Source organism: Hoplias malabaricus, chromosome 2, assembly GCF_029633855.1.
Source record: "Hoplias malabaricus isolate fHopMal1 chromosome 2, fHopMal1.hap1, whole genome shotgun sequence".
Classification (NCBI taxonomy): domain Eukaryota; kingdom Metazoa; phylum Chordata; class Actinopteri; order Characiformes; family Erythrinidae; genus Hoplias; species Hoplias malabaricus.
The window spans coordinates 11,082,317-11,154,405 of NC_089801.1; the positions used below are offsets into that span (position 1 = coordinate 11,082,317).

A 72,089-nucleotide genomic window follows, 5' to 3' on the forward strand; every position below is an offset into this window, starting at 1 on the left:
GAATCCAAGTAACTTGCAAAGATAATATCTTATTCATTCCTTCATTTTCTGTACGCCTACCTGGAATCTATGGGCTTAAGGCAACAATTACACCTCAGACAGGATGCCAGTCCATTGCAGGGCGTCACATACTCATTCAGTCACTCACACACTCAAACAACCAATGCGTCAACATGTTTTGGTTTTTTTTTGACTGTAGGAGGAAACCAGAGCACCCAGGTGAAACCAACACAGACACAGGGAGAACACACATCACAGATAGTGACCTGAAACAGGGATCAAATCTAGGACCCTGGGTCAGCAGTGACATTATCTGTAGAGTAATGTTACCACTCAAATGATATCTTAGAAATGTCTTGAAAAGTTTGTGATTATAATTTTTTACGTAGCAACCACCAGGGAGTTTTTCAAGCTGAGGGTCACTGTGCATCTTCTTTAGAATCTTCTTTTCTAGTTGTCATTTTGAACTTTTCTCTTTTTGAAGTGGGACTTGTTACTCAGAGGGAAGGATTTGTTCTAAATTACAAATGCTAGTGTGTTCCTTTAATATTACTGCAGTGCAGCATTGACAGATATTTCTACAGCTCGCTGCACATTACTGGGAACACCTACTTTGTATATCCCCTCATTGGCCCCTTTTGCGTTTTCTCTGCCTGGCCCTAACTGGCCAATTTAATGCTGTTTTAACCTCTTATGAGAAGCAGGGGTCCCCTATCTTAATTAGGGGTCATCAGACCCCCTTCATCCCCCTGCAGTTTGTACCACAGCAAACACAAAAAGCACACTAGCATAATGTCAAACTGTAAGAAAGTTGCCAATGAGTGAAATTAAATCTAAGTAAAATATATTGTAGTTTATAAGCTTATTATCAATAAATAAATAAATAAATAAATAAATAATAAACATAAACAAAACTGTTTTAAAAGATTAAAAGAAAAGTGTCTGGAACAAAGAGACAGCCCATTAGATTCACAGCCAAGGCCAAATAAATTGCAATGAAATTCAGAGAATGAGGCCATTAGAGAAAGCCCTTCTCCGCTACATTAATAAACATGGCATTGGAGGTAATAAAGCACTGGGAGTGATACAAGGGAATCAGCTAATGGTGAAAATGTAATGAAGAGTGACGCTGATGGTGGAATTCCCATGGCTTTCTGAGTAACACACCCACATAAAGAGATGTAAAAATGTTCTAATTGGTAACTGAAGTTGGGAGTGAAGCAATAACTCATAAAAGTTAGGAATCATTGTTTTTTTAATTATTTTTTGTAAAGTTAACCTAACATGAGACTGCTTTGTAGTCCCTGAATGAAAAGAGCAGGTCCCCCTAAAAGGGAGCCATTTTAAAGATGTCAGTATAATGACTACTTCAATGACTGGTTGCTCTGAAGGGAATGTGTAGAATGGATTGGCGACTGCTGCATGTATGAGTAATAAACAAAAAACAAATCCACTGTTAAAAAAAAAAAACACATTGATTGGCCCCTTTGAGAAAACACAAGACCCCACAATTACACCCAGAAACTTGGAGGTATCGATGTTGTATGTTGGGGGGGGCTGACTGACTCATGTGGTTGGCCTCAGAGGGATGTCTTCTGTTGCGCAGGTCTTCTGTTGTTCTTCCAGCTCTAAACTGTGTGAGCATCTTGGCCCTCTTTGTGAAAACGAGGTGGTAATTGGATAGATGCTGCAGTTTCTCCCAGAAGCACGGACCCCTAGTTCTCTCCAGGATGTCAGGAGCTCATTCTCCCAGGGCAATGGACTGGATGGAGGATGGGATTATGAAATCAGAACAGGAAGTCAGCCACAACAACAAATCAGCCAGCTGTGGAGTCCAAGCCAGCTGTGGTTGGGTGGACAATCTAATGCAGTTTCTAAAAAACACGTGCACTAGAAGGGTGCAAGAACGTCTTTTGGTTGCTTGGAGAAACTAGAGTCATTTTCCTAAATGGGTTGACTTATTCATGTGATTAGGCCTTCAGAAGCTGAACAGATTAATCATCAACATCATTAGGAAGTACATTATTTGTACTGTTTTCACTGTGAGACTGAAGTAGTTGAACTAGACCACATTAGTAGGTGCATCATATATGGTACAGTCAAATAAAATTTATGTCATTTTTATTCATTCATCCATCCATTGTCTGTAAGTGCGTCAGGGTCACGGTGGGTCTCGAGCCTACCCGGAATCACTGGGCGCAAGGCAGGAACATGCCCTGGAGTGGACAACACACACACACACACACACACACACACACACACACACACACACACCTATGGACACTTTTGAATCGCCAAACCACCCACCAACATGTGTTTTTGGACCATGGGAGGAAACCCACACTGACACAGGGAGAACATGCCACTCTCTTCACAGACAGTCACCTGGAGCGGGACTTGGACCCACAACCTCCAGGTACATGGAGCTGTGTGACTGCGACACTACCTGTTCCAGTCAGATACTCAGGCGGATATTGCAGAGACACTTGTGCCTTAGTGACTTGTTTAGGTTGAATGATCTAATATGAATTTTGTGTGTGTGTGTGTGTGTGTGTGTGTGTGTGTGTGTATGTGTGTTTGGGTGTGATATCTAGATATTGTTATCAGAGTAAAACAACCACTAACATATTTACAAACTTCAGTTCTATTTTGATTTCCAAATAATGAGAACCATTTTGTGACACAACTGCGACCCTGAAATGGAGAAGCGGAGAAGAAAATGATGATGATGATGATGATTTTGTGACACAATACTTATGAGCTGGGTTATGTGTAATGTTACATAAAAAGCAGAATATAACAATGTGCTATATATGTTCAGCCCATTTGTATGCCAGTTGCTTATAAAAATGTACTGCCTATTTTCTGATGTGATGCGTTTCTCTAAACAAGCTCAAACTTCCTTTGTGTTTCATTACATTTCCCCAACCCAAAGCCATTACTTTCTCCACAATTGGATGAACGACTGCAATAGGAATAATGACAGGGCCATTTCTCTGGCTGTGAAGATAACTAATGACAGTGAAAGCTGCAAGCACGCCTTTCTGATCAAGATCATGAGAGAACCACAAGAGAACAGCAGCTCTGATAAGGCTTCTGAAAATTAACTGGTGCTGACCTGCTGGACAGCAGCAGTAAATTGGGCTCACTGTCTAAAGAACTGGAGTTCCTATGAGTTTGGAATAAAGGTATGATATCTCATGCAGAGATTTTTTAGCCATGAATTCTATCAACATTGGTCAATGCCGTACAGTACTTAATTTATTTCATTTCCTCACAAGTAATTAAGTACCACCAATAAATAAGTAACTCGTTGCTTAAGAGTTTACATTTTGATCTTTTTGATTTTTGATTTTGATTGTAAATGCAAAAAGTAAGCAATATATCAAAAATAAATAAATAAAAACAAGGAGCCTGTAGAATAAATAATATGAAATATGTGGAAAGTGGAACCCCCAACATCCATGCAATCACCATTACTAAGAGTACTTGCTTTTTGAAATGTAAAAGTTTAAAACTCCTAACTTGACAATTTGAGGCCAAAAAAATTTGTAAATAATTGTACATTGTGATTGTACACAATTTAAAGAAAACAAGACAACAGCTCGTGACATGCATGAATACTGAGCTGTGGCTCATTGTCATTTGAAGGGACAGAAGTTGAAACCTTTCATACTGAACAGGACTGTTTAGACAGGGGGAGAATGCTGTTGTGATGCTTGTGGTAATTTGAGCAAAGTAGGTCACAAATGGTAAATTAAGACCCTGGAATTGTGTTAACTTGTGGAAAATGGTCCCCAATTATAAATATACTGCCAACTGTTCTATAAATGCCTATTTCTTGCACTGTAAGTGATGAGGTTAATAGTGAGAGGCAGATAAATCTCACAGAAAAGGAAGTAGCCTCAGGTCTTTCTCCTAATCTGAGTGAATTCCCAACTTGGAAGCAAATTGTGTGGCCCAAGGCCAGGACACTCAGCATGAAACAAGCTGGCGATCATAACCTGCCCAAACTACACTTCTTTCACTCTGAGAAGCACTTCAGGACCTATCACAACAACAAGGCCAATTAATTAAAGAGACTCCTGCAGGGAATTAGGGTATCCACGCCCAACAGAGGCACACTAGCCAATTTAGGAATAGTATATTGTGACATCTCAAGATCAGAAATGAATAATACACAGTGAAGAAGAGGTAAGGGAAGCTCTGTTATTAATGGCCAATCATTGGGTTCATAATGGACAGTGTAGAGGCCACCTAGCCCTAGATTACCACACCAACATGGGATAGATTACCAAAACTGCTAAGCTGCATAGTGGAGACCCTTCATAACACAACCACTGTCCACATGCACAAACCACACTACGCAAACACACTACAACCAAGTAAACACAATTCTAAAGTAAATGTACACACTACAAAATGTCAACAACAACACAAAGTAACCTCTGCCCCCTACCATCCTTGTCCCTGTCCAAAGAAAACAATGTATTTACGTACTGTGGGTTCATGGTAAATGGATAAAGATTTTTTTTTTTCATTTTGCTACTCAAAAGAAATCAAATTAAAATTAAAGCAACATTATGTCATATGTGTATGAACCCTGGCCATGTTTTTAAAGCACATACTGGTCAGTCATGGATAAATTGTCCTTACATTCCCATGTGGGAACATCCAGGAATGGTCATCAGGGAGCTGCAGAGTTGGTGCACAGCTGATGCACAGCAACAATACAGTCCTGAGGGTTTGGGGATTAGTCTCGATTGACTTACATTGGATTTAATATGAGATCCTGAATAAGGGTCAAATGCAGGACCCTTCTGAAAAAAAATGTTCTGTGAAAATAACATCATGGGTTGTGTATAATAACACTGTAATACACCATAACCCCACAAATTATTTCTCTAGTTTTAGGTCAATAGAACGTTCGTAGGCTTGTTCGCAAGTGAAATAATTAATATTCTACATTTTAAATATATTTAACATCTTCATTTTTTACAGTGCCTAATAAATAGTTGTAAACATAGAGATAATGTTTCATTTTATTAACTTCTCTGTCTCATAATTATGACACAAGAATGAGAACCTTTGTCATAGAAGATTTTAATCCTTGATTTTGAGTCATAATTTTGGAAACATATTCATAATTGAGACATAGTTAATAACTAAATATCTCTGTTGAAACATGTGTCAGTAAAAAGTTAGTTGATGTAATATTACTTGTTCAATTTTTTCAATTTGATTAAATCTAAAATTCTTATGATTAGAAAGAAACACCAGACAATAGCATTTCCAACTGATGCTCTTATGCAGAATGATTCCAAATTTCTTAGTGCTAAGACAGAAGGTGTATCCTAGCTTGTACCTATAGATTTGAGTCAAAACTCCCAAATTCCATCCAGAATAAATGGTTGCTCTAGTTGATCATTTGTTCTGGAATAACTGGAACTAGTGGCTGATACCCTCTGAAGTAATAATGACAAAAGTATGTATATATATATAATGATTCAATATTTAAAGATTATCATATGTTATGTATATACAAATATATTTAAAGATGATTATATAATGATTAATGATTAAAATATCAAAAATAACACATTTTTAAAAATGCTTAAAAATAATTCTATAATGGGGAATAAAGCAAGTGGCTCTACTTACTAAAACAATCTGGACTAAATGGAACAAGTTGCTAATTAATTTTAAACATATCTACAAATGAAAAATGCAAAAAATTCAAACCAACATTTAAATACCTTTTATTTGAATGGCACAATATTTTGCGACAACTACACAAATAAAAATACCCAGCTCTTCAGAAAACACATTCTCATTCACAACAAAGGATTGTACATAAAGCTTCATCATTCCTGTCTTTAAAATACTGTACAAAATAATTCACTGTAGGCTAAAGCAAAACGTCATGAGTTACATACATTCCAAACATATCTGACAATTCACTGTTTTCATATTAAAATTGTTTAACATCTAATAACTACTGTATCCCAGCTGTGTTTTTATATTGAACTATAACAAGACATTATAACAAGCTTGCCTTTACAAATAGCAAAAACACTGCCAAAGAGAATAGCTTTATTACTGTGTAAGCACCAGAAAAAGAGTTGGCTTGCTTTTTGTTAATTTTTATAAATGTTTTAAAATTCATAATTTACACATAATTAACAACACAGGCAACATTTAACCAGTATATGATGACATAGGCACTATTAGAACCTGGGGGCCACTTAAGCTAGTAATAGCCTGCTCCACCAGCACAAAAGAATATAAAAAAAATATAATAATAATAATAATAATAATAATAACTTGGACAAATAATTAATTGTATTTTTTAAACTTTGATCTTAAATTTTAACTTTAACTTTAGTATTATTTTTAAAATTGTATTTATTTAGATATTTATTAATAAATAAATCTGTAAAAACAAACTAATCTCAGTAAATCTCCCATTTACTTTGGAAAAAGCACCAGCGCAAGTAGGCATGACATATCCTCGGTGATCAGGAGGTGGTCTGTCCATGGACTGGAAAACTGGAGTGGACTAAAACTTAGCAAAGCAGCCCTAGGCTAAGACAGATACAGAAATATCAGCATGACCCACAGAAGGCCACCGTGTCAACAGGTATTCCGTTCAACTCTGCTGACTACCGCTTCGTTCCGCTAATGAGTTGACCTTCTCGACCTTAGACAAAACTCAACAGAGCTGATGTCACGCCACGTACTTGGCTGAACGTTTCTAACTGAATGTGCAAACGGCAGCATTACAGGTTGTGTTTTTATTTTTTTTCTTAGAGAAAAGTACACATCCTCTACAGACAGCACCCCTCTGCACATTTCATTGTTGTTTATTTGCCAAAGTTAAGGTGCAACCATTCATTTTTGCCACCAAACCTGGCAAACAACATATGACAGTGATTGTTTATAATTTTTACTTTTGTTTTAAAGTGCAACTCACATTAGATGAAAAAGCAAATTGCTTTGTAGTCTCTGAATGAACCAGTTGATGCTCCATAGAGAGGGTCCCACATATAGGGACGGCTATGTTTTAAATAGGTTTTTTACAGCATTTTCTGGTGCAAGCAGGCCACAAAATTTTAAACCAGAGGGTTTTAAATATGTGCATACCATATTAATATGTATAAATATATTGTCTATATATATGTCCTGTGTTGTTCACTTTTACTGCTTTATTCTTCCTTATTCATAGCATAAATATAAGCATTTTCTCATGTGTGGATATTTTGCAACGTATTTGTTCTGATGTGTTATTGTACTCTAAAGCCTTCTTTGCATCATGTCTTTTGAATACCCTGTTCAGACACTTAGAAAAATACATATATTATTATTTGTATTAAAGCAGCTGCATACATTTTTCAGAGCTCCTCACAGATTGACAACAAATGTCTGAATGCAAAGCTGCGTAACATCAATTAGGCCAGGCTTTCATCTCCAGCACAATCAAAGACACAAATACATGAATATATTACTGATTTAAACAATTTCAGAACAAACAGTGCCCTTAACACACGCTTGATCGTCCGCAGGTTTCCTTCACCTTCACACTTTAGTTTTAATTTACAGTGACAGTGCAAACACATAACACATTAAAGGAAAACTTAATATATCTGTAAACGAAGGGTTCTACATGGTTCATTACCACAGAAAATTCATTGTTTTTCCAATCTCAGAAAACATCAGAGAAAATCATTTGCTGAAACTCAGCATAATGTTTTATTTGTACATAGCAAATTCACCAGTGTTAAAGCAACGCTATTAGTGTGAAATAAACATTTTAACACTCACAGTGCTAATTTAACACTAATAGTTTTGATTTCACACTGGTCATTCTTTATGAAGTTATGTATTAAACACCATACACAGAAAAGAGAAAAGGTTTCCAACTCATTATAATCACCCCTTCATCAGCATGAATGGGCCTAGGTGGCATATATATATATATATATATATATATATATATATATACAGCAAAGGGGGTCTATTTTGAAGATTCTAAAGTATAAAACATATTCTGGTTTGTTTAACACTTTCTTGTTTACTGCATAACTCCATATGTGTTCCTTCATAGTTTTAATGTCTTTCATATTCATTTACAATGTAGAAAATAACAAAAATAACAAAAAAAAACCCAAAGAAAAAACACTGAATGAGAAGATGTCCACACTTTTGACTCGTACTGTACATTCACTATATATATATCTGTTTTAAAGGCACTGTTGCAAAACCAGTTTTGAGGATGTCTATAGGATTTTTTTTTCTGTGCTTTTCTAAGCTCACTGGAATTATTTTCCATGGTAAGGAACCACACAATACTAATCCAGCAGAGACACAGAAGTATTCCTTTAAGAATATAATTACACTTACCCCATTACCCCTTGCAAATGTAATCTTACATAGCATTCTATATATTAAAACAGAACCCACAAATTCATGAAAATAATGACAGACAACTAAACAGTAGCCATCACACACATGCCTTGAACATCAACTATACAATCATTGAAGATACTTTCAAAATGTCTTTACATTCAGTGTGTATGCTTGAGGGTCTTTTTTACAGCAGGGGAAACACAAGAGCACATCCTACACCAAAGGCAACAAAGCAAAAGTGCCTTATCTTCAAATAAACATACGAATGTAGTCCATTAAATCAGTGGTGGAAAAATATATACATTCAAATGCTTTTAGAGAAATGAAGAGCAGTATGGCATAGGAATTTACAAGCAGCTTGCATTGAGGGTGAATGTAAACCAAGCACAACAGGGACAATACACAAACTATAGTAATGACATTCAGTGATTCAAACTATTTTTTTGTCTTTTTTTTTGCAGAAGAATACAAATGAATATTTGAGGTCTTTTGGACACATGGTGAGCAAAATGTAAAGGCTTTGATGGCTTTCAACACCAAATGCACCCAAGTGAATGTTTCATCTTTTTTAACGTTAATCAAAGCAATGGCCCTGAAAACAAGCTCATGGTAGAAATAAAGAAAAGCTCTATTTACAGTGGATCTATAGACTGCATACATGGATATTTACTGTACATGTAATAGATTTTCAATGCAAAAAAAAAAAAAAAAATAGATTCACTCATAAGATATGCTTTCAGCTGTGTGCACGTACAACACAGTATTGAGATTACCCTTCATTTATTTCATTTCCAGTCAAAACATTAATTAAACATGTGAACATAAAGGAGAGAATATACATTAAATAAGAAATTCCACATGATCACCATCAGATAATCGGCATTTAAGGCTTTCACCTCAAAAACATTGCTTCCGACCTTCTACTGTGAGATGACACACTCTACATCTACAACTCTGTGATTTATAAATGATCTGGAGCTGTTGAGTTACGGTTACTGAGAAAAAAACACAACAAAGGAGATTATTGTGTTTCTTAGAACAATGAACTGACTCCAGAGTCTAGACCTCACTAAATGTGTGGGATTATTTGGATTGTGGAAGGCAGAAATGCAATCAAATTCTCAAACTGAACTTTGGAGAGTGGAAATATATCACTTTTGTGGAACAAAGGCATGTGACACACGAAATATTGAATAATCTGATACTATATTTGTTGAGGTTTGGACTGGAAATAAAATAAATGAAAGGTGGTCCCACTTTTGCACAGCACTGTGTGTGTGTGTGTGTGCTTTTGTTTGTGGTGGCCACAGCTGGACGTCTCTCAGCTGGAAAAAACCTATCACACTTGAGTTTGCCCTGGAGTTGGATGAAAGCGCTCGAAGGCTTTGGGCCATGTTTTCTTTAGACTGGAATCCAGATCCAAGGCCTTGTCCATCTCCTTTGGCTTAACTAATCAATATCAGAGGCTGGGAGCCTGGACGGCCTTTTGGCTTGCATTTATGACCACTGGCTGTTTTCCTTTCAATGCATAATTGCATCCGCATGGGCCTGATAAAGAGGTGAAGAAATGTCCACCTGCTTTTTTAGTATGCAGCAGTTGGGCATAGCAATGAGCAATAGATTTTAATATGCGTGTGTGCATGTGTGCATATGTAGGCATTACTGTGTGTGTTTTTGTGCCAACAGGGACCATATGTGCAGCATGCATTCCAGCAAAACAAATAGGAATTATATTATATTCCATGTTGTAATTTCTGTGTTATTACATGTAATACAACAAATGTGACTACTGGTGATCTATTTGCAGTTACAGTGAAATAACAACAATTGATGAGACAGTATTTATGAGTACAACTGAAGTTGACAGTAAGCTGTGCTAATATAATCCATCTGTAAAAGTGCTATAATCACAGTAGTTACATTGTTGTTACCTGTGTTGGTACTGTGTAACTACAGTAATTACAAACATTTTAATGTAGAGCCTAATCAGTTCATGCAGAGTCATCACCCAAGACGACCATATTCTTAACAATTTAGAGAAGTTCAATCAAATGTATTGTGATGTCTTTGTAATTACATTGTAACACCTTGTGAGTGTTAAGCCACTGATCATGAGAGTAGAAACTCTTAAGAACTGTGGCCACTTAAAAGAAAGAGCCTTGAGGAAAGAGAGAAAAATGTTAGCACTCGCCACACTGTCGAGGCTCATCACTTCATTTTTTTCCCTACTGCAATGTGAACATAACTTGACAGTTCAAATAGTCAGGGTGCCTGCTGAGAGCTATGGCTAAATAGAGTGATCTCGCAAAAGTGTTGCAGAAAGTAAAAGATTCCCCTGGAGCAACCTTTCTTACAGTTCAAGATCACTTCTGAAAGTACATAGCCAGAGCTAAATGTTATACAGCAACAGTGGCAAAAGGCAAATCAGCTTCTACCGACCTCTCACAAACGCATACTTTCCACATTTACACAAGCCTATAGTGTCTACAGGGGGCTAGATAATATGATTATGTCCAATGCGTTCTGAAGTCCGTGTGAAGCAATTACTCTGTGGTTATCTCCAGAGAAGCTACCAACAACCCTAGACGTCCTTTTGTCTGGGACCCTTGAAAATCAATTATGCAGGTGTCAGGGTTAGTGGGAATATGTTTATGTGGGTCTATTTGCTAAAGAAAATTATAGCCCTCCTGCAAAACTGTCCAGCAGAAGGCTTCTTAGATACAGTGTGAGATGTTAGCTGCTAAGAAATGCAAGCTTGTTTGTGTACAAGTGGCTTCTACATGAGGAAAGTTTAAGGAATCTAACCTATAACTCAAGAAAGTTGTGAAAATTAAAAATATCACTTGAAAATGTTGATGCCAAACTTAAGCTTACTTTCGTTGAGTGTTTCAGTGTAGTGTCTTCTTCTCATCTTCTTTGTAATTGTAGATTAGTTATTAGAATAACTGAGATTTTCCAAAGTTCATACTCATGATATGGTATAACTTTGTTTTGGAAAGTATGTCAGTGCACCCTATAGTGCAGCTGTCGGTTTTGGGCCCTCACTGACCAATTGCCCTTGCAACAGATAAGCCAGATGCACAACAAATTGGAAATCAAGGCAACAATGTCATGCCCCTTTGCTTGTCCACTCTATGCACTGCAGCATTGCCAGGCAACCTTCCGTACAAATGCCCTTCAGGGTCCAAAAACAAAGAACAATCAGCAGAATTCCTCCTGAGGGTCGCTGGATGTGTAAGTGGCCGCCCGGCTCTTGGTGGAATGAGAGCAGCCGTTGTGGTGGTGGTTGAGCAGGCTTTTCCGGGCCGGGTAGGTTGAAGGTTCGTTGGGGTCACATGCAGCCACTACAGTGGTCTCCATTCGAGACAGTGTGTACATACTGCTCTGCCGGGCCACCTGCAGACGAGTTGCCCTCAGCTCCAGCTCATCGTAACTGGACAAGCGAATGAAGGGACACCAGCGGAATGCCCGTTTGAAGCCAGCCCGAAACCTTTGGTGAAGAAGCACCAAGACAGAAAAGTGAAGGTTTAAGTAGTCATTTTTTACAATTGTGAGATTTTGACATCCCTTATTTGCACATAAACCACTTTTGATAGTTCAGTGTATGTGCCAAGACAAAAGTTGGGATCTGTTCAAAAGGAACTAATCAAAGACTGAACCCTATGAAGCAGCAAAGATAGTTCCTGGAAATATCCTGGAGCTACAATAGGTTCATTGTTGCTAAGCGACTGACACCAAAATTTGCATGAAAGGCAAGGTTTTGCCAATATTTTGCTTGTCATTCTAGAGTGGCTTCACTTTTCATTACCTTTAATGCTTTCATTGCCTTTTGTTTTATCATGTTTACTGACTTCTCATATGGGAAGCATCACTGATGACCTTTTTAATAAAAACAAAACTTAGACCTGGGAATAGGATCCTAATGTGTGGTTATGACTCAGCAGTGTGATACCTACCTACAGTTGCCATACATACAAACAGCAACAATTTGTATTTGTGTGTTTGTTATTTTTAATTAATGATTTAATTATTTTTTTAAATGAGTCACAATTATTTTACTTGGTGAGCTTTCCAGTTCACTGTTTCACAAAATCAACAAAAAGGGTCTGTTTTGTACCTGAAAAAGAACAACAGAAACAGTGCTGTAAACTGCTGTGAGATAATGTTTTAGTTTATGGGCCGGTTTAATGGTGATTTGTCATGCTGGGTAGGCCTCAGAAATGTAGAGGTACATCTGCTCGTGGTGAACAATCCCTGGAAAGAGTCTTTTTTTATTAAAATATGTAACTTCACCTTGAGACGAGACTGCTAGTCATTAGTATCCCATTTAAAGGCCTTAGTGAGTTTTGGCCACACTTTATTATATTCAGATTATGTTTCAGATAAATATTTCTACTCTCAGAAAAACGAAAAACTGTCACTGTGGTGGTATCCTCACTGGTACATAGTTAAGGAACATTATTGTACAATATTGTAAATATATATATATATATATATTTTAAAGGTTGAGTTGATTTCATGTTGCCCATTACTTTTTCAGGACTATATTATTATTTTATTATAATAAAGACAGTTTTCACTGTCTGTGACCTACAAATCATTTTGCCATTATGTCCTTTAACACTATATTACATTGTGCAAGTGTTTCATGATGTCTGGATAAATAGAAATGCTTCTAAAATGCTTGAAACCAAAATATGTTTCCAATATAATTTCTTATAAATTTTGGAGGTACATTATCAGAGGGTAATTATATATTATTAAGTGTACAAATAAGTTTAAAGCATTTTTTGTGTAATATGTAATGGTAATTAAAAATCAAAACATTGTCCTGCTCTTTTGTCAGTTTAAAACTGTTTAAACTACTTAAAAACTACTTATCCTAAAATTTATTTATTTATTTTTATCCTAAAAATTAAGTATAAATTCACTAAAATAATCGCAACCAAATCTCATACATATTTTCGAGTACAATATTATCCCCAAAAAAGAACAAATCAATGCACAGGCTTTTGCAGTGTTTCTTCTTTGATGGAAATCATAACGAGTGCAGTGACAAATAAATATTTCTCAACTGCCATTTTCAAACCACTTCATTTTTAGGTGGCTTTTCATTTAACACAATGACAACTCATTGTCATTTTTAATACTATACAACAGTTTCTATAACATAATAAAAGAGGGGGAGAATATGTGAACTCTGAATTACTAATATAAATTCTACAAAAATGGTTTAAAACATATTCATACACCAAAATTAATGGCTGTAGGCTGTAGATGTAATTTCATCCTTGTTTAGTAACATCAAACTTATTCCAAGTAGCTCCCAAACATTCACGTAGCTATTTGTATGAAATATCTCAGGGTCATTCATTACTGTGTATAAAAAATCTATTTCACATCTCCTTGAGCAAGCCCTTGAAGTACCAATGGGTCCCTTGGGAGTAGGTACTGAGAGATCAAAGAGATTTCACTCTGAAAACCTTTTTAGCCATTGAGAAGGCGCTGAGTACTTCGGCATGCCATAACAAAAACCCTTAGGGTTATAGATCTTCTGAGTTTCAGGCTTGAGGAGTTAAGGGTTCTCGGGCTTTGTGTTTCAACAAGGTTTGAAATAGGCCGGATTGTGTTTTAGCTAGGGTAAGGATTGTGCTCATGGTGGTTTACCTGCTGTTGAGGCAGCAGTAGATGATGGGGTTGTACATGGTGGAGCTCATGGCCAGCCACATGATGGAGAGGTAAACCTGCTGGATAGACTTCCTCTTCACCAGCTGCTTGTTGAGGCCTGTGATCAAGAAGTACACATGGTACGGCAGCCAACAGACGGCAAAGGTCACCACCACAATGATCATCATCTTCACCACCTGGAGGGGACAGGGAGGATGCAAGCATTATCATTTAGTGGGAAGACACTGTGGCATTTTTCTCCATCGTCTAAGCAGGGCAGGACAAAATGAGGCAGGTCTGAAAGATTGTGAATCAAAAGGCAAACATATATCTGAAAAATGTGACCTCATGTCTAGGATTCAGTTCTCAGATTGGGCAGGAAAACTACAGTACATCAATAAGAGTTCTTAGGCAAGACTGCATAATACTATAAGGATGTAAGTGAGTATACAGTTACCATGGTCCATAGCAAGCTTTGGTCAGACTGGTTTAATTGCCCCAACATAATGGTTTCTGGAACTATGTCCTCTGGAATGATGAACCTATATCTACTACCGTTCAGATGAATTGAAGTGGTGTTTGTCATTTTCACTAATATTTTAATGGCTGAAAGCCACCAAATCCTCAGAGCTAGTGGACAAACTATCTATTTATTCAGAAGCAATGGTCCACAAATGTGGGAAATGATTGATTAATAGAACAACAAACCCTCCTTTGTGGGACCAGCTTAGGTTGAATATGGGCTAGCTGGGTTCAAGATGGTCTCAGGGTGTATTGGTCAATGGGCTATTAATTGGACCAGGGAGGGCTACATACATCGAATAAATGTGGGCAGCCAAACAATTCTCATGGGCCCATAAAGGGTTGTTTAATTTAGTTTGTGTTTTCAGTTGGGATGCTTAAATTGGTATAGCTCTTCTGGTGCATTCACTGACTCTGGAGATTTTCTTTATGTGGGGCCAATATTTAACCTGTGGGGAAACCATTTGCTGTATCCATGGGTTGATGTCACAGCTCCTCTCCATGCACTGGAGAGAGTCACACAACATTGAGAAGCACAGAAACCCACTTCTTCGTCATGTCAGGGGGTAAAAGACCCTGCAGTGTTGCATAATGAGGAGAAAAAACTGTAATCCACTGTAATTTTTGTAATGAACGTATTCTTTTGACTCATTATTTCCCCCCTAATCTAATTCAGGGTCGCGGTGGCTCCGTACCCTACCGAGAATCACTGGGCGCAAGGCAGGACACAACCTTTTAAATTCCTCCAGAGGAATCCCATACAAACACAGGGAGAACACACCAAACTCTTCACAGGCAGTCACCCACAGCTTGAACCCACAACCCCATTACCCTGGAGTGACACTACTTGTTGTGCCACCATGCTGCCCTTGGGTGCAGTATGTTTAGTTTTATTATCTGTGATGTGCACTGTATGGGGATTATGGCACTATTTGGGACACAGCCTGAGCTCCTCTACTGTGACATAACCTGCAACCCATGGATAGGCTTGAAATGTTATTTTTGGCTTAGTTACCTCTTCTTGAACCATACTGTAGGTCCTACATGACAGTAATTTCCTCTCTACAGTTTTAAATTCATGAGCCATACTCAATTGACGACTCCAAATCTTTCCACCAGGGAGCTTCTTTTATTACCAAATTTTATTACCACTTCCATGACTATGACTTCCAGGCTCAGTCTGGCATGGCTGTCCAATATCTCTCCAATCATTGCATGCCATTTCACAGCACAAAAACTGTCAGCATTCTGGGAGCCCTGAGTAAATAAACCAGCAGGATTTGTGACCCAGCAGTTGTTTGATTACAGAAAGAACAAAGATCTAAATATGACACCCTTATTTAATGACAGCAAAAAATAGCAGCTAGTAAAATTAAAGTATCATGTGTTATAATCAGGTGGATGGTGGGATGTATCTAGGGATGTCCTCAGTTGATGAAAAACCCACCAGATTTTTAATGACACAGTATTTGTTCAATCTCTTTCATAATATATGGAGGCCCACACTCAACTAAAAATCAGCAGGAGAGTACAGCTTCTTAAACCAGTTCCACCACCTCAAGCACATGAACTTAAACCTTTGGATTTTGCTTTCCTGAATGCTGTCAAATTCTAATACTTTTAGTTGTACTCAAGTACATGTGTAAGGAATGTACTTTTATAGTCTGTATTTTAATACTCTTCTGACATTAGCTTTAGATTTTTCAAATTAAACTCAAAATTTGTGGCTCTGATCCTCACTTCTGCGAGAGTTCTTCAGAGAAAGTTCTCAGAAATAATCTCCCTGGGGTTCACCTTGTGGAAATGACATGATTTTCCACACTGCAATGTGGAAATCATGCTGTGAGGACCAGCTGTTTCTCAGAGTTTAAGAAAACTGATTAATTGAAAACACCCCATTCATTCCTTGCATAATGATATAAAATGTTATTATCATAATTTGCCCAGCAAGGATGCTAAAATCAGCTAATAAATTGACCCACTAACTTTCTAAGATAAAAGTAATGTTTAGAAGCTTACTTCTGACTCATACGTTATATTGCATGGGTCTGTAAAATGGAGAAACTGACATGACATGACAGGCTTATGAAAAAGCCTGATGTTATAAATTTGGCCTGACACCTTCATCGGATAAAAAGTGCTGAGAAAATGGCAACAGAGCCCCGAGAGAATGGGATTTATAAAAGGCAGCTTTATGATTAAACACGTAAACAAAGCATGACAAGCTAGACTCCTGTACGTGGAATAAACTTCCTGACTCAAGGTGTGCTTTTTCAGCTTTTTGAATGTAACTTCAGCTTTTTAATGTGAGATGAAATTAGCTTTTATACTCATTTATATTTATATATATTTTGTAATTCTCTACATAATGCAAAGTCATTGGATTAAATGCCTTATACCTGATTAAATTCTTACTCAGATCTGCTACAAGGTATTTAAAATTGTGATAAGCCATTGTGTGTTTAACCCCTGCATTATATAATTTGCCTTCATGTATATGCACAAAAACAAACATGCAAAAGACACAATTAATTTGCACCTAACCATTTATTGTTCAGCCTCTAAAAGTTAAATGCTGTGGACACCTGTTCCCATTGCCTGCCCCTAAAAGAGTATAGAATTAACCACACCTCATAACTTTGTTAATAGGCGGGGCTAAATACATGTTGCCTGAATAGATTGTTTTTAAACATGTTGGGTTTTGTGACATATAAATAATTCAGGGAAGTGAAAAACTCACTACAGAGATCACTTCAACACATTCTTCATACTAAACATTCTACTCCTTCATTTGAATACAATTCTGGCAACACATCTGGCATTAAATCAATAAACCATCAATTTGTGTTTGAATATTAAGCTGCAACCAAACTCAGCACTGAGGCCAGGGTCAATATCTGGCATCCCCAGCCTAAACAAACATATTAGCTGGAGTACAAGCCCCCTCCCTGCTGACTTTCATCATGTTTTCAGCAAACACGATCTATTTGTTGTGTCTAGAATGGGGTTGAGGGATTAAAGCCTGGGGAGGCAGTGCAAAATATGTGTGTGTTTGTGGGGAGTGGGGGGACCAAAAGAAAATTCTGAATCGATAGTAATGGCAAGAGATGACAGAGATGGTGAGAGAATGAAAGCAAAAAACAAAAAGAAAAAGGAAAGATCAGAAAGAATGCCTTGCACAGTGGATTTTGATTCTCAGGTTGTATACGTAGAGCCTGTTTCACTGATATCTACATCTTGTTGACGTGTGGCTAAAGGCTAATTTATGCTTCTGCAATGACTCTACACAGACCCTATGCTGTAGCTTGCACAAGTGTCCTACACCATTGTGAGCATTTATATTTCTGCATTGGTCTGCATCACTCTGCAATTACACCAGCAAACAACTAGGGAATCACAAATGTATTCCTGAACTCTAGAGCAAAATGTAAATGTGAAATAGTATTAGTTTTAGAATCTGGGAATTGCAGTATTTAGGGAGTAGGGGACTATTTGTAATAGAGCAGTTGACATGCATTGCCAGGAAAGAAAAAAAATAGCACACGCAGGGTGTTTATTAATTTATTGTTCTGGAGGCATCCATAGTCTTCCTATATTCCATCTTTGATATTCATTCCATGACATCCAAATCAGTGTCTTAAGATATTTCTCACCATGAATTTGTTTCTGTCTATCCACAGTGAGGAAGTCTTCGTTGTTCTGGACTTCCTCAGTTATCTTTCCTCAACTTGATCCAAGTTCGTCTGACTGTGGACCTATCATAGTCATTGTGTCTGTGTGGACGCAATGGTACTTACATATCTGGGGAAGTCAGGCTACAGTGTATCATGAGGGTTTCTGTCTATGCAGGACCTACATGTTGCCTATAATTTGCCCTTAACTCAACATAATTGCACTCAACACCTATTCTCACACCAATTATTTTACATTAGCTACAGGGGCACACTAGCTAACATTATGTTGAGTGGCCAAGGGATAGAGCAGGCAAAGTTTTGGACTCCCAGATATGATAAGCTGTGACAGCAATGGGGACAAAACATGGGTTCCTCACATAACTGCCCCACGGGTTCTTCTGGGGTCTTCAGCAATAACATGGAAATATATTTTTCTATACAAACCTGGGCTTACATTCGTAGTTTTGTAGTTTTATTCAGTTGTTTCTGACAAAACAGGTTCGGCTAAGGCTAAAATCTCAGAAATTCTCTAGTCCAAAATTACATGACCATGCTACCCCATGCAGAATGAATGCTGTTTGAATGGTACCTGAAACTAAAGAATTATGGCAAAAGAAAAAAGCCCTGATCTCTTACATCTAAGATGTTCAATGTTCTGTGATTGTCAGTGTAGAAGATGTGCCATAATTGCCCCCCTGTATAGAGCTGTTCTCTTGGACACATCACTTGTCTGATTGGAATGGCCTCCTACCTCAAGTATTCTAATGAAGCTAATTACATTCTTCAGGCTTTTACAAGCCCTTACATCAAGAGAGAGAGAGCAGATCTCTGGCAGAGCATGAAAAACTATCTACAGCGAACCTCCACTTGACAGCGTGACAGTGTATAGGATAGTACAGCACCTGCAGAGCACATTCATTTTGTGGGATGAATGGGAGCCAATCTGAGACAGTGGGTGTTCAGTAAGTGCTGCAAAGTCTTAAAACCATATGATTTTCAGGTTTCCATCAGGGCTTAAATTTGTAAATTGGGCTCCCAAGTCATCCCAAGTGGTTCAAGTGTATTATCAAGAGATTATACATTTAATTTCACGTGATGTCACGCACATCCATGACTGGGAGTCTAAAAGACTATAACTAGCCTCTCTCTAAATGGGTAAGATGGTTGCCTTGCCCTACTATCGCCAATACATTTGATTGTGATTTTCTGTAACCAAATCTATGGAAGCCTGTTTCCGCCACATAAAATAATACAAAAAAAGGCACCAGTTGTTATTTTTTTATTAATATGCTATTTGCTATCTCATTATTTTGAGATACTAAGTGAATATAGGTGGCACGGTGGCACAGCAGGTAGTGTCGCAGTCACACAGCTCCAGGGACCTGGAGGTTGTGGGTTCTATTCATACTCTGGGTGTTCTCCCCGTGTCCACGTGGGTTTCCTCCGGGTGCTCCAGTTTCCTCCCACAGTCCAAAAACACACGTTGATAGGTGAATTGGCGACTCAAAAGTATCCGTGTGAGTGAATGTGTGTGTGTGTTGCCCTGTGAAGTACTGGAGCCCTCTCCAGGGTTTATTCCCGCTTTGTGCCCAATGATTCCAGGTAGGCTCTGGACCCACCGTGACCCTGAACTGGATAAGCGCTTACAGATAATGAATGAATGAATAAGTCAATATATCATGATACTATCTCATTATTTTGAGATAATAAGTCAAAAATATTGAGCTAGGATCTCATTACTTTGAGATACTAAGTCAATATATTGTGATTGTATACTATCTCAATATATTGACTTAGTATCTCAAAATAATGAGATAGTATCAAAATATTGAGATAGCAACTTGCATATTAATGAAGAATCAAAATTGATGCGGTTTTTTATGTGGCGGAAACAGGCTTCTATATGAATCAATAGCTGTACCAAGTACAAGCAGTTTTTTTATCACTGAAAAAGAAAAAAAAAACATATATTTAATGCAATGAAAGAAGGAATCCCAAAATGGATTCCAATGGCAGGGAAACCAACAAAGCCCATCAAACAAAAATCCCAGCTGAAATGTAAATTAGTTTTATCATAGACAAGGAACAGCTCAGAGAGATGAGGAGAGAATAATAATGGTGCAGGATTAGTGAGGACACAAAACCCAAAACAATATCAAAAGTGCCATGTTGGAGGATCAGACGTCTCTAGAGAAGGAACAGAAAAAGCTAGAGACAAATCATGACATTATTATTTTCATCAGAGTTTTTGGCATGAGCAAGAATAATAAGAATTATAAAGGGCAGATATCTTATTTCCAAACATTTTACTTATTATGATTCTAAATGTTGTAATACACTGAAATGGAAGCATTAACCAAAGAATGTGAGACACATTTACAGCTACTCTATTTTTACTGTATGAAAAATTATATATACTGAATTGAGAGAGAGTTGTATCATATTGAATGAAAAAACGAACTGATACTCTATGAAATTTTACAAATTCCAATACAAAATGATATAATTATTTGTAATTATGATGATCTAATTATCATCAGTGTTTTGTTGATTAATGAAATGTCTGTAATCTTTGAGGCTTTTCAGCCAATCAGCTGCATTTTGACAAATGAGCATGGGTGTGAATAGCCCCATATCGCCAGCCTGGTCTCACTTTTGGTTTGTACATGTTTCACTATAAAATCACTCCCAGCCTTCGTGGATGTACACATATATTTCTGATACATACCCAGCATGACAAAGTAGACTTAACCTAAGTGTAACTCTAAAAGGTTAGAAACAACAATTTTCTTTTACCATCCTTCTGCGTAATGTTCTCCCATAGATGTTTACAGCACTGTTTCTGTGATTCCTCTTCAGGTAAATAACAGACAGTGTGTGGATTTAGTAAAAACAGTGTCACCACTGGACAAAAGCTCACTACGAATCAAAAATCATAACTTGATCAGTCAGAGTGCAGGCTGATTTATACTTCATACCTACATCGTTGTGAGCATTTACACATCTGCATTGGTGTCTGCATTGCTCTGCCATTTCACTGCCACACCACTAGGGCTGAATCTCAAACATCTTCCTCTACACTATGTTGTACACAATGCAGTGGTGTAGTAGTATTCATTTAATTAATATTTAAAGTGGACTATTTTGTTAGTGGGCCATTGTTTGGGACAGAGCATAGTTTACATGAGGTGCCTGGAAAGAAACAAATACAAAGCCAACATGTTTTTCCTGCATGGTCCCTTTTCTCCTTGTAAGTTTTTTTTTTTTTTTTTTCTGTCAGTGACATCCATATTTTTCCTCCACCCCATGACTGAGGAAATCTCTCACCATGAATCTGCTGCTATCTGCAGTCTCTGTGTGTGTGGAAAAGAGGAGTTCATTTTTAAGTACTTCTTCAGTTCAACTTAAACAATATCCGTCTGACTACTGACCAATCACAGTCATTGGGGTCTGCGTAGTTACATTTCTGGAGAGGTGCAAGGTAGGCTATGCTGTAGGTTATGGCGTGGGGTTCGCATTGATAGGTTGCCTGTGGCTAAGTTTGTTGCAGATGTATAAATAGGGCTTAACTCTATTGCATTGATTTTTATCCTAATTTTTTAGGAAAAACGCAAAGATAAGATAAAAAAGATAAAAAAAAAAAAAAACTTTTGTGAATTCTTAGTGAAATTTGCAACATTTTGTTGGAGATATAGAACACTGTTAGTGGGTTAAAATATGAAGTGCTGCAGTAAAATGTTGGCCATCACAACACTCTGGATGCAGATGAAGTGTGGGAAGCTTTGGCATGGGATGAATCGAGGCTACCGTGCCAAACACTGTACATGAATGAATGATTACAGAGGATGAATAATTGAGTGTAAGACTGACATATCAGACCGTACACACACAAACACACACCACTGCTTTTCTGTGCCAGTCATTATGTTTACATATTGTACATATGGATGCTGGGTGTAAGGAATTTAGATGAAGCCTGTATGTTGCACTTTCCTGCTACAGAACACCAGTAAAGAGCTGCTTTTCTGAGCAAGGTGATCAGTATTCCTTACCTCTCACACATTCAAATCCACTGGAGTCTTTCTCAGACAGCTGGGCCTACTGATCTCCTGCAGAGGGGGTGAAGTGGAAAGGTGTTTGGCACCAAAGCAGCATTATATGACTGCCACTCACTTTCAAAGCTTTCCACGCATCACTTACCTTCTGAGGGGCCTTCATAGAGAGACCACAGAGGAAAACACAGAATTCCTGTGCTCATGAGAAAAACCAGTCATGTATGATAACTGGTCAATTTACTTCTGTTGAATTTCTTCACTTTGAAATCATTCATTATCTGTAAGTGCTTATCCAGTTCAGGGTCGCGGTGGGTCCAGAGCCTACCTGGAATCATTGGACACAAGACAGGTGTCCCTGGAGGGGACACCTGTCCTTCACAGGGCAACACACACACTCATACATTCGGAAACTTTTGAGTCACCAATCTACCTACCAACATGTGTTTTTGGACCGTGGGAGGAAACCGAAGCACCCGGAGGAAACCCACACAGACACAGGGAGAACACACCAACTCCTCACAGACAGTCACCCGGAGCGGGAATCAAACCCACAACCTCCAGGTCCCTGGAGCTGTGTGACTGCGACACTACCTGCTGCACCACCGTGCCGCCCACTGAAATCAAGTATCATTAATTTTGTTTTACTATATTCAGGTTACTACTAGCAGAAAGCAGAAAGTGTTGCTGTCCATGGGTTGTGGGTTCGAGCACCACTCTGGGTGACTGTCTGTGAGGAGTTCTCCCTGTGTCTGCATGGGTTTCCATGGGCTTTTTGGGCTTCACCACATACTGTTCTTGACCCCTTGAGACCTTGTGCCATAAACAGAGCCTGGTGTATAGTTTTTATCATCCCATCCCAGATGTAGAGTTCTTGAGAGTGACTAAATATCTGACAGTTAAAGTCCCAAAGGTCAAATTTCTTATGAGAGAAATTAAACCACATTCATCATACTACACAAAAGTAGTGCCTCCTGGAATCTATCTCTGAATATTGCTGTCTTATCTCCATATCTTATCGATCTAAGGAAGCACGAAAGGAAAGCTTTACCCCTGAGAAACAGGAACTTGGCTTTGTGCAGGGAATTGCAGTGATAAAAAGAAACGGGCATATCATTTTTTTTCTTCAAGGTTGTCCATGATCTGTTCGCTCGGCACAATGAGAAGATCAATGAACTGATATGGGTTCATATCTATAGCCACAGCTGGAATGGAAACAATGAAGCGGTGTAGACACTTCAGACAGATATACTGTAAGAGGAAATTAAAAAAAAAGGTCCTCTCCAGCTGAAATATGATAAGAGTTTGCTGCATGTTCAGCTCATTCAAACAACCGGGACTGAATGTTTGAATGGAACCAGACAAAGTCCTGACTGAAGTAACTCAGCCTGAATTAAACAGCTTAAATACACTCTCAATTCCGCATGATGGCTGAAAACAGCCATTATTCCACCCACTGAAAAGGATGGCCAGCTAATACAATTCCGCCTTTTCATCCTCGCAGTAGGAGAGTTTACGAGAACGCATTCGGTTTTAACTGGCCGTCAATTCGGGAATAATTGCTGTAATTGTTTCAATTTGCTCAGATCCATTCCGAGGATATATTATATTTAAATAACACTACCATGTGAAATGTTGCCATCCAATTACTATGTTGGGAAAAGGAATTTAAGAAAAGTAAATGAATTAACTAAGATGTTAAACGAGACTTGATTTTTGAGTAAGTGTGTGGGTAGGATGCTCCTCCCTCTGCCCCATAATTCTGCATGAAACTAGCCAATGAAAGCGTTGTTTAGGTAACAGTAATACAACAGAACATTTATATTATTGTGTCGAGCCTGGACTGTTGGTAGAGTGGGGAGCTCATGGGTCTCCCCCAGAAGGCCTAGTAGCTCCCTCAAGGACTATTTCGGGGGTTATGTGTATGTCCTGGGGGGCTTGTGCATGTTGGACTTGGTGTATGCCAGTTAACATGGTCAGATCAGTTTTCACAGTGGATTTGAATGATGGTGGGTACGGGTTCTGCCCCCAAAAAATAAAAAAAATAAATAAATAAACCAAGCCCAAAATACTGTGTTGAGCACATGTACTATTGCCTATGCCCTTCTTATGGTGTAATAAATAAAGAACACTAAGATGCAATATGGCCGTGTCTCATGTCCATCTTCTAACACCAAATATAATGACACCAGAGGTGGGAAATATGACATACTGCCTTTTAATATCCTTTATTACTATGCTCTAACAAGGGCGTAAGTGCTTGAGGCAGTATTTTGGGTAAATCCGCCATCACCCAAATCCTCCTGATGGTACATATAACTCAGCCCATGCCACTCACCATATATGAACTAACACCCAATGACACACAAAACCACCAATGTGTGTCCCAAAAACAACCACAGGCAAAGCCCTAGGGAGGCTACTATGACTTCTGGGAAGTCCCCCATGAGCCATCCACCCCACATACAGTCCAGGATCACCACAATATAATGTTCTCCTCCTTGTTCCAATAACAAGGGGTTGTGTCAGTTGCAGTGCAGACTGAAAATTGTGGCTTCTCTTACCTTAAAGAATGCAAGTGCAAGTTCTCACCCTCCCAGCTTGGTCAAGCTGTATTTTTTGGAGGAGATTCAGCTAGTTTGTGGAGTTGGTAATTACCAATTGTGGAGAAGATTGGGTCAGTATCCAATAGTGTACATAATTTCTGAATGACTTGAACGCAGTATGATAAAAATGAACATAGAGCGGCAAACATGGAACTTTGTATACTACATCACTGTTTGTGCAGTAGGGCCACACTGGCAGTTAAAATAGACCTCGGTTTGGCTTCCTAGCATGGAGTCAATGGAACAAATATGACAAAGTATGGGGTCAGCACTGGGAAAGAAGTTTACTCATGTTAGCCAACACAAAGCCATCTGAAACACATATCAGTATGCAAAGCAAAAGCAAGCCAGACAGCAAGAAGTGTGAGGAACGTGGCCCTGAGCCAAGACGGCCCCAAAAGGCGGCTATGTTCTTTCCAAACCTCAGTTTTGGGGCGTCCTGCTTCATTTATTCAATTATGTCACATGTCTACATTATTTAGCATTGTTATGAGATGGAGCTGGTGTAGCACTGCTGTTCAGATGAAGTTGTCCAAGACTGCATGCTTCCCCGAGGGGCTCAACTCATGCAGATATTAGTTCCATGCTAACAGTTGCTAAACATGACTAATCTTTCCTGACACCAGGTATTTGGCACCAGGGCCCAAGCTAATCTCCTCAAGATATTACTCAATAGGGCTCAGTGGTTGTAATATTATACATTTTTGACATGAATATTACAATTTGACTAACAAAGGAGCTGTATTATGGCTGTGTTAAGGCTAGACAAACTTTCTCTGGGAAAAATTTTTGCTGCCTCTGGAGTGTCTTTTATGTGCTCATAATAGTTAATATTATAATGACAGAACTGAGTTCTGCTTTATCTCTCATTGTATAGCCAGGCTAGCTTAGCTTTGCTTCTATGTAGGCATGTGCCTGGTGATGGTTAATTGACAACCAATGTTCTAGTGTTAGCATTATCTCAAGGATATTGGATAGAGGTCCATAACTTAATCAAATGTAGTCCCATTGCTCCAAAGGGCTTTGTGGGGCTTTAAACCTCTTCAGCCCACACTAGCTATATAGCAAAGCTGGCCTTAGGTCAGTTGGAAGAGTGTTTGATTATGTGGGTCAGCTTGGAGATTCTGACCCCTTGAGACCATTCGCCTTTACAACTGTGCCATGACCCGGATCTGGACGTGTTCTGTGTAAGCAAGGATGGAGCAATGGAAACGCTCATAACAAGAGTGCTATTGATGGTTTAGAGGGTACAACTTCTAGATGAATTTTTATGGGAACTGGGGACAATTGCAGGAAGTCACATATTTAAGTCGTGCTTTGGGTAAATTCTATAAAATTTTCCTTCAGTAGTCACATGCAAAAATTTGAATACTCCTGTACTCAGTAAACACATCATCTACAGGAAACAAACAAAAAATGGGATATCTCCAAACGTTTATGCACAAATTCTATTTTTGCTAAAGATTAAGATTAGATTAATATTCTTTTGCATAATGACCATATGTGACATGTACTGAATACATCACCATTTCAAATATTATTTAGTGATGAAAGTGAGGTGGTAGGATGTCAGTAGCTTTTTTGGGGGCTTGCAAACACTTTCAGAACAGGTAGGGGTCAATGAAGGCAAATCTATTCTCAAACACCAAAAACAAATGCAGGGCCAGAAACAGGAAAAACAGCAAGACAGGAAAAATGAGACTAGAAGAGGCTAAGAACTCAGTCTGAAACACAAACCCCTGTCCCAATACTCTCACTTGTGCCCTCGTGCCCCTCCTTTGCGCATGCTTGTCTAAAGCCCAAAAACTACACTGTAGCCTGCACAGTGTGCACCTCTCCAAAAATATAACTACACATCGTGTTGTTGTAGACCACAACGACTGTGATTGGTCAGTTTGGCAGCAAAATATTTTCTGCTGCTTCGCCTCTGCTTGCCCCCCTCCTTCAATGCCATTTTTTAAATTCACTTGGACAACATGAATCAAGTTGAGGAAAGATTGGCTGAAGAAATCCTAAAATATGAGCACATCTACAACTGCTCTTCATTGCATTACAAAGACTGCCAGATGGCACCAAATTCCTGGCGAGAGATATCTGTAAATATCATTCTGGATGTCGCAGAATGTATGAAATGATGGAAGAACCTGAGGGACAAATATGTTAGCCTTCAGAAAAAACTCACCTTGAGGAGCAGAGATCCAGGCTCAAAAAAGTTCCAGGACTGTTTTTGTTCCTTTCCTTCTTTTCCTCATGGAGAAACAGAGCCCAAATATGACAGCAAGGTATGTTCTTTGTGTCCTAAATATCTGTATTGTGTTTAGGCTAGCTAGCGAGCTAGCAATGTTATCCATTTGTTTACATTGTATGATGATTTGAGCAAATACAATACTTAGGTTAAACAAAAGTGCAATGCATATAACAAATTCTTTTATTGTACACCCTAAAAAGTTTTATCTATTCATCTAATGACTTTGTGGCAACAAGCGGTTGAACTGAATCAACTACACCATAGTAAACATACTAAATATGCTAATGCTAATGCATTTAAAGTATTTATTTGAAGTGAATACACCTGGTTCATTTGCTTTTTGCATGTCTTTTTTTAGGTTAAATCGACAGACCACATTGTACTGTGTTTTTTTTTAATCTTGCACTGATAAATTTTACAGTATATTTGGATTGGTCTTATTATGTTTGCAATGCCCATTGTTCTGCCAAAATCACCATATTGTTTTCATAGCTTTACCTCACATGTGCATAGACAGTGAATGGATATTTCCTGTATATAGTTACAAACACTAACTTATTGTTTCCCCTATCATAATCACAGGATGGGAATGATTCAAGCACAAGCTCAGCCTCATCCTCTGCCTCCACACTGCAAATTCACCAGTGTTAAATCAACACCATTAGTGTAAAAATGTAAACTTGTCAACACTCTCGGTTAATTTAACACTAATAGTGTTGATTTAACACTGGTGAATTTGCTGTGCGCCTCCAGTCTTTCACCAGTTGAGACCCCAACAAAAACAAAATCTCTAGAACCACAACTATCGCCCAACACTCCAGTTTCCATTGCAACAACAGAAGCAAACATGGAGGCTAATGATCACCAGCCCTCCTTGTCATCTCCTTTGAGCCCTAGCCCAAGGAAACCACAGAAGAGGAAGAGGAAAGACCAAGATGACTGGCTTCAGAAACAACAAGTTGCCCATCTTGAGGAATGAAGGGTGGAACTGCAAGAGAGGCTGTTTCTGTAGGCTTGGGCAAACTGTTGCTGACATGCTACAGAGGATACCAGAGGAGCAGAGGGCACAGGTTATGTTTGACACATACAAACTTTTATTTGAGAGGCAACAGCAGAGGCAATGAACACTTTCGTAATACTTACATATTTGTATATTTTGTTGTTTTGTTTATAGTTTTATAAGTGTGTATACATTTCTGTATAATTTCATATTTGCAGCTTAAATTGTGCATATACATTAGTGTTATTTTTTTGACTATTGTTTGTTTGCTTATTTGTTTACTTCATAATTACTATTTTGCACCTTCATTTCATCTTTTTTGTTTTAAATCTATATTTTAGTAATTTATATTTTGCTCTTTTCATATACCCCTTACATTCTTGAACTTCTTATTGTAAATGAAATACAAAACTTAATTTTAACAGGTATTTATTTCAACAGTTACAGTCATGTTTAAAGTACAACCTAGACATTTACTGCAAAAACTTGTCCCCATACTGTTGTCCTGCCATGACACAGTGGGGTGACTGAAAGGTGGCCATCAGGTCGTTATGTATGGCAATGGCGGCTCTGGTGGAATGGGCAATGATCTAATGAAAGGTATCAATGGTAGCAATGGTAAGGTAGCAATGATCTAGATTAGTGTCCCTTCCACCACGTTTTGCCACTCGCCTGACTGCGCTAACCTTGTAGTGTCCGAGTCTACAAAAATTAGCAGGGATATATCTGCTCACAGGTGGATTGGCTTCATCAGTGTAGGTGAGGAAGCTGTGTAGAGCGACACAAGCTTTGATAATGTTCACTGTTTTGTCAGGCAGAACTTTAAGTGGTAGCCCAAAAATTCTACACCTTGCCACCAAAATGCCAAATGTGTTCTCAATCACCTGTCTGGCTCTGGATTGGTGGTAGTTGTAGATCTGTTTATCCCTTGTCACATTCATCCCTATTGAGCAAAGAAAAAATGCAGCAAAGAAAAACTGCACGAAACCCATATGGTTTCATGGTTTCTGTAGCTATTATACAGTACCAGTCAAATGTTTGGACATGCCCACACAGGGAGGGTTTCCTTTGTTTTGGTCCATGTTCCACATGTACAGTACCAGTCAATGCACAGTACCAGTCAAAAATGTGGATATTGTTTTTTCTTAGTTTTTTATTATTTTCTACATAGTAAATGAATATGGAAGACATTAAAACTATGAAGGAACACATATGGAATTATGTAGTACACAAAAAACTGTTAAACAAACCAGAATATGTTTTATACTTTAGATTCTTCAAAGTAGCCACCTTTTGCTTTGATGACAGCTTTGCACATTCTCTGCATTCTTTGCGAAATGGACTTCAGTGAACAGCTGTGGCCTCATCAAGAGATAATTTGTAGAATTTGCTCGCCTTCTTAATGTGTTTGAGACAATAACTTCGGCTGTGCCAAGGAAGACCTGGAAGATCTATACAGCAAATATTCCATTATGACGAATCAAGACTAATAAATGACTAATAAGATGTGTTCGAACTTTTGAATGGTACTGTATATATACACTTAAATGCCAGTTCTTTGTGACTAAAAAGAACACCAAGTTTTAAAAGCTGTTGATTGCTTTGCCTTAACACAGGCCAAGTGGACAGTCACGTTTCTAAGAACTAATAAGAAGTGTTAAATGAAACAACTTGTTGTTCCTGGCCTAGTTTCTTGGATCAAGGCTGTCAGCAATGATTCATAAAGTTTCCCTGACCTTTCAGTCTTTAAAGATCTGCCAGTTTCTGAGAAAATAAAGGTGGTGGATATGAAAACTAGCAAATGAAATGCAGCCTGTGGCTTTATGTCATTTCTGTGCATGTCCCTCCATCTTTGGAGGCGAGGGAGGAAATGGACGCTGGGTCAGGGAAAGCCATCTGCAAGGATTTGCGAGGACAAACAAGTCTGAGGACCGTATAATGAGGCATTGATTTGTTCATTTCAGCAGGTCGTCTCTGAGTGCTCTCTACCGCTTCTTTATAAGAAATGAAGCGAGTGAGAGACTGGTTAGAATAGAGACAGAGAAGAGGTGTTGATTGCAAATGCTGATTACACTAAATTTGCCTTTTAACTTGTGCTTTCTCTTCCACTGGCTGTTGACAGTGAGAAAGGCAAGGTCTGTTGACTGCGAGGTAACCTCTATTGTTATGGCTCCAGTTCACCCTTTCAGATGATACAAAGTGAAATAATGAGTCAAAACAAAAATGTAGGACACTGCAACAAGAGCAATGCTGACATTTATTGTATTCTAAAATGTCAAGGACAGAGCTGTTGAGAAATCACATGAATTCTTATTTCCAAAATGTTTTAAGGGAAATATTCATTGTTATTGAAATTGTTTATTCTTTCTAAAAGACCTATATCATCCAACAACAGTTTAGCTTGGCCCATTTACAATGAAGTTCTAAAAGGAGTTTCACTATGGACTACATTTTGAAGGGAAACAGTGGTCATGGTGAGTCCTACCCAGATGAAGTAGTTGCAGAAGATGAATGAATGAATGAATGAATACATTGATGATTTAAATGGATAAATGAATAAATGAGGTCAGATTCATTTGTGAAGGCATTGGATGTCACAAAAACAATTAATTCAAAATGAGTGTTTTCTACAGCACAGTTTCCATATATGGACTGTAAGGACTGAGTGACAAAATTGAAATTTTTGTAGGCAATAATACTTGATAACATTTAAATAGTTTTATTATTTTAGTTATGTCACTCTATTCAGAGTACCATATATGGACCAAACTTAATTCTAGTTTAATTTAAAAGGAAGATATATGTGCTTTCTTAATGCTTCTCCTTCCATTCTCAGTGATTGGCAGCAGCAGTACTGGGCTCATTATTTACCCAATTACTCAGCCTTTTTTAATTATCTCACTACAGAACACTATGACGAATGGAATTTCAATAGAGAACTTTATTTGAATTTCTGCTTTGACTGATACTCAGTTTAAGCACATGCCTGCACATATATTCTGGCCTTTTAATGTCCACTCTTCCTCTGTTAATCATAAACCCATTCCCTTCTCTAATTTGCCAGAGAAACCACATATTTATGCGACGAGATGAAGACTTTAACTTCAGTACATTATACAAAAAAATTTCAATCACCCCCCGCCTTAGACAACCATGGAAACAAAAATGATCATCATTAAAACTGGAGAGATGCACATAGAATACAAATGTGGAGCTTAAGTCTCTGAAAGAATGTAATGCATATTGAATTACTCCATTATATATATATATATATATATATATATATATATATATATATATATATATAAAAACCTGGAGCATTTTCCCCAGCAAGTGCCCAACAAATCATTTCTGTTTTGCATCATTATGTTTGGGAATTACTAAAAATCTCGGATGGGAGCCTGGGTAATTTTAATACGAGAGAGAGAGAGAGAGAGAGAGAGAGAGAGAGAGAGAGAGAGAGAGAATGAAAAAAAAGGCTTTCCACGTAAAGTAATTAATCTGATGAGTTTTTCATATGGAAATAAATACATATCAACAAAAGAAAGAAAACACCAGGTGTTCATTTTCCATATATACATGAATGCAAACCAGTAATGTGTAATGTGTAACAAACTGGATCCTGGTTTAACCTCTCTACTGTTCAGTCCCAAGTCATGCAAATGTTGATATACTGAAAATGCACATAAAAACAACAAGGATGGAATTTGAATGAGATGATATTAGAGACAGAGAGAGAGAGAGAGAGAGAGAGAGAGAGAGAGAGAGAGAGAGAGGGTATTTTCACAAAACCCCAAAGCAGACAACGAAGACCACCTGCATTGATCTTCAGTAACAACCTTCCCACTAAACTTCTAACTTTTAAACTTGAGAGAATTGGTTAAACCCTGCTCTAGGAGAGATACAGCTTGAGTCTTGAGATCAACCAGCTTAGCATGCTAATCCTTCCCCATTAGAGAACAGCTGTGATAGCTGTGGATCACTTTCCTGATCATTAAATTTGCCTTTTTATGTGGTTTTCCCATTCTAAAGGAGCACACTTTGTTAATCCTGAAAGCAAACATTAGAAAGACAAGCTCTGTGGGAGACCTAAAGCATTAACAAAGCTTGCCAAAACATTTAACCACTGCATCACTGCTACATGGGTAACATGCCTGGAAACATGTAGCTATTTCAGTGTTGTAATAGCTGCCTTGGAGGTGAGATTTTTCTCCGTCTGATAATGTTTCTTTAATGTGGGAGAAGCTTTACAAAACTACAAGTGATTTACAGCAGATATATAAGGACAAGCCTTTTTGAATTTACAGCTAATTCTACTGCTACACAAACATGGAATCTGTACTGATAATACATGTGTGGGTTTATTTATCACCAGTTAATGAGGTGCATCCTGGGTGTTGTAGTGAAAGAATAGTGATAGTAAACACAAAAGCCTACCAATGCATAACAAATAAAATTTAAATGCTAGTTCTTGGCCAAATGGACAAGAAAAACTGACCTGAAATGATCAGAAATGTGATGGAAGGGAAAGAAAAAATTACTTGTTTTCTGAGCTCTGACTTTATGACAAGTTGCTATAAATTTTGTCCTGGTCAAATATTCAACAGTATGTCACTCCAGTGAAATCTTGAGGTCGTCCAAGTAGAGAAGACCCACTACACCCACATCTTCTTTGACAATTTTTTGATCATAAGGCTCTTTAACTTGCCAGTATATAATGATTTAATTAAGGATTATTTCGAAAGGCCTATTTATGCTTCTGCGTCAAACACATATAGTAGGATATGCATAGGTCCCATGCAGCCAATTTTATGCAATCCAGACACCAACAGTTGGTGAGTTGGATGAACATCAAGTAGAACCAAGGAAATCCAGAAATATGAATTTTTCTCCACACTACAGAGACTGCAGACAGCAGCAAATGGCCAGATATTTCTGCCAATATGAATATGGAACAAGAGAAAAACACACATTAAAAAAATAGATAATAACACATTTGAAAGAGTAGGAAAACATAGGAAAAAGTGCCAAAATTGTATTTGTTTCTTTCTTGGCACTGAATGTAAACAACACTCTCTACCCCATAAATAGCACAATTCACAGATCAATTCACAGATTCTACAATTAGTAACTACACCACTGCACTATGTGCTGATGAAGATATTTGTGATTCAGCCCTAGTGTTTTGGTGGTGTAATTGCAGTGACATAGACACATCAAAATACTAAAAAGGAAAAACACTAACAACCGCACGGGGCATTTGCACAGGCTATGGCTGAGCATCTGCATTAAGTCTACATAGAAGCATAAATTGGCTTTTTTTGCCCTCAAAGTATGTTCTTTCTTCTGAGACTTCTTAATTATCCCTGAGGACCAGGGAAGTGGGGGCATTTTGACCTGCCCAGGAGCTGGCTGCCTCCTTGCACACATGCATTTGAGATCCTAACTAGCGCCTAATAGAGAAGGGGAACACCAAGGCAGATTGAAGCAAAGAACACCTGCAATTTCAGCAGCCATAATGAAAGACATTACATTGTGTCCGGGCCTGAAAGGTCTGAGTGGCAGCTGGCAACTATAGCAGTTGTAGGTTATGCAGAGCAGAGGGCATATCGCACTTGCCAAAGCTTTATTACACCACAGTCAGAGTGCAGCTTTTCCAAAGCGGCAATAACCCCAGACATTACCTGGAGAATCAACCCAGATCGCTTAACGTAAAGCCTCGGAAAAGGGTTTAGAATTGTGACAGCTTACTCTATAGCTTTTCCGAAGATGTCAGAAGCCATGGAGATTTGACTAGAGCACCTGAACAACCAAACAGCAGCATGTCACGCTCAATGTAATGAAAAAAAAATGATTCCGTTCTGCCTGTGGTCCAAACAACAACTTTCTTCTTTTGCTGCATTCAACAAACATCTGTTAAAAAGCAGCTAAAAACACATCAGTCTCACTTAAAGGACCATCTGGCTGCTGTTAAATTGGGCTATGAATGCTAATGTCCCTTGCTTGGTCATAAATGTGCCACTAGTGAGTTTTGTTTGCATCTCATTTACTTCTGTCACTGCTTTTGAATTCCTCGAGAGTTTACAGCAGGACTCCTTAGAAAGCCTCCAGCAAGTTCGTATTTTCATTCTATTCGAGTGGTGAAGCCAAATATTCTCTGTTTACTCGCCCTGCATTCTGATTCCTAAAAAGAAAGGAAATCCTAGACTCCCTTCAAACTTGCCCTGAAGGGAATCCCTGTTGCATTTCTTAAGAGCATTTCGGTTCTCAAACGTGTTTAGTTAATCCAACAGTAACCCTTTAAACTCTTAAAATGACACGAAGGAAGAAGGCTACAGACTAAAAGTTCAAGTTATTCACAGTGGCATAAAGAGGCACTTCATGATCCATCCATCCATTATGTTTTAGCTAAATAAACCATGTGCCATTATTTTCCAAGCCACTATTATAATACGTAAAGCAGTTCAATGTCAGAAGGTTTTTTTATCTTTGAGTTTAAAATAAAATAAATGAATTGTCTCTTTGCTACCATTTTTTTTTAAATTTCCATAAGCCAACTGTAGACTCCACTCTCCTCTCAGGCACACATACATATCCAGTGGTTAGCCTTGGTAATGGCTGTCGCCATAAATGTGCTAATTGCTTCACTTCATTATGAAGAAACCGTTAGCCACTAAAAACTGAAAGAAAGGCCCACAGCTAATGACAGCTAAATGGATTCTGGAGGCTATTACACACTTCAGTATGGAAATGTGGCAAGTCATTTGCCACCCATGCAACACTGAAGGCAGGATGCTTTTGGTTTCAGGATGTTTATTCACACACCAGAACATCTTAGACTAAAATAATCAGTCTTTCTGCATCACCTAGGGTTAGGGTTATAATAATAATAATAATAATAATAATAATAATAATAATAAGCAAAACTTCATGGGCACAAGGGAACAGGAGTGAGTTTGATATTGGGGGGGGGGGGGGTGGCAGATATATATATATATATATATATATATTCATGGACATGGCCAGAGAGTAATATTAACATATGTTTACTCTCATACCCTCCTGTGTTTGCCTAACAAGACATTATATACAAGCCGCTTTCATAACTGTAATTAGCCATCATTTTTATCTTTTGTGCTCTCGTTACTAACCTCAAGCCCAGAGCTGGTAAAAACCAACTTTATGCAAATGCAAATGTTTCAAATGCAGCTGTTTCCAATTTTGTGGGGGACACTTCCCCCATCCCCCACAGTTCCCATGCCAGTGCATGGGCATACAACACAAAATATGCTTAGTGCTGTGGTAACAACAATGAAGGAGTTGAGTGAGTCCCAAATAACGCAGTACTCCCTACATTTCACAGATTATAAAACTAATATATAGGGCACTATTTCAATAGTAAGATGTGAATTTATAGTCTAACATAATTTGGTTAATATTTCTACACAACACACTACGTGAGTACATAGTGCCAAGGGAGGCATTTTGGATATTTGATGCTCTCTTTGTCCTAATCATCTAGAGTCTATGAGCTGTTTGTTTGTCCTCCAATGTACACATGAGCTACTAACATTTTTTTTTCAGTTTAAATACAAGAAGGTATCTCCCAAGTATAATGTTTTTGTTGTAAAGATTGTTTCAAAGACAGATTTGTTCACATTACAGACAGGTGTAGGTCAATTACGATCTGACAAGCAATTGTCATCTGAGAAATAGAAAATCAGAACTCACGAATAAGGCATGTAATGTGAATATAGTCTAGGACTGAGAAAGAGTCCTAACTCGGTTGGTGAGGTTCAGAACTTGGCTCAGAGCCACGCTTTCTGGGTCGAAGTTACTTCACCAACAGCAAGACTTTATTGAGCCCTCTCCAACCTCACTCTTGGGATTCAGGCCACAAGAATATTCTGACATGATTGTTTTGCATTAACACAGCATTTCACCACATTGTTTGCTGTGTGTTAAATGGAACCAATGTGGTGAACTAATCCTTCTGACACTAATCCATCCTGTCATCATCCCAATGCCGGAGACAACAGAGATAGGCTGAAGGCATGTACTTTGGCTGGGGAAATTTACCATAAATTGGACAATGTCAATAAAATAATATAGTATAATTATCTTTTTAAAAATCCTATTGGTGTGTGAGATAATTTCTCAGAATGTATTCGTGGCTGGTCATAAGGCCTTAACTTTGAGGACTAAATTATGCATTTACAAGGCAGTGCTTGCCACACTGAGAAGCTTAAAACAGAAGAACTGAAGGCCAGAAGATGTTCACAAAGTGAATGTACTGTCCATCTGTCCACTTTCCCTTGTCTTCTTCACTCCTCCAAATGACTTTCTCATGCAGTTTGTCAGAAAATCACAGTGTGTCCCTGCTGAGTAGTTCCTCTCATGTTTTATTGATCTTCATATAGTGCTCTGTTCTGTAGGTGTGTGTGTGTTTGTGTGACCACGCTTCCTCGGCTGGACAGCACAGCTAAGGGCTTCTTCTAAGACTGAGGGTCAAGATCAACCTCCCATGCCACCAAACCCTTGGAGATCTCATGATCAAAGACAAAAAGGCGAATAAAAACTGTCCACGGCAAAGGAAGCTATGGTCTGTGGGTGACCTCAGAATGTGGACACAAAAGATGCCAGTGTGATGGTGAGAACTTGAGAAAGACACCATGTGTACAGTGTGGGTAGTGTGGTTTGGGCTGTGTCCATATCTTCTACACAATGTCTCATGACTGCTATCTTCACACTTGGTGTTACATGCAAAAACAATGCTTAATAATTCTGGTCTTGGGGAACCAATGTCCAGCATCATTATTAAGGTTTCCTGCTCCCAAAATATCCAGTGTTGCTCATTGAGGTGTCAAGGTGACATGGTGGTTGTTTTTAATAAAGTGTGGCCACAGAATAATATATTGAGGACATGAAATAATATATTGTGGCCATGAATTAATATTTTGAGGTCATAAAAATAAAACATTATATTGAGACCACAAGATAATATTATATTGTAGCCTTAATATATTATTTTATGACCACAATATATTACTTCATGGCCACAAAATATTATTTTATGACCTCAAAATATTATTTCATGATCACAATATAGTATTTTTTGGCCACAGAATATTACATTCTGGCCACAATACATTATTTTGCCACCTCAGTATATTATTTAGTGGCCATTGCATTGTAGAGGCTCCTTAGCTCACACACTTACACAAATGTCTGAATTACACACACACAAAAAAAAATGGAGACTCCAACAAAGTTCATACTTTGATTTTGCTTTGGTCATGTAATATGATGTAAAGGAAAAATAAAAAATAACAGTTGTTTTTGAGAAGAGAACTGTTGGTACATAAAGCAAAGAATCCAGAACTTTTGGGATTAGATTGATTCCCGATGGAAAAAGGGCAGTTCTTGTTATCTGGAGCCAAACGTTCTAGTAGTCAGTGCAGTGGAAAATGTCCTTTAACAACACACACAGGAGTGTAGCAGCAGTCTCTAGCCTAGCCATTAGTCTGATGGATCATTAGTTTAGACAGATCATTAGCTTAGGGTGCATCTACATGCATTTGCTGATATTATGTATTCGTATAGTCTTTATAACTTGTCTACTGTGGGTAAATTTGATCAGTCAGATCATTCAGATCATTAAATATAGCTCCATGTTTCTACACCACTTTCTAATTCTACAATTACAGACTGTAGTAGTGGACAGTGAATGGATACAGTGTTTAAAAACTCCAGCAGCACTACTGTGTCTGATCCACTCATACCAGTGCAACACACACTAAAACACCATCAACACCAGGTATGAGTACACACAGTACACAAAAAAACTAATCTATAGTGCAAAGATACCAAGACGTAGAGAAAGTGGTAGAGAAACACAGTGATGATGAAACCTCAGGAAAACTGAAAGGGAAGAGCTTTAAAGACTAGCGAAGTTATTGAAGAATGTAGTTCCCACCAAATGCAAAATGATTTGTGTGCTCTTGAAGTCAAATATAAATCTGTCAAAGACTCTTGAGTTCTAAGATAACAAACATATCGTCATTATATCACACCTAACTCCATTTTCTCTGTGGCGATCTATCAGTGATAGAAGTGCTTGAAGACTTCCTTAAGCACTTTATTAGAAACCTACACTTGCTGGTGTGTTTATTATTAAAGAAATCAATATATGTCCATCAAAATAGCTCAAGTGTTATTTTATTAACGTCAAAGGATATACAGCTTTTGTTCATTAATATCAGCTGGCACATAATGGGGTTGTTTCCCAGACAGGGATTAAGCCTAGTCCTGGACTACATAGATGAATAAAATGTAATTTGTCAATTGAAAGGAGCATAGAGTCCAGGACTAAGCTTAATCCCTGTCTGGGAAACCAGCCCAATATTTTTTAGCCAATCGGCATCGATGGTAAGCATCTGCCCCCAGAGCCACTATGGACCATGCTGTGACACTGATTTGTACTTTCTAAAGCAAAGGACTGGGTGATGCTATAATGAAGGTGCGTTTAAGTGAGTGGAGGTATAAAACAGATGTTTGGGGTAAAGTTGACACTGTGTGAATTCATATAATCAATCACTAGCCACAACTATAGTCAAAGGGTTTGCTAGGAGACATCGAAATAAAGTGTTTACCTTTCTCTTGGCTCTCAGCTGGCCGTGGTAGTTGTCTGATGAGTCTCCAGGGATTTCTCCTCCCCATAGTGTCACCCCCACTATAGTGTACGTTATCCCCATCACCACTAGGGGCAGTATGTACACCAGTACGGTCACTATGATATGGTACCTGCCAAATAGAAACGAGAAGAGATAAATTAGAGACAGTTTACGACCAGTGGATACAAAACTACACAAGACAGGTGCTGTTTGGTATAGATAATAACCAAGGCTCACAAATGACAAAAAATAGGTTAATAATAATTAATCACATTAGCTTCTTTTTTTCTGTGCTACTACCACTATTAACTCCTTTCTTAACAGTAAACTATGGACACAAGATATTACAAAAATCTTCACTATTTTTATATTTATATATAATATTTATATAATTTATAATTAGTGAAAAATAAAGTGCTCTCACATGAAGGTGTCTTCTCCAGGTCTGGGCCAGGCCACGTAGCATAGCGTCCTCTTGGGTAATTTTTTAATGGTGGAGAAGAAACAGAGGGGAAAGGCCAGAATCACAGCCAGCACCCAAATACACACAATGACCACTTTAGTCGCTGTGGCTGACAGGTGAGGCTTCAGAGGATGAATTATGGCCATGTATCTACACACACACACACACACAAACACACACAAACCATGGAGAGATCAGTTACAACATATAAAAATGTGAAAGCCAAGTTTACACAGGTAGCTTATCACAATATCACCATAAAACCTGGGAGCCAATATTTACTCACTGAATTTCATGCTTCTGTTCCCTGATCTAAAGTAAAAGACAACTGGCAATGGTTCAAGTGCAAGTATCAGCTACTGGGCCTTTAAACATAAATAATTTCCACATCACTGCCAAAGATGCTGGCTAATGTTTACTTTATGGGCACCAGCAAAATAGTGCCACATTCAAAAAGAACAATAAAAAACAATGAATATAATGATTAAAGACATTGTATTTTACAGACAACATGAAGATGCCATATAGCGAGGACTACCTGTACAGTCCATATGACTAATGACACAATACTGAATCTGAAGGGCAGGGATTGTGTAGGTAGTGGACAGGCTGTACATCTGTCAATTATTTTTCTAGGGCGGTCAAGGTTATTTAGAGGCACACAGAGCCAGAGCATGTTGAGTGACCTCTTATCCACAGAAAGCCAGAGAGAAATTCCTGCCACAGCGTGCATTAGCTTTCACAGCCTAATACACACACAGAAATACACACAAATAAATCTCGCCAAATTGTACAGTGGTTCAGTACCATATATTCAGAGGATATTCAGATTTTTTTGGACACCCCAACAATTTCATTGTGGTCATATTTGAGTCAGAATACAATTACATTTATATGAATATCCTCTCACCATCCAAGTAATCAGATGGTTCATTAACTTGTGTCTTCTTGGAGTCCGAAATGCTTCCTTTATTTACCCACTATCTAGTCCTACATAGAGCACAAATTAGGGAGCCAGTGTGTGGCTGCAGACAGAATTCAGAGAGCACTTGCTGGCACCAGAAACATTTATCACTGACACTCTTCGGTGCATATTTAATAGTGTATATATTTAAAAGCGACAACATTATAAAATATGGAAGTCAGCCAGTTTAGATACTTTTTCTCCAGCTTCAAATGTTATCTCTTGCCTACAGCTACTTCTATATTCCCTTTTAGTCTGTAGAAAAATGTGAAAATCCTGTTATGATTCTTATTTATTAAAGAAAAGAATGCTTTATTCTAGCTCACGTTGATATTCTGACTTTTCATGCTCCATATCATTAATGCCATCAATTTGCCAATATGTTCGCTATATTGGCAACTCTCTTGTGTTAGACATATTAGCCATTAGAGGTGTGCTCTGTCAATTGAATCTGTTGAATCATCAGACATTTGATTCATATAAACAAACAGTTCAAAAAAATCAATTCAAAAATATCATTTGAATTTCAGTCCCACTGTGTGTGTGTGTGTGTGTGTGTGTGTGTGTGTGTGTGAGAGAGAGAGAGAGAGAGAGAGAGAGAGAGAGAGAGAGAGAGAGAGAGAGAGAGAGAGAGAGAGACTATAATGTGTGTGAAAAAAAATGTGGGCCAAAAAAAATAACAGTGTACTATATAGAGAACTCAAATAATCCACTGAGAATACAGACAACACTACAAGATGGCTGACACTTTGAACAGAACACTACAGTGACAATTCTGAGGGGGGTACAGAGAAACAGTTCTCCAGGGTGTAAAGTAAAATCTGTACAACGCAGGTACATGCTTCAGTGAACTGAAATGTAAAAGCCCTTACAGGGAACTTGCTGATATTTCCATTCATCCATATGCTGTCATCACAACTGAATACAAAAACTCAATATATTGAATAAAAACAGCCAAGGTTGATAGGTAGCTACTTGCCTTCTCTAGCTGCACAATGACACCTTTAATAAAAACACAACCAATGGTGAGAGTATGGCAGGAAGACTAAGCAAGAAATTGTAAAGCCTATTTTAGGGGTGTCTTAAATCCTATTACAAAGCATGTCCATATTTGAAAAAATGGGAAAAATAATTGAATATATACAAATACAGATTTGAAGGATATATATATATATATATATATATATATATATATATATATATATATATATATATATATATATATATATATATATACAGTATATAAAAATGTGTGTGTGCTGAACTTTTTTGGGGTTCATCCAAGTCTTAATTCAAAGGGTCAGACTCCATCAGTCCTGCCTTGCTGGACTAACATAGAACTCTAACATAGCTGAGTTCTAACATGGCTCTTCATTTTTGTTTATGTTCTCTTTTCTGTACAGCTCCGCATCCTTTCAGGCCCATGGTTTGGAAGACCGGACAGAAACACCTGTGGGTTTGTTCAGAAGTGAAGTGAGAGTTTTCTCCAGTTCCCCAAAAATATCTGATGGGGACTGTATTTGGAGATGGTTCTCAGAAGTGCCACTTTCTCCATATTTTTGAACAAGCTCTGAACTCTTGTTTGTGAAACTGCTGTTATTTCCCATTGTCTTTCCTCTTTCTCATGCAAGTGCATTCTTTTATATGTCATCTCCTCAGAAAGATCTCCTGAATAATTCTCTGTATTATTAGTTAGACTGGAGATTTGTACATATAAATGTGAGTTATTTCCTCACATTGTTAGTTATGGCACTGTTTTTTTCCTGAAAATGTACCAAAACAAGCCCACACGTCTTGAGACACTTCCACTCTGATCTTTGCCAGGGGTGCAATACTGTGTGTGGTTTATGGTTCTATTTTGAAAGCCGTTCTCACTTGAAAGTGCTTACCCAGGCAGCTAACACAATTACACAGCATCAAAGCTTTAAAAGGCAATTGTATCTACTGTTGCTTGATCTTCCTGAAGAAACAGAGCATCCTTCAAAGCAGGACACCTTACAGTTCCTTAAAGATTCATAAGCTTTGCTGAACAATCCCAAATGGACGTGGATTGCATATAATCTGCTGACATGAGTTATAAAAGCGCTGGGAAAGTGGGGAAAAAATAAAATTAGATAAATAACATTATTTTGAAAAAGAAACTCAGCACCATCTCTGTCAGAAAGATTAAACATTAACTTAGCAGGGAACCCAGTCTTGTCTTTACAAATTTGATTCACTCTTGTCTTTCTAGATTTAAACTGAGCCGACACACGGGCCTACATTTCCCTGGAATTACATCAATCCTAACGCAACCAACAGAACACCTAAAACCTCCATTAACTTCTTGTCATTCCTCATTTGTTGATAGAAACGCCTCGGCACTCTTGTACACTGCCGGTTACGCAACAGTGCTGATGTCTCTGGCTTTAAAGGATCGATAAGTAGCAATCCCCATTAAGATTTAATGGAAAATCATTAAAACTGAATGAGCCACTGGCGAGAAGCGAGGACTCCAGTCAGGTCGCCTGGCTCTGAAATAGCCCATTTACTTTTTACGACACTCAAACTAAACTCCTACCAAGATAATGCCCTACTACGACTTATTCTGACTGGTCATGTGACCTCCATTCAGTATAACACAACACCACCATGAATGATGGACCACTCGAAGAAGTCTGCAATTATTGTCATTATTCTACAACATAAACTGAAAATATGTTTTGTATAGGAGTACAGCAAAACTATGGAACAGACATTTACCCCATCCATGGCAGTAAACAGAGACACAACAGGGGATGTTAGGTGCCTTCCTCAAGAGCACTACAACCCTGGAGGTTGAGGGAGGACAAAGCACTATCCCTTCACTACTGTACCCTAATTTTTCCTGATGGTCTTGGGGAATGGACCAATAGCCAAAATGCATTATATAATCAATCCTAGTCAATGAGCTGTAGACTAACAAAACCAACACAACAATGCACCAAATTTTAACAGTATATACATACATCTTTATGCAACACAAAATGGTCGTCATATACATATTTATACCCTTTCTGCCAGAGAAAGGAAACTAAACTGAGGAATTATAAAGGCTACATTTATACAGCTGAAATAACATAGTAGTCTATTTTAACAGCACCACAAAATAGGTGTTTCCAAAAGTTCCAAAATAACCTTTATTATTATTATTATTATTATTATTATTATTATTATTATTATTATTTAAACAGGGAAATTACAATCTGGAACCTACCATGACACAGATGGTGAATATAAGAAGTGTGTGTGTGTGTGTGTGTGTGTGTGTGTGTGTGTGTGTTTGTGGTAATAAAACAATCAAGCAATGTACAATCCTGAATGATTAGCATTTTTGCGCTAATCAGAGGTGACTGTATGATACATGTTGCAATGAGCATAAACAGAAAATCCCATAAGCAGCTCCTTGCACTTGAACATTAATAAAGCCATCAGACATTCAAAGAATGAACACTGATGAAAGATGAGATGATATTCAGCCGGAGTAAGTGCTCTCTGGATCCAGCAGTGAAGGACATACATGAAGTGTCAATAAATGAATTTGAGTCAGCTGACCCCTGAGCAGCTGACCCCAGCTTCAACTGATGCCATAGAAAAACCCATCTGAGTTCTATATAGAACCAGGAGGTCATCTAATGGGGCAATGTCCCACCAGCTAATCATCATGCCACACTAAACCCAAGTTAAGTTCGGATTGTGGACGATTAGCTCTGGATTTCAACTCCCTCTCCAGCTTATCTCAGAGATACTGGATCCTACCAGAGAAAGCAGTTCCACTGCTTTACAACCCAGAGATGGGGTACTGTGGTTATACCCCTCTAACCAAGTGCTTAGTCTATGGAGATGAAGTTGGTCAAATATTCTTCAAAGAAACATTTATGTAAATGAGAATTTAGAGGGCTTTTAAGAATGTAGGCACAAATATGAGGGCCCCAGGGGTGGATGAGGTCTGCCCCGAGTTCTGCAAGGCTCTGGATGTTATAGGGCTGTCCTGGCTGACACGTCTTTGCAACATCACATGGACATCGGGGGCAGTGCCTCTGGACTGGCAGACAAGGGTGGTGGTTCCCCTTTTTAAGAAGGGAGACCGAAGGGTGTGTTCCAACTATTGGGGAATCAGACTTCTCAGCCTCCTCAGTAAGGTCTATGCAGGGGTACTGGAGAGGAGATTCTGGCTGATAGTTGGACCTCAGATTCAGGAGGTACAATGCGGATTCCACCCTGGTGGACAAACATAGGGCCAGCTCTTCACCTTTGCTAGGATCCTGGAGGGTGCATGGGAGTTTGCTCAACCCGTCTAAATGTGTTTTGTGGATCTGGAGAAAGCATCCGACTGTGTCCTTCAGGGTATTCTGTGGGCGTGCTCTGGGAGTATGGCATACTGGGCACCTTGCTACGAGCTATCCAGTCCCTATATAAACAGAGCAGGATTCAGGTTTGTATGGCTAGCAGTTGGACTCCATCAGGGCTGTACATTGTCACTGGTTCAATCTACGTCCCAACCCTCACCTATGGTCGTGAGCTTTGGGTAATGACTGAAAGAATGAGATTGCAGGTACAAGCGGCTCAAATGAGTTTCCTCAGCAGGGTGTCTGGACTCTCTATTAGAGGTAGGGTGAGGAGTTTGGATATCTGGCAGGGACTCAGGAGTGGAGCCGTTGCCCCTCCATGTCAAGAGGAGCCAGTTGAGGTGGTTTGGGGATCTGGATGCCTCCTGGACGCCTTCCTGGTGAGGTGTTTCGGGCACGTCCAATAGGACCCAGAACACACTGGAGAGATTGTATGTCTTGACTGGCCTGGGAACACCTTGGTATAGAGCTGGAGGAAGTAGCTAGGGAGAGGGAAGTCTGGGTTTCTTTGCTCAGGCTGCTTCCCCCATGGCACGAATCTGGATAAACCGTGGACAATAGATGGATGGATGGGCATCAGTATGAACTGACCAGAGCTTTTTCCACTGATTGTTTGCTTTGTCTGTTTGTTTATATGTTTCCTGATCTGGCTTTGCTTTAAATAAGAGTTGCATGGCTGTGGCACTGACAGAGGTTGGGCTCAGGGCTTAGCACCCTCTGATTGTCCAAGACTGGCATATTCCAATTAAAAAAAAAAAAAAAAACAGGAAAAAACAAACAAACAAAATAAACTAAAGTTAAACAGCCCAGCATCAACATTCATTGACTGCTGACCAGTCTGACTGAGTGATGTCTGTGTTTGGCAGTCACTCAGGCGGCATCATGCATGTCCAGTCAACTCGATAACCATTCGTGCACTAATTATAGCCTCTACCAACAGAGCATTCAACCGCCATCTGACTTGTGGTTCCTAGGGGAAGGCTTCCCATAGCCACCATGATGATTTACCTAAGTGCCTGTGTCGACACGTACTCGTACTGAGTGCCTTTAAAAGGTATTAAACCACCCTCACAGGCTCAGCTCCATTCATGACAGCAGCAAGTGATTGATCTTAAAAGGCCACCATTTCATACGGCAGTGGATTTTATTCTCCCAGACTCGAGCAAAACCTGCGAGGTATCAAAAGATCTGCGGGCCGTCTAAATGAAAGCTAACAAAGGAAGCGGACAGCGGGACTGGGAAGGAGGAAAGGGGGATTATATGGAAGCTCAGGATGTCAGAGGGAGGCAAAGAGATTCGCACACATGGAGTCTGGCTTATTTAAAGAAACAGTTTGGTGAAAAATGTATTTCTCTGTGACAAGATGTTCCTCTGACCAGAGCATAGACTATTTTATGTAGTATTTTGGGACCTTGCTTAAAAATAATGACAATTACAGACTGTTTACATGATATAAGCCTGGTCTGAGATAAGTGCTTTGGCCTAAACCCATTTTAAAAGCACTTTATAAGAGGGGAATTTTTGTTCATAGGTTTGTTACTAGGTCCAATGCCATGGGTCAACCAGATTGGTATAAACCCCCCCAAACTTTGGGCTGTGGAGAGTGAAACTCTGTTCTCTGGTAATATAGAGCTTGTGATCCAGAACTAATCATCCAACGTCAATAACTGACCTCACTAATTTTCTCCAGGCTAAATGCCACTAAATCTTCACTGCAACCTTCATATATTCACTGTTAACCCTCCCCAGAAGAGTAGACACTGTTACTGTAGCAAGGAAGGATACCTTTTAATACCCCTTCCTTCAAAAGAAATGTCGTCAGATCCCAGAACAGTGGCCTGGGGCAGAGCCTGTTCTGACCGTGTGTCCAGGCTATCTCAGGCCTTCTGCTTTCTCAGGATACATGATGAGAGGCCACCACAGCAGGGCTGGCACATGTCCTCATGTGTTAAATCAATGTTTAAATACAAGAAACAGCTCTGTGGCGCTTTCAAGCTTCAACAGAGCCATGGTTTCTTATATGACTTCACAGGTTCCTAAACGGTTCTTAACTTGGTCCTGCAATATAGCCTAGGATCAGAGCTTTACCTTGTAGAACTTTAAAGAAACGTCACATTTGCTAAAAGAACCAACCACTGAAAAGTTCTAATGAGACCTAGAAATTTTCTAGGTGTAGGCAGTACTGCTGCAAAGTCAGAGACCGGACTTCATTTGTTTAAAATCTGGTTAAAATTTTCTTAAAAAAATAAGGAATCAAGGATACTTCACAAACCTCGGAAGTTCAGTCCTAGAATTAGATTGAAATTTATACTTCACATCCCAAAGGCTGAAATGTGCTGAAAAGAGGCCAAAATAAACACTCGAATATTGAATAATTTTGAGGTCTTGACATGAGAGGCAAAGAAAATGTCGAATGTTGTCACTGGCCAACATGATTGTGTTTTATAAATATGAACAAATTCATATAATATGATGCCTACAATACACTCAGAAAAAGTTGGCACAGAGGGAAAACAGGAGTGGATCACATGGCCAGGATGACATCATTTTTGAGCTGTACAGCAGGAAAAAAAAACTATATAAGGAAATGCCTCTGAACCCATTGGGCTCTGTCAGTTGCATAGTGCCATTGACTACAGGTTACGTGTTTTAAATACATCCTCATAGCGTTTTAATCAGCACAATTATGCCCTCTCTTAGGAGACTGATATAGTGTGAATATGACAGCAACACTTTTTCTTAAAGAATTCCTGTAATATGTTACTGTTTGTTTCGTTCTGTACTTTGTATTCCATGTGTATTCCATGACAAGAGAGAGAGAGAGAGAGAGAGAGAGAGAGAGAGAGAGAGAGAGGGAGAGAGAGTGAGAGAGAGAGAAAGAGAGAGACAGAGACAGAGAGAGACAGAGAGAGAGAGAGAGAGAGAGAGAGAGAGAAAGAGAGAGAGAGAGAGAGAGAGAGAGAAAGAGAGAGAGAGAGAGAGAGAGAGAGAGAGAGAGAGAGAGAGAGAGAGAGAGAGAGGCAGAGATCAAGGTGGAATTAAGTTTAAAACATAAATAAAATATTTCCACAGGGCATACTTAGCTTGGTAATGTGTGAAAGTGTGTGCACAGCAGCAGCAGTAGAAGACCAACAACAAGGGCTTATATTCTTAGCTTCCCAGAAAATCCCCAGCAGTGGCCCAAGAATTCGAGCTGGGCTACACCTAACCCTAACTTCAATCCAAGCAGCGTCAGTGCTAACCTTTGGGCTTTCTGATCTCATATAATTATAAAACCACCTTAAACTCATTAACACTGGCCAAAAGCTTGCCATTCAAGGCACACCTGGTCCCCACAAAGAGCTAAATACGAACACACTTGCGTTAAAAATATTACATTCTGCTTCCCTTGTGGTCCACACAAAGATCTAAAAAGACATGGACTACATGGGATTCCCAGGGACTACTGTGTGACTGGAGCAAAAAATGAATTTGATTCTTAATTTGAAAAAATAAATAAATAAATAAAACAAACAAACAAACAAATAAATAAATAAATAAGGCTGCAAATGTGGTCATGTAAATTAATGCCTTATTTTATGATCCAACCACATACAACAAACAAATGTCTCCACAGTGTCAGAATGTTTCTTATTTCCACCCTCCTAGGGGGCACTCTGTCCTCACACAGAGCTAAAAACAAACACAAATAAAGTAGTTGTTTTTTTCACAGACGTTCACTGTGACTAACTAAATGCTGCCTCATCTGCACTGAATAAACAGCATGGGTACCCACAAAGCATATATATATATATATATACATATATATAATTTATATTGGGGGAAAAAGAAGCAAAATTTGAGCCAAAGTTCTCTCTCTCTCTCTCTCTCTCTCTCTTCACACACACAGACACACACGCACAAACACACACACACAAGAATGCAGACAAATAAAAGCCTACCTAATCTGATTACTGTAACTTTAAACCAACATAATTATAAACACTACTTTTGCAACTATGAATATGTATTACAGAGAATACAATTACAGTCGTATGCAAAAGTTTGGACACTCACTGTTGTTGTTGTTGTTATTTATTTATTTATTTATTTATTTATTTAATAATAAATTATAAAAAAGTATTCCTCGTGCTGTTACCCAGTGGGGCTGTGGTCACTCTCACCTGTCCACGGCTATGGCGGTCATGGAGTAGATGCTGGCGAACACGGAGGTGACGGGGAAGAAGTTGTGGAATTTGCAGTACGCCTCTCCGAAATACCAGTCCCCGTGCGTAGCGTACACGAAGTTGACGAGCGTGTTGAAGGCGGCCATGGAGGCATCGGAGAACGCCAGGTTCAGTAAGAAGTAGTTGGTGACGGTGCGCATTCGCCTGTGCGCGAGGATGATCCACATCACCACCACGTTCCCGAACACGGCCACCGCGAGGATCGAGCTGTAGGCGAGCGACCACAGCGCCACGCGCCACGGCGGCTGCACGAACTGGTTGGTGAGGTTCCCCGCGAGCGCGGAGCCGTTTTGGGACGGTGCCATGGCGCGAGCGTGGAGCGCACAAGCTCATGAGCTCACGAGCTCCCAGAGACGAATCCCAGTCCTGCGCTTCACCCTGCAGAGCGCGCGCGGGACGTTATTCAGACGCGCGGTGTTCACGTGCGCTCCACCTCAGCGGCAAAGTGCAACAGGGGCGCGCGCTCTCCTGTTGCTTCTTTCCACAGCGCGGAGAGGGAGAGAGAGAGAGAGAGAGAGAGAGAGAGAGAGAGAGAGAGAGAGAGAGAGAGAGAGAGAGAGAGAGAGAGAGAGAGGAGGGTAAATAAAGAGGGTTAGAGAGAAAGAGAGAGAGAAAGGGAGGGGGGAGAGAGAGAGAGTGAGAGAGAGAGAGAGAGAGAGAGAGAGAGATACAGACAGATACAGACAGAGAGAGAAAGAAGGGTGAATAAAGAGGGTTTTAGAGAGAGAGCGCAGGAGGAACAGGTGGACAGGTGGAGAGTGATACGGACAAACAGAGAGAAAGGGGTAACTAAAGAGGGTTATAGAGAGAGAGAGAGAGAGAGAGAGAGAGAGAGAGATACAGACAGACAGCAGAGAAGGGGGTGTGAGAGAGAGAGAGAGAGAGAGAGAGAGAGAGAGAGAGAGAGAGATTGAGAGAGAGAGAGAGAGATTGATTCAGTGCTGTTGAGGGTAAACAGGGCTGGGTGTTGCATCAATTGTGTTTTCCGTTTGCACTGGGCTTAGATAATCACTGGATGGAGGGATGGAAAAAAGAATAATGACAACTCTACACCTCTATCCACGGTTTTAGACGAGTAGATAGAACAGGTGAAATAAGGTCAAAACAATGAGAAAAAAAAAGTGAACGAATAATGCAGGCCTACATTAGTGAATGTAAATGGACAGTCGTGTGAAAAAGTTAGGACACCCCCATAAAAATCAAGTCTCAAGTCTTTTTTAACATATTAAAACACATGGACAATTGAGCTTCATTTGATCAGCACAGAGAGATGGAGCTTATATAACTTTCACAAATAAAACTGAAGAAATTACTTATAAACATAGGCTGTAAAATGTAATGAACATGTACATTGTACATTTCTTGTGAGGAAAAAGTTATGACACTCTATGCCCTAAAAGCTGGTATTACCCCCTTTTGGCTGAAATAACCTCAATTAGACGTTTCCTGTAATCATCTACCAGTCTCCGACATCAACTGGGAGGTGTTTTTTCCCATTCCTCCATGCACATTTCTTTCAGCTGTGTAATGTTTGAGAGGTTTCCCTCAAATGCACAGGTCACCCACAAAGCATCTTAGTAGGATTAAGATCCGTGCTCCGATTTAGCCGTTCCAGAACTCTCCATTTCTTATTTTGGAGCCATGGTCATGTTTCATTTTCTATTTCAGCTTTAGATTTTGGACAGATAGTCTCACATTTTCCTCAAGCACCCTCTGATACAGTGAAGAATTCATAGTAGGTTCTATGATGGAGAGCTTGCCAGGCCGTGCTGCAGCACAGCAGCCCGAAACCATGACCTTTCCACCTTTGTGCTTCACAGTTGGTATGGGGTTCATGTGCTCAAATACTGTGTTTGTTTGTGCCAGACATGTCTTCTGTTACTGTGCCCAAATAATTCAGCTTTGGATTCATTTGTCCAAAGCACATTGTTATGGAAGTTCTGGTCTTTGTCTGTGTGCTTTCTGGCAAACTTTAGTCTTGCCCTGATGTTGTTTTTTTCCTGACAGCATGGGTTTCCTCCTTGCACACGTCCTAATAAAATCAAATGTGTGCAGTCTTGTCCTGATGGTAGATGCATGTACCTTGACACCAACTGTAGTAAGAGTTATTTGTAGGTCCCATGATGACATTTTAGGATTGTTGAAGACTTCTTTACACATCTTGCAGTCTGGTCTTGGACTGAATCTGCTGGGATGGCCCTGACCTGGCTTTGTTTGCAGTTCGTTTAAATGTTCTCCACTTCTCTGATTTCTAATTGTTTTGTGATCTTTTTACATCTCTTCCCAGACTCATATACACCTATGACTTTCTTTCTGAAGGCCTCTTTAGATCTTGCCATGGTGATACCACTCACTTCAACAATCAAGGGCAAATCAAACTAGTGTCTCAGTCATCATCATCATCATCATCTTCTTTTCCGCTTTTCCATTTCAGGGTCGCGGTGGCAACAGGGCGAGCAAAGAAGCCCAGACGTCTCTGTCCCTCGCAACATCCACCAATTCCTCCTGGGGGATCCCAAGGCATTCTCAGGCCAGCCGGGAGATATAATCCCTCCAGCGTGTCCTGGGTCTACCCTGGGGCCTCCTTCCAGTTGGACGTGCCTGGTATACCTCCAGTGGGAGGCGTCCAGGAGGCACAGTGTCTCAGTGTATTTTTATAATCTCCTTATAATGAAATGACCAGAACCCTTGCACTTGACATAAATACCCACCCATTAAATGACAGACTGGATTTTGAAGGGTAAATTACAATATATTATCCCTTCAGAGAGGAGCTCAAGCCCAGAGAGGTGTGGATGCAGACTAACTGGGTTTATAACAGTTTTCCTGAGCTCATGTGTTGATATCCAGACCCATTGTTTTTTGGACCCACCAAGGCTGGTCCAATTTAGCCATGAAACCTCTCACACTAAAATGACAGGTGTTTCAGTTTCATTGTCTAACCCCTGTATGTCTTATTCCAATACAAATTTTCACACAGAGAGTAGACATTCTAGGAAATGTGTGGAGTAGAATCTGTACTATCTGCATCCATCAGGCCTCTCACTTCAGGTAAATTGCTTCAGACACATCAAACAAGCTGCACATCCTAATCACATCAATCGCCCATTACTGCTCCCGTCTGCTTTCGGCTGTGGTGTTGTCAATAACCTACAGAGTGTTTGCATAGCCATCAAAGGTAATACATCAAAGAGGAGGAATGCCTGAAAATAATCAAGCAGAATATACAGACTGACTCACGCAGAGTCAACAATTTCCTCTGAGGCTGCACTAGGTCAGTTTTGTCTGCAGCAGAACTGCTTTAGTTCCTGGTATTTGTGATTTGATATTGTGTGGGTTCATTGTCCCAGCAACATTATAGATGACCATAAGTTCATACAAGCTGTTTTGGTCCTGTGCCTTTAAGATATATGATAATGACCAGTACCTTTGGCACATATAAACCCCCAATTAATGACAGACCCCGTATTTTGAAATGCTGACTCCCTGTCAGGTGGCACAGTGGCACATCAGGTAGTGTTTCTGTCACATAACTCTATGCCCTGGAGTTGTGGGTTCAAGTCCTGCTCCAGGTGACAATCTGTGAGGAGTTTGGTGTTTTCTCCTAGTGTCGGCATGGGATTCCTCCAGGTGCTCCGGTTTCCTCCCATGGTCCACTTGGATTGGCTACTAGGTGTGAGTGAGTGTGTAAGTGGGTGTGGCCCTCTGAAGGACTGGCACCCCCTCCTGGATGTGTTCCTGCCTTGCGTCCAGTGATTCCGGGTAGGCTCTGAACCCACTGTGACCCTGAACTGGATAAGCAGTTACAGGCAATGAATGAATGACTGAATGAATGACCAGACTGGTGTTAATGCAGACAAATTGGGTCTACCCAGATATTCCTGATACCATGTGGTGATATTTACTGCAGTAATATTTTTTTTTTCTTATTTTGCAGTGCTGTCTGAGGGATGGAAGATCATAGGCCTTAAGTTGGGATTTTCATCTTAAAGGACTGGGAAATTGTTTTGTTACACTCAAACATGATTATATCACCTGTTTTAAGATGCTAGTCTTAAATTTAGGCTTAAAATAACTACATTCCAACTTTTCATACATCAGTTTAAGAGTTAGAATATTTATTGGTATTAATAAGGCTTTTCAACTTTAAAAAAAAAGATGATTAAATAGAAAACATTTAATATCCTGTCTTTGTAATAGAAATTACAGCTTTCAATTTGCATTTGAGATTTGTTTGTAAATATGTTGCTTGTTGTGATTTTGTAAAACATGCCCATTCTAAATGGACCATTTGCCAGCTTACAGTCCGTGTATGAGTGGTATGGGCTTAGTCATAATGTATGTTTTATAACTTTAAATTTGAAAATGCGGGAAAAGTTTGCCTTTCCACCATATGAGCCCTTTAATGCATTCATAAAGTTTTGTGTCATCAGAACCCAAAAGATAGCTTTCCTTCTAAATCAGTAAATCACCTCACTCATCTCTTCTTTAAACATATCACATAGGAAAATGAGATGAAAGGCAGATGGAGGAAGCTGAAAGCAGATATTCTCTGGGTTCAGAGCGATATTCCGAGCACACATTCGAGAAGGAGTGATGTAACCTTAAGGGAAATTCAAATTGTGTCTGATAACAGCTTGGCATGCTTGCTCTCACACAAGATTTAACTCTGCATGTGCCATACAGATGAGACAAGGGAGGGGAATGTAATGGAGGGAAACAAACTGTCTTTTTACAGGCTTGGGTTTAAGACTAAATGGGCCGTGTTACGAGGGAAAAGGGACACTTTACCCTCAACAAATAGTAGGGTCAAGCAATGTAAGAAGTTAAAAGGGACTTATCATGAAGAAACCTGCCATGCTTTTGTCTCTCTGTCCTTTCATTTCAATTCTTGTCTTGTGCTTTGTCTTATTCTTTTCCCCACCATCTGGTCTTGTGTTGGGCGGCACAGTGGCGCAGCAGGTAGTGCCGCAGTCACACAGCTCCAGGGACCTGGAGGTGGTGGGTTTGAGTCCCGCTCCGGGTGACTGTCTGTGAGGAGTTTGGTGTGTTCTCCCTGTGGGTTTCCTCTGGGTGCACCGGTTTCCTCCCACAGTCCAAAAACATATTTTGGTAGGTAGATTGGTGACTCCAAATTGTCAGTGAGTGTTTGTATGTGTGTCCTGTGAAGGACTGGCACCCCCTCCAGGGTGTATTCCCTGCCTTGTGCCCAATGATTCCAGGTAGGCTCTGGACACACAGCGACCCTGAATTGGATAAGTGGCTACAGAGAATGAATGAATGGTCTTGTGTTAGTTTCTGTCAACCATGCGATTGTGATTCCTCATGTGATCTCTTGCCACACCTCCTTCTGTGTCATATGACTTATGTTCACAGGTGTCTCTCCTTTCCCTGTATGTATATAAACTTTGTTCAATAGGCCTTGCTGTTCATTGTATGTAGTCTTGTTTACTTTTTATTCTCTGACTCAGTCCTGCATTCATTTTTAGATTCTCCTCTGTTTTTGTTTAGTGCTTACTTATTTATCTCTATATACTATTTTATCATTAAACTCCACCAAAAGTTCTAGGGAGCACAACTAGCTTTGCTCTCTGGGTTGTTAAGACAGCACTCGCACCCATCAACCTCCATGTGTCTGTCAGCATCCTCCCAAGGCTTGTGGCACTGTGTGAAATTGGGAGACATCTACTGACAGGGAAGTGACAAATAATTGGAGAAGTTGTTAAAGAGAACTGGGGATAAATGCACAACAAATAAGTTTAGTTTACAATCTTTGATATATTCAGGCAACTATGAGTCAATGTAATGTTTTGAAGTGAAGAATAACTGGAGAAAAAACAAAACTAATGCTTGAGTAAGTTGTATTTGAGATGTAAAGTTTTATAGTCAGTTTTAATTCATACTTGAAAATACTTGAATGTTTGACAGAAATGCAATCAACTCACCCACTGTTCACACTAGAAGACAACAAAGTGACGGGTGACGGGTCGATTTCTACGACAGGAGGCAATATATAGCTGCGATTTGGCAGCAGGCGGCAAGCAACAAATCTGAGCTGAAATTTCCTCAAGCAAGTTATGACACAGAGACATGACAAAATGAAGAGATTGGTTCTGACCATTTCTCTAACCTGTCACAGAGATACACGGTCTGAGGTCCCCATACTGTGCACAAATTACGAGCAGACCTGAACATGCCAGCAAGAAATAAACACGGGGCGACATTGTCCCTTCTAGTGTGCAAGTAGGGTTAGATAGAACTTTGAAAGTTCTGATATTTCTGATCACGTTGACACTGGAATAGCAAGATTGAGAGTCGTCCACAACTAAAAATGTCAAGCCAAGAGCTGCATTGTGGACAACTGTAGACCATCTGTGGACATACAATTTGTGTCAGCCATCAACTGTGGTCTCATTTTTACCACAGTCTGACATAATGTAAATCAGCAGATGGGTTATGTCTCTGTGCACCAGCAAGTTATTCAGGTCCAATAACAGTGGCCCATCTACATGGTCCAGTATATTATTATTATTATTATTTTTTTTTTTTTCAGTTGTTTTCTTCAAGGATTCTTGCACTTGTTATGAAACAGCCACTACACTGACACCAAGTATGGTAGATGTATGAAACTCTCTTCTAAGACTATTTTAAAAGGATAAAATGAGCTGCACATTTTGTTGTACTTCTTGGCAACAAGCACATAAATTAGGGCCCATTTTTTTAGCTATCTCTATAATTCAAAAGCCATCTCCTGTCTTGTAGCAGAGCCATGAAGAGTTCATGATGCAAAAGACAATCATTCAGTGGAGGAAAGGTTAAACTTTGACAAATAAACTTTGAATAAAAACCTTGGGTTATGATAATAGTCTTAACCCTTATCTTTTGTCATTGTTGTTGTCCACATGGGAAGGCCAAGATATAATAGACATTTCTAATCTTCCTGATCTTGCAAATGGAGTGTCACAGATGACATACATACTTTTAGACATTCAGTCTCCTAGACAGGTGAGAAATAAGGTGATATGGGCTGTATTAAAACACCCCAGTGCACCTGGAAAAGCTAATATTCAAACATATTAAATCACAGAAATCCAAATTTTTCTCACAATAGGTAGTTTTTAACTTTGGACCTTTAAAGCAACACTAGCAATGTTTTTTAGTAGCTAAATCATTTTTAGGGCAGCATGGTGGCGCAGCAGGTAGTGTCGCAGTCAAACAGCTACAGGAACCTGGAGGTTATAGGTCCGGGTCCCTCTCCAGGTGACTGTCTGTCTGGAGTTTGGTGTGTTCTCCCTGTGTTTGGGTTTCCCGTTTGGGTTTCCTCCAGGGTGCTCCGGTTTCCTCCCACTGTCCAAAAACACATGTTGGTAGGTGGATTGGTGACTCAAATGTGTCCGTAGGTGTGAGTGTATGTGTTGCACTGTGAAGAACTGGCTACCCCTCCAGGGTGTGGTCCTGCCTTGCGCACAGTGATTTCGGGTAAGCTCCGGACTCACTGCGGCCTTGAACTGTTGCAGACAATGAATGAATAAATAATTTTTAATAGTATTTAATAATATTTTTTACAGTGCCTCTGTCATTGCTGCTCTGGGCTTGGCACTGCAGAAATTGTACTATGTAACTTCTAGAGGTGGGTAGACCCCCCCCCCCAATATTATGGTTTAAGCCATAACATTGTTATGACCTCTTTGTATCTTTGTATCTATACTCACCATCCATTTCTTTAGCTTCACTGACTATGTAAGTGCCCTTTGTTGTTCTACAGTTACAGAGAGTACCACCTGTTGCTCCTCCTACTCTATTAGCCCTTGTTAGTTAAGGGTCAAGACCCCCAGGATCACCACAGAGCAAGTAAGATTTGGATGATGGATCATTCTCAGTGGTGGTGGTGTGTTAGCATGTGTTGCGCACTCATTGGATTACACTCAGCAGGTTAACAAAGTGTATATACTAAACTTTTTGTTATTTCCAAAACAGCATTCATTTTAATTTTACATTACCATTAGGTTATGGGTGAGATCTGAAACATGGGTTAATATGTGTAAGTGAATACCCCTTTAATTTATGATAAACTAGCATAATCAGCAGGTCAAAGTTGGGCATTAAATAGTCACAACTGTGCTCTCATTCATTGGGGGTGAGTCACCCTATTCTACATTGCTAATAGAGGGTGCTGCACTTTACATCAGAAGAAATGAGCTCTATTATGAAGCTGATTGGAATTGCTAATTAGTGTAATAAGAGCCTTAATTTGATATGCGAATGATGTCCAATGCAAAACCAAAGCTGAAGATATTACTGTTATGTTTTACCTCATAAACAAACATGGATTAGATCTAGCAAGACACAACTGTCTGTAAACAAACGGGAATTCCAGACATATCTTCGAATGGCCTTGGTGTCTTGTTATTTGCAAATAATGTAAAGGCACTTCTGATTGCGGCAAAAAGCACGACACTTAGACAAAGTGGAAATTCTTTTTCTTTAAAGCTGAGTGAATGCAAATGCTCATGGTTGATTGACGCAACCACAGAGTTCTGAATGGATACAGAACACAGCAAAAGAAAGAGACAAGTGGAGTGAAAGGGTAAGTCTCAGCAAGAGGAAAATCTGCATGATGTAGCTCCGCTAAAGTAAAGAGCAACACTGACAGTTCAATAGATGTTTTCTGGAGAGATACCAAGATTCAAATTTGTGAAAATAAACATATGTGCTTTTAAAATCTAATTTACATCTTCCCTGTCTTTTTTTACACTGAAGTTAAGATGCTTATATAGCATTGAGCTAACTAGATGTTTATATCTGGCCACATTTTTTACAGTTGTTCAATAAACTCTTGTTTATGTGGTTTCTGAAATATTTTTGACACATTATGGTATACTGCCATTTACAAAATTGCATTACATTAAAAGCCCCAGGCCACAAGAGGGAGACACAGAGTAATCAGTGGCAATTCGCGATATCAGGTTCCATCCTTATCAGCCACGGCATGGCCAAAACTGCGCCCTTTTTACTTTATAGTGCACTATTCTTGGGTTCTGCCATTTTGTATGAGCGTCCAAGAACCTAATGCATAATTTCTAATGCACTCAAACAATCCCACAATGCACCACAAAAGTTAGTGTACAACCCATGTACACTAGCTGACACTAGTGGATAGCGGATACCCATAATGCACTGTGTTGTTTGGTAAAATCCTGCATGAGATGTGTCAGAAACCTTTCACTACTCTCCTGAATTCAGTTCCCTATAATAGTTCACTGTATAATGAGCAATATGGAGAAAAGTGAATAGGGAGTCATTTCGAACACAGCGCTACATTTTTTCCACCATAAACTCAGTTGTAAATGAACCCAGCCTGATCAATGCACAGTGCTGTAGAATGTGCTAAGTTCTCAGTGCTAAAGTTAGCATACCTTTGGGTCTCATTCTAGACTCGTTTAATTAAGCTGAAAAGACCTTAGGGAATGCAGGTGTGGCTGTGATAAATAAAATAATGCAGCTTTCTAATCAACACTTCATTTTCATTCATACATACACATTGCCACCTCATTAATTAATTCAGATTAATATTTTTATTTTTTGGCTTAGATCTGATTATGTCAGTCCACATTCATTCATGTAAGTGATGTGTATCTGTCTGCAATATGCATGATTCTGTCCCTGAAACAACAAACATGCATGCACTGATATGTTTATGTGGCTCCATCCCAAAATGGTCCTTTAGTCCTGGGTAGTGCACAATGTAGGTAGTTAAATAACATCCTCTACACTTACGAACTGTGCAGTTTGGTTAACACAGATCCATTTATATACAGTTCTCACCTGCATGGAATTTTTTTAACAGTCAGTGCACTATTTTGGTGCAAAAGCTGTATTTTTATCCCACACAGAGTGCGTGACACTGCCAATGTTGGCTGAAGACAACAGCACAATGTACAAGCAAAAAGAAACACATGAAATCTGATCTGATCTTTCACATTAACGTCGTAGGCTCACGAATCAGAGATGTATCTGATCTATGTGAAAGTGACTTGAATCTTATTTTAAAAGATCGGATTTTATGTTCACACAGCCCTGAAATAATCAGATTTCTGTCGTATTAAGGCAAAAAAAAAGAAAAAAGAAAAAAGAATTGAATTCAGTTTTTCAGAGATAGCATTTTCATCATTGTACAGTAAATGGTAGCAGTGCCAGTTCTTGTATAAAGAATTTGAGTAAATAATTTTCACATTTTGTGAGTGGGAACATATTGTAGACTTAATAGGGCAAAAAAAAAGCTATGTGTGAATTTTCTGAAGCCACCCAACACCTTGTAAACACAGAACTACAGAACACAGATACATACAACAGTGTATTTATCAGAGGCTGTTACAGCAGTCCAAAACCCTTTGGCTATATATTGTGTATATATCCTGTATATACCATGTATAATGTGTATGTAACCCTATTTCACACTGTTGTTCTATGATTTGGGTGGTTGATCATTCTCTGTTCTGCAGTGACACTGACGTTGCGTTCGTGTGTTAGCGTGTGTTGCATTGTTACAACGCTGTGCCCACACACAGTCCACTCGAGACAATTCTTCTTTGTTGCTGCACCTTGTAGATGCATATCAGAGAAAGTAGCTCATCTTTTGCAGCGCAGTTTGTGTTGGTCGTCCTTTAGTCCTTCATCAGTGAACTGTGGACGACTTTGGCTGGATATTTTAGATTCGTGTACTATTCTCAGTTGAGCAGGAGTTCCGTGACTGATTCACTCATACCAGTGCAACCCACAGTAACACACCACCACAACAACATTTTAATAAAGTGCAGAGACTGATCCACCCCTCATAATAATACTTGCACCAAGCTGGTCCTCTGGGGGTCCAGACTATTGACAAACAGGGTGAAAGGGGCTAACAAAGTATGCCCAGAACAGATGGACTGCATTCTGTAAGAACAACAGTACAGTTGTATGGTCAGTGGCGGTGTTAAAATGGACATTGAGTGTAGCTATAGTTTTATTTTTTTGGAGTTTGTGTGTGTGTGTGTGTGTGTGTGTGTGTTTGCCTATGGCAAAAGAGGTAATTTGTTTTTACTGGTTCATTTCTGAGCTGTGCTGGATGTGACTTAAATGTTCCAGTTTACACTTGTTTTTATATTTCTTTGAAGTTCCATTCGCTTTAAAAATACACAAGCTAACAAGGTAACTGAACAAACAATCTCAATATACCACAGAGGCCTTATTCTGTTGACTGTACAGTTCCACATCAGATTCCCTCTTATCATTGCTCTAATCAGTGATTCTGTTTTGTACTGCATTTGTATGAACTGGCTTTATTGTGCAAAACTGTGAGTGTTTGTTATTCCATGCAGCTCTAAGCTCCATTCCTGTGTTTGCAGACCCCTTTTTTTCATATTTCCTCTTTCTTGTTTTCCCATTTTTTTAGTTCCTGAATCTGTTTTCGCAAGTAGTTTCTGGGCTTTCTAGCCTTTCCTTGTTTATGAATTTTGATTGTGCTTACGCTAACCCTGACTGTGTATGCTTTGCCTCAGAGGATGTCATATTGATATCATAACTATAAATCTCAGTAAAACACAGCTGATTTGCATTTAATTTTGTGTATGTGGGAGTGTCAGTGGAGAAGCATGATTTGCCAAAGATAAGTCCTTTGTTCAAGCTATTGTTTGTGTAACCTCTAATGGAATACTGCTATTTATCAATGCAGTAATGGAAGGTCTTGGGTGGGATTTTCCCCTGGAACATTAGTAGAATCCATCAACTGAATCTGGCAATCTCGTCTTCTGTTTGACATCAGTCCAGGAAAATAGTGGTGTGTGAAAAACCAAAGACACCTCTGACTATGCAAGGCCCAAAGTCTTAGAGGGAAACTTTTTCGCAGACATATTAGCCATAAGAGGTGTTGAGAAGTCATCTCTGTTCTTAAACATTCATCAGATCTGACAACGGGGAAGTGCAGGAGAACATGAGATCATTTATTAACACAGACGTGGTGTAATATGTAAACTTGAGACTAAGCCAAGGCCTTAGATGCTTTCCCAGCTGACTTTACATGTCTTAGCATTACCACTTAACTGATTTGAGGGGTAGCACTCCAGCTACATGAGGGATACAACCTCACTGACGTGAGGGGGTACAGCAACTATTAGATGACTGGGATAATTCCATTGAAGTGAGAGCTACCACTCCAGTGACATACAATAAACTACAATTTCATTAAAGTACAGGAAACTTCTGTGTACTGGAAAGCATCATGGGTATCTTCACTGTAATTATATCACCCCCATGTGTATGCAAATAGCAATGGATGCTGGGAGATTGGCTGATCAGCAAGAGACACTGTAATTTAACAATGAGGCCTTGATGGCACTATCTCATGGAGTGGTAAAACAACCCCTCGAACAAATCCAAACCTCCAGGCTGCCTTATTCATGCAGAGCACTGTGACATACAGCACAGCTTTGTTCGATAACCTTTCTGAGGACATTTTCTTAACCAGATCTTTGTGAATGTTGTCTAATTCAGGAGGTATATATCTACGAAAGCTGACAAAGTGAACTGTTGCATCAATATGGTTTGATGTTATTAGCCATTCATTCATTATCTGTAACCACTTATCCAGTTCAGGGTCGCGGTGGGTCCAGAGCCTACCTTGAATCATTGGACGCAAGGCGGGAACACACCCTGGAGGGGGCGCCAGTCCTTCACAGGGCAACACAGACACACACACATTCATTTACTCACTCACTCACACCTGGACAATTTTGAATCGCCAATCCACATATCAACGTGTGACTATGGGAGGAAACTGGAGCACCCGGAGGAAACCCACGTGGACACGGGGAGAACACACCAACTCCTCACAGACAGTCACCCGGAGCGGGAATCGAAACCACAACCTCCAGGACCCTGAAGCTGTGTGACTGCGACACTACCTGCTGCGCCACCGTGCCGCCCTATTATTAGCCTTTATTAATACCATACCTTTAGCCAAAACAGACATTTATGCCAGTCAGAGCAGGCAAACTACGTGCATATATGTGGCATTTTACCGCAGTAAAACTTTATAGAGCAGTATTTGAAAATCTCTGCCTAATGCTTGTTAACCAATCACGTTCATCTCTGTCTGTTGGTTGATAACCAATTACATTCGCTCTTCCTCAAAGGCAGCACTGCCTTCAGAACCATTTTGAGTATTCATTTTGCACTTCTACTGGTGTCCTAATAGCGTCTTTGTTTCATAAAACACTATACAACCCTTTAATGCTATACAAGACTGTAAAAGAGACAACAGTAAATTGGACCAATTCCAAGAGTCCTCTTGCTGTTAATAAAAGTAGAGACTCAATTTGCTCACAGCAGATTGGGAGAGTTGGTTAAAAACTCAGGCTCCAAACACTGTGGACTAGTCTGGCTGACATAGCCCAGACCAGAACACAAAAGAGAAGCTAATCAATCTTTGCCCACAGTGCCCTAATTAAGCATGTTAGGAAGTAATGGAGCAATTACATGGCTGCATTTCTTTCACTGGCAAACGCTGTCCATAGCAGCAGCCAGGTAAATTATTTAGGCTCCTTAGGGGCTACTGGAGCAGGGGAGAGAGAGAGTAATTGGGCCGGTCAGTTGCACAGCTGCTGAGCATGTGATTCATTTCCTCTGAGTGACAGTGTTTTAGAGGAGCCCGAAGCACTGGGATTACCCAGAGTAAAGAGAGGTCTGTAAAGTAACGTAGTGGTCAGCACACTTCAGGGTCATGTTCATACTGCTCCTTAAGCCCTTTTCAGTACAATCTAGAGTATGGCACAAACAGACCAAGTCTCAGCAACAAAACATAGACCACCAGATATTCCCGCCACCTGCATTGATGGGTGTATTTTCATCTTTACATTTCAGACAAAGTGATATATTCACCTTATTTTCAGTGACTTGGGAGGGGCCTACTTCAATTACTGAGATAATGGTTCTGTTGATATTCCCCTGGAATTGCAGCCACAGCGATAATAAACACCCAAAAATAAACACTTTTTTCTGGACATTCACTAGTCAAGGCTTATGTTACACAGAACGAGAGGGAAGAGACTAACCAGCCATCTGCTTTTTAACCACTCAAGGTTTTACCACTGAAGTTACCAGCTATATATTTGAAGCATTTTTTCATTTCCCTCTTAATTAGAACTATTGCATTTGTTTAACCTCATGAGGCCTGGAAGCACAGAGTGTTTGACTTCTGTGACGGACGTAAATCCCCCTCTCACCTTACACCTTAAATATCAGCATTTATTTTCCAATATCGTTTTATAAAACATGTAAAAATAGACTTTACACCTTTTTTTAATCCACATACATGCGTCTGTACTTTACAGAGTTAACAAAAAATTGTAAAACACAGGAGGAAGAAACAAACAGACATGGCAGAAAGTGAAAAAAACTGTGCGTGAATGTATGCGTGTGTATGTGTGTGTGTCCACCTCAGACATGCCTCCAAAGTGGCCTAGAAAATGGGTTTTCACAGCACACCTGCCCCTCGACAGCCTCAATTCTGTTCACTATTCTGTTCTTTAATTAATCTCTTGCTATGCTGGGTGAAAGGCCTGGGCACAGGAGTTAGTCACAAAGTCTCACATCACTCTGTCACTCTAGAACGTGCAGCAGTGTCCTCCGTATAATGGTCACCTGTCGCAGCTGGAAGGGCACTGTAATGGAATTATAATGATAACAGAATTAATTCATATTCCTAACTGTCCAAAAGACAGGTGCTGGATGTGACTTAAAGCTCTGGCTGCCACCTGTCCTTTACAACACTTAATACAGTTTAGTGTTAGAGAGATTGAGAGAGAGAGAAGGGATTGGGGGACATTTTTTGTTGTTGTTGTTGTTGTTGTTGTCTTTAATTGTAGACTAATAATGCCCAAACAAAATTTAGCAATACTGGACGTTTGTTCTGGGAATTGTTTTATAGTCGAGGCCTGTGCTCTTGAAAACAAACTAAGGGGCTACATTGATGTTGCTGTGGTTGTAAAGGACTTGAAAAGCCTCAGGTTTGCTCTGATTTACCTTCAGTGCATGTCCTTGGTTTGTCATTACAAGGTCAGCAGCAGCCCTGAAGCTAAAACTAGATCAAACAGTGAGAGCACTGACTGAAATGCATTGAATTCACTGGATTTAAAAAAAAAAGAAAAAAGTATATTTTTAAATAATTTTTCACTGGCCAACCACTTTTTGTCCTCTACAGTTACTTTAAATTTGTCTTCGTAAAGAGAGCCTGCTGTGAGAAGCCTTTGTTCATATAATTTTATATAATGTTTCTATAATTAAATAATGCAATTATATAAAATAATTTCAGCACAAACATTGCAAGGCTAAATTGTGCGGAACAGTGGCAGCACATTCTTTGGTCAGGTGAAAACCCACTGAACTTCTTTGGATCAGATCAGATCTTTGGAGTTCAATATTTTACCAGAATGACTGCATTGTGATAGTGTATGAAACATGGGGGCAGTAGTGTGTAATTACAGGGTCCTATGAGTTCTCCAAGAGCAGGGGAAATGACTTTTATTGATGGTGCCATAAAGGCTAGTGCATATACCAATATATTGAATGAAACAATGATTCAGATTCCACAAGAACGCAGTTTTACAAAGCCATTACAATAGTTTATACACAAACTGAGTGCACCCACAATCTGGTTAGATGCAGTCTGTTGTAGAATGCATAAGGCTGACATTTGTGGGGGCATTATGGTGGCTGTCATAACTCCTCCAGGGTCCTGGGGATGTGGTGTTTTTTATTTATTTATTTATTTATTTATTTATGTATTTATTTTCTCCTGGTGATACGGGCTTCTCCTAAATCCAAGAAACATGTGTTGGTAGGTGTATTGGCTAAGTGTCCATAGGGGTGTGTGTGACAGATTAACTGGTGCCCTGTCTAGGGTGTGTTTCTGCCTTGTGCCCAGTGATTCCAGCTACGCCCCAGACCCACCAAGATGAAGCAGTTACCGACAATGAATGAATGAACTTGCCATTTCCAACAAAGGGAGTTTTTTTTTCAATTAATTATACAACTTTGGAAACTTAATTGTGAATACTTAAAGTGCAGAACTCTAAAGGTCAGTGACCCAGCAGCTAATGAGTTCAGGGAAATCCCAGCCTACAGAGGCACAAGCTAAAGTACTGTTATGAACCAATGGCAGCTGAAAAGGCCTCAAATCCAAATTCAATAGGTAGCCACTTAATCTCAACCTTGAATGCATTCACCAAAATAGCAAAGAGGGTGTGGTATTATAGAGCGAGGGTAGAAAAAACCTTTGAGGAGAGTACTAACTGCAAGCATGGTTTGGAAAGGGAAATTGAGGCCAACTATTGTTTCCAAATTCTCTGGTGTGGTTTTCCCATTTGGCACTGCTGCCAAACACTGGCTGATGTCTGAATATAGGGGTTCTGCAGTGGTTCTCAGCTTGGATTGATAATATATCTATAACTGTTGAAGAACCTTCATATTTTGGAGTTCTTCAGATTGCCACTTGGCATTAACAGCTTCTACTTTTCTAGAAATGGTTTACATATATATTGGAACATTTTGGTGATTATTATATTGCATTCATCCATGTAAACATTAGTAAAGTAAGATGCTCATGCTGGATGATTAGTTTTACTCCAACTCAAATGTATTGCATGATGCGCATAGACAACAACCCAGTGTTGGGTGGGTTTATACAGCTTAGCTGGTGCCTGGCATCAGATTCGATGAATGTAAGCTCACATGTGGTGGCTCTAAAGCATCCAGGCCCCAGTTCTTCTGTACCAGTCCCAGGGGGCCAGGGGCCAGTCAGTGTTGGTAACTGTGGAATTGGTTAATACCTTCCTTCCAAGGTGGTCAGAGACAAGTCTTACTGCATAACATTTCTAAACTCCAACAGATTCTAAAACATCTTGGACATTTGGTTTGACAACCTATCGAGTGCAAGTCTATCCAGTATAATTTCCTGTCAAGATGTCCACTCATAAGTGGTCTCTGGGGACACATTCAAAACACTTGGAATTGCAAGGTAAACAGCTATGTTTCTCGCTGTGCATTTACAGCTAGATCGTGATGGAGACAGATTTAAAGAACAGGGTTTAAGTTTGTGAACTGAGGTCGTTCTGGTGCAAGTTCAAGCTTTGCTTATATTCAATAACCCATTTCCATTATTGAACAGTGCCCTATAGTTCTTTGCACATAATTGATGATCTATTAATGCTTTTCACTGATTATAATACATCATTATATGAAATGAACCCCTACTACAAATGTTAACAATGGTAATGTGGCTTTGAAACATTGCAAAGGCTGAAATGTTTATTTTCATTCCATTTGCTTAAGAGACTATGGCACGGTTCGCCTCCTGCTCCTGTGAGTAAACACCTGTCAAACCATTGCAGTGTGAAGCCTGGGTTTCGTTTGCCCAGACACCTTATGTGATGGCCTCTGGCAATGAAGGCCTGACTGTGCTTTGTGAAGACTCTGACACACCATAATTCACACAAAGTGTTTTCCACTCAGCACTGATGGGGGATTTGGAAACCCTCCTTTGAGGAACTGTTAGGTTCTGAACACTTGAAATACCTAAATCAATTTTTGTTTTGAGATTCAATTATTTTAGAATTGTATCTCTTGTATTGTGTGTATTTTTGTTGTATCTGATCACAGTCAACTGTGGAATACTGGGAGAAGACAACTCTGTGTCCTGAAAAATGTTAGAATTTTGGAATATGCAATATCACATGTATATCGTTGCTGTCTTCAATATATTTACAAAATATTACAGGAGAAGGAAAAAGCATTCTTAACTTTAAATATAAGTCAAAGTAAAATGTATGTTGAATAGTAAAATTATTCCATGTAAATTTGGAACATTTCTATTGGTCCATTCATCATGAAATATTCACAAAATATGAAGCACTGCTGCTCTGTTCAAATGATGTAGAAAATTGAAAATAAAAAAAAACTGAGATACATGTTTTTGTCTGTATACCAACAAAATAGGATTCTCAGAAAAAACTCAGAAGCTTTCAATAACTTAATTATTGAGTTAAAAAACAGGGGCAAGGATGTATAGAAACAGTTATATATCACCCCTCAACATTCAAAACCTTGAGCAAAGCAACTAATTCTGCTCTCTGAGTGCAGGGATAGCTGCCTGTAGTAAATTCATCTTTAGGCTGAAGACATCTTTCGTGAAGTAGAATGAGAAAGGCACAGTTTGTGTTTTGAGTTTGAGTTTGAAAGATATTAAAATGTTACAAATAAGTAATTAAACAAGATATTACCAGACTCTCTAGCATGTACTACTGCAGGAAAATAAATTTGACTGACTTTCAGACGATGTGTAGAAGAAGGTAGTCTTCATGATTCACTTCGGACCAGTGAGACCCAGTACAAAATTATACAAGGAAGTGCAAGAGAGTAACAGACCCTCAGTCAGCTTGTGGGCAGAGGGTCTGTGGCTGACAATAGAGATGGAGAATCATGAGCAAACTTAGAAAGACTGAAGGCAAGTTGCTGCATTCTGGATTTTTGACCCATAAATTAAGCCTAGCCACCAGTCAGTTTCAGGAGTCAATCTCTGATATAATCAGGGACTGGACAGGCTCCTGGGTGACCTCCTCCCTAGAGAGAAAGATTTGAATCCCGCATACGATGTGGAGGAGGAATCTGCATGAATGTGTCAGGTTTGCAACATGTGCCAAGAATGATAACTTGTCTGGATTTATTCCAAGGCTGCAGTGACCAGGAAGTTGTCATAGACATAAACATGTTTAAAAATTTTACCTGTAGATTTAGAGGGTATATTTTTAAAATTTTTTGTGATAAGAAAAATTTCCATGATCAAGCTTGGACCTTAACATAGTTTAAGAAAAGCCCTTATTAAACCAGAAGAGCAGGCAGGTTGTGAACAAACTTTTATAGCTTTGTGTTTGCATGAGCAATTTTGGCAAAAAGCTTTTTTTAAGTTTAAAATGTATGTTCTTGTAGCACTTTTCTAGACTCCAGTAAACCCATCACACATCAGCAGTTAGACGAAGAGGTGACAGCGCATGGCATAACAACACACCTTGGACAGTGTGCCAGTCCATCATGAATGGGGAAGGCGGACATCTGCACAGGTTAGATTTGGGGTTTGGAGTGGGGGTAATATCAATAATTGATTGTAACATGGCAAGGTGTATGAGGTAGGGGGGGCTGTGCTAATGGAAAAGATACCTAGGACCATGCCCCAAAAAACATGTAGAGTATTTGAGTAGAAGTCGTGTAGGCACCAAAAGTGCCATATGTTACTGAACATTAATACATAAACGGAGAGGCAGAACAAGACAACAAACAAATGCCAGATAATCAAAGATGCATATTTAGTTCCCAAACAACTGAACATATAAGGGAAAAAAAGAATGTATGGTTACTCGACATAGCTAAGCTCTATGATACTATAAAAATAGCATGGAAAGATGCTTGTTGTGTTGATGCAATCAACAGAAATTTAAATACGAATGCGAATACATGTCACAGGCTGTAACTCCCTTCTGACTCAACAATCTATTGTTGCATCCCTTTTGGCAAAGAGAGTCCTCAGGAAAATATTTTGTTGCCTAAATTACTTGAAAAGATTTTGGGTGCACTTCTGTAATTTAGATACATTAGAAATTTGCCTGAACCCAATCCCTGCATGCCCACAGAATTTGAGCTGAATTTAGATCTGGGTTTTCACATGACTGGTTCCAAATATTATTATTATTTTTTAACCTTATGGTTTTGAAGTGATTTGAAATGCTGACATGTAGCAAAATCCATTTGTGAGTTGGATAAGACTGTTTTGGTAGAGTGTCTCTTGGGCCAGTTACAAGCATGATATTTCGTGTTAAAACAGTGTGTTGTAGTGGCAAGTACCTTGGCAATGTAACCATGATTTTCCTGGAAAAACACGTGTTTAAGGTCACCATGCCCGAAGCCATGCATGGACTAGAGTGGTGCAAAGGCTCTCAGCTTTGGGCTTTCTACATAGTGATGAAGCACAATCCAATAAATTTTGGATGAGATGGTCTTTTTGATCAGTACCCAACCTCACTGATGTCCACACTATGTGGATCTATTACATCCTCACAGGATGAATCAATTCCCAAAAAACCAGCAAATTCCCCAATTTCCCTAAAAAGAGTCTACCGTCACAGAAGAGCTGGAAACTGCAGCCAATATTAATTTCACGAAACACTGATGATAAAAATGCCAAACCGTTTTCATCTTATTTTCTAAACTCGAACAGTCCCTTGAGCACTGTAAACATTCAGGTTCAACCTCTGTTTTTCCCCCTCCTATACCCCCCCTCTCTCTATATCTCCCTCTCTTCCCTCTTTTCCTAGCATCCAGCCCCACTTCACCCTTCCTCTCTTCCTCAATACTGACCCTAAGGCAAGGGGGTCCTGCCAAAGTGTCTGTGCATTCCTCCTCTGAAACGCTCTGTTGAATATAAGTGACAGCAGCATCGCTGAGATTTCATGCTTGTCGCTCAGAGTGCGAGGAGCTTGGGCATCTCTCGAACAGCCACATTACTCGCCTCTCAAGATGGAGGCTGCCCAGGGAATAGCAGCAGGATGCAATTAGCCCAGTAAGCACAGTCGTGTTTTGGGTAAATATACTGTTGTACCTCAGTTTGCTGAGAGTTCAGGAGATGTCTCTCGGTAAATGAGGGAGTAATGGAATATGCCGATTTTACTTCTGTGTTTATGCACCTAGAAAAACACCATAACTTTTAACCTAATTAACAAGGGGATGTTTTTCACTTCCTCATACCTTAAACTCGGCATCTTGCACACAGCTGTGATTCATGGGGTAAAACCATTTTAACATTGAGTTGACAGTCATGATGCTTGTAAAATTAGTTACTGGCTTTCTTTTTTATTTTTCTTTATCTTTGCAAATGACCACACCTTAATATCTTGCTATAGACTGGTCAGATAAGTCGGTTGACTCTTCCGAGAGAGCAAAGCATATTTGGCCTAAATGTGGCATATCTGCAGTTCTTATGCAGTGGTTCAACAGGTGGCATAGTTACCACACAGTTCCAGGGTCTCACAGGTTTGGATTCAGTCATCTCTGTAGACTTATGAGTTATGAGTTGGGTGTTCTCTCTGTGTCTAGATTCTCCCCACAATATAAAAACACATTAATAGGTGGAGAGGTTTTATAAAATTGTCCATAGGTGTGAGTGTATGAGACTGTCCACAGGGGTGAATATGTGACTGGTTAGATGAGAGTGCGATGATCTTTAAAGGACTGGCACGGTTTTCAGTGTTCCTGCCTTAGTGCCCATTAAGGCCCAGTACCCACCTGAACTTGAATATATGAATGAATAGTGGTTGCATAGCATTGTTACATGTATTTCATCTCTACTTAGCCATGGCAGTAGGCACAGACACTTTGTGTTCATTTCAGTTCTACAGGACTCAATGATGTGACTGATTTTTGTTTCATCAAAAAATAAGACCCTAGCAATAGATTTTCAATCTTTGTATTTGAATATAATAAAAAAATTTATAATATAAAAAATATTTTTTTTTACAATGTAACTCATTTCAATGCACTGTCATTATTTTGACTCGTATTTTGACTTGATTCGTGTACCATATAAAATTCAATCTCACTGAAACTTCCTGGCTTACTCTGGTCTAAGACCCTCAATCTCAGCCATAAAAAAGCACAAGCCCAAAAAGACCAAAATGTCCCAAGATGTATTAACAACATATTCTGTACACCTCGTCAAAGCAAAGCCTTGGAAACACTATCAGGCCAGAGTCTACTGGGAAATTAACTTTCTCACTAAATGCTTGATGTCGACTCAGGCCTATTGTCTTCTGGAGGCTCACTGGTCTAGAAGGGGCTTGGCATTGTGACCTGTGGAGGCTGCTGCAAGGAACAAACTTGGCCATGGCACGCATACACACACAATGAAGCAAATGTCACCGAGTCCCCATGCAGAGGCAAGAGCTGTTCTTAATTTAGCCACAGCGTGATAAGAGTGGCTGCATGGAGAGCTGGAGCAGAATCTGCTATTGAGAAGGCTAATTAAGCATCACACAATGGGTATTCCAATCAGCCCAGTGTAACTGAAGCATGCCAGAATGACGGGCATTGACAAAGTTTCTGAAATGGAAACAATTATTAATATTATGACAAGATCAGGAAGTGCGGGGTGTTGATTATTATAGGAAGTTAGTTAATGCTAAGAGGCTTAATTACGCCATGTGCAAGATAGTATCAGTCATAGATGATTTTAATTACCTGCTGGGTAAACCATGTGGAAAAAAATATTGACAGCTACCACATTTTAAATGAGATGAACTATGAAAAGCCACTGTCATTCTGAATTGTTTGTTAGCTGTGATGTTTGATCCTTGTGGTATTTTGACTGACAATGTCTCTGATGATTCATTAAGATCCCAGGGAACTGTGTTAATGTGTGGAAATATTGAGTTTTGCAAGAAAGTTTAGTAAGACCACACGAGAAGCACCTAATGGTTCATTCTAAACCCTTAATCAACACTCAAAACAAGGACATATTATCACCATTTGAGGGCTGCGAAATGTGACTGACTGAGTGAATGAATGTGTGTTTATACACATTATTTATTTACATCACAGGCCTAAAAAAGTAATGTAGACCAATTTGTTTACTGTAGGAACAATAGTTCTCCGAGATGTCCCCTCCTGATTTTTTAAGGTGGAACTGTATGTTTGAGTAAGAAACCAATTGTAGCTTGTAAGTAGTTGAAGTTTTACATATCTGTAAGTTCTTATTCATTATTTGAATTACCACACAAACTCATTTGTAACTCGAGCCATTTAGTTTTGTAGCATTTTCTGTGCGTGTTTACTTTCATGCAAAGTTAGTTATGGTCTTCTGAATTTTGATTTAGTTCCACATGAAGTACATCTACATTTGACACAACAGTAAGTCAGTATTACTCATCTATGGAGCAGAAGTCTCTTTTCAGGGTTTTCCTTTGTCCAAACACCTCCAGATGCTGTTTCTCAGCCATGGCTGAGAGAGAAGGAGTGCCTGAGCCAGTTCAGATCAAGACACTTTGTTCACTTCCCATTTACCAAGCAAGGGCTGTGTAGAAGCACTGGACTTTTTTCCAATGAACAAACAGACTAGCAAACTAGTAAACAAGAGGAAACATTC

At 39.3% G+C, this 72,089-nt stretch overlaps 1 protein-coding gene across 1 annotated transcript; it reads right to left on the reverse strand.

Annotated features, from left to right (window-relative positions):
* Positions 1-10,920: 10,920 nt before the first annotated feature.
* On the reverse strand, positions 10,921-49,173 carry tacr3a (tachykinin receptor 3a). Its single transcript, XM_066659727.1, has 5 exons — positions 48,806-49,173; positions 39,273-39,461; positions 38,828-38,978; positions 14,074-14,270; positions 10,921-11,896 (listed from the first exon to the last, which is right to left on the reverse strand). Exons 1-5 carry the CDS (start codon positions 49,171-49,173, stop codon positions 11,608-11,610), a joined length of 1,194 nt encoding a protein of 397 aa, XP_066515824.1. The 3' UTR covers positions 10,921-11,607.
* Positions 49,174-72,089: the final 22,916 nt, after the last annotated feature.

What these genes read in the sequence shown, in the direction of transcription:
- tacr3a (XM_066659727.1), bottom strand. Translation starts at nt 49,173, where the DNA reads ATGGCACCGTCCCAAAACGGCTCCGCGCTCGCGGGGAACCTCACCAAC. An exon ending in ACCGCCATAGCCGTGGACAG is followed by an intron (nt 39,462 to 48,805) that starts GTGAGAGTGACC and finishes GTGTGTGTGTAG; the next exon opens with ATACATGGCCATAATTCATC. An exon ending in CCTGGAGAAGACACCTTCAT is followed by an intron (nt 38,979 to 39,272) that starts GTGAGAGCACTT and finishes TCTATTTGGCAG; the next exon opens with GTACCATATCATAGTGACCG.